This window comes from Hyperolius riggenbachi, chromosome 6 (assembly GCF_040937935.1).
Source record: "Hyperolius riggenbachi isolate aHypRig1 chromosome 6, aHypRig1.pri, whole genome shotgun sequence".
Lineage (NCBI taxonomy): Eukaryota > Metazoa > Chordata > Amphibia > Anura > Hyperoliidae > Hyperolius > Hyperolius riggenbachi.
In genome coordinates, this window is record NC_090651.1 from 307,967,843 (window position 1) to 308,036,742 (window position 68,900).

Consider the following 68,900-nt stretch of genomic DNA (forward strand, 5'->3'; position numbering starts at 1 on the left):
CCCCATCCAAAATGGCCGCTAGAAAACGCATAGGAAGTGGGGTAGAACGTCAGGTTTTTATAGCCAGTGGGTTCTGTGCTTTCCGTTTCCCATTGGTTTCTATTTCCGGATGGTGCAGTCAGGCTCCGGTCCGGGTGCATCGGCCGGATGATCCGGACCCAAAAAATAGCGCATGTTGGAAAAGTGTCCGGAGTCCGGATCCGATCCGGCTCCGGTCCGTACGGAACGGACATGTGTGAACGGACGCATAGACTTTCCATTTCTATGCCGAACGCCCGTTCCGTTTGTACAGTATACGGTCCGGATCTGGCATGGCGAATCCGGACAGCGAATGCTAATGTGAACCGGGCCTTACCATCTATCTGCCGAGCAATTAGGCATTGTTCTACTCAGCAGGAGATAAACAGAAGACAATGCACCAGAAATAATGACCATTCTCTACAGAAAATAATGTAATTATGCATTCTAACAGAAAATCTAACAGAAAAATCTAACAGAAGAATCTAACAGAAAATTGTATGGTGTATTCCCAGCATTATACACATAGCCTTATTGCAGCATATTTTGTATTTTGCCAGGTTTGCTGTAAGCAGAGATAAGCTGTTGCTGTCCGACTTACATAACATACATATTGTACTGTTTATGTTTTGATCTCAGTGAATGTTGAATGGTAAATAAAGAGAAATTTGTTTCAGGCATTTGCCATTTTGAATTCCCTCTGACTGAAGCCAATTCTGATGTAATTTCCTCCCTTACCCTTTTTTTCTCCTAGAATCTCCTCTGTCATAGCTAGCTTGCTTTGTAAACATGTGAGCACAGCATAGATCAGATTTCAGCCTTTTGTCACACTGAATTGCCCTCAGCCAATCAGTGAGGAACGGGAATGTGGGAGGAGAGATAACAAGCTTCCTTCTTCTCAGCAATGTACCAAAAAGAGCCAGTCTGTGTGAGATAAAATTCATTACATCAGAAACTTTTCTGAGTAGATTGGAATGCTTGCAATGCAGGGTTAAGTTCCAGGCTGCATAAGAGACACTGAGCAGTGGGTAAATGGAATTTGATTTAGACAATCCCTCTTTAAGAAAGCTTTATATTAAATGACCACTATCGTGGAAAATTGTAAAATTTAAAATAAATAAAAACTACATTTTTTTTCAGAGTAAAATGTACTTACTGTAATTACTTTTCTCCTATGTTGCTGTCGCTTATAGTAAGTAGTAGAAATCTGACAGAACTGACAGGTTTTGGACTAGCCCATCTCATGGGGAGATTCACAGGGTTTTCTTTATTCTCAAAAGCACTTAATACACAGCAGATGCTTAGTCAAACAGCCAGAATAGTGTGCAAATAGGTGGGGGAGGCCTGCATCTTTGTATAGATCTTTTCCAGTCAGTGCATTTGTAAAGAATAATTGAAATAGCCAGAATTCCTCCTACCCATGAAGAGATGGACTAGTTAATAAAAACTAATTAGTTTTGTCAGATTACTACTACCTACTGTAAGTGAGAGCAACATAGTAAACAAGTACTTTATAGTACATTTTACTCTGAGAGAAACATATGTCTTATTTGTATGTGTTTTTTTTTAATTTTACACATTTTCACAATGGTGGTCCTTTAAGGCGGGATTGTCAGCTATAAAATCAAATTCAATTTTCCCACTGCTCTGTGTTTATTATGCAGTCTACAACTTGATCCTGCATTGCAAGCATTCCAATATAATTATACATGTTTCTGTTGTAATAAAACTTATCTCAGTTAACCTGGCTCTATTCTGTACAGTGTACATTGCCGAGGAGAGGGAAGCTTGTTATCTCCCTCATCACCACATTCCTGCTCCTCACTGATTGGCTGAGGGCAGTTCCGTGTGACAGCTGAAAAGGGAAATACACATCACCCCTCTGCAGAGTCTGCTGAAATACGATCTATGCTGTGTTCACATGTGTTTGCAAAGCAAACTAGATATGACAGTGCAGTTTCTAGGAGAAAAAAAGAGTAAGGAAGGACATGACATGAGGAGTGGCTTTAGTCAGAGGCAGTAAAGATGAAAAATGTCTGAAACAGTTTTCTCTTTATCAACTATATAAAATTCACTGAAATCAAAACATATTATGTAAGTAGGACAAGTATTTTTCTACTTATATATGTGTTGTTTTTTTCCTGGGATAGTATGGCTGTCCCTGCTGCTTTAAGGTCTCCCCCAAACACAACACATACAAATTGTATTTCTGTTTATTTAAATAATTTGCGTTATGTGAAGAGACAGGAATCTGAATCATGAACCAAGATAGTGCGCTCCATAATAGTGAGTTTTGTGTAGCTGTAGTGCATGACATAAAGCCAGTTTATAGTAGGAGTTCAGATTGCCATAGCGAGCTGCATAGTGTCCTCTTCATATACGCCGGCTCGTAATGCTTTGCGGAGCTTGAACCAGAAGAATTCACTGCCCCGAGGGTCTTCAGGCCAGTTAATGTATGTATTCTGCTTGATCAGCTTCCTTAGCTTGTGGTAGGCAGAGAGTCTAGAAAGAAATTGAATAGCATAATAGGCAGTGAGGAGATCTGGCTGTGGGAATAAAAGCTTATCATAACACAAAAGAGTTTCTCATCATACAAAGGCCTCGCCGGCTTTACCGCTAATGGGATTTCTCAAAGCAAACGCTCATGAAATAGGACTCGGCAGATTCCTAATCGCAAAATAAAACAAATCAGGTCTGTAATTCTCACACACATCGCTGAGATTTAAATAAGGTCATCACAGGACACATATTGTGGTAGCTGAAGTATTATTAACCACAGAGGTGTGAAAAAAGTATCTGTCATCTCTCAGATTTCAAATTATATATATATATATGCGATATATTATTATTATTATTATTATATATGCAAATTAGTGCCCGTTGGGCACCTGCCTGTCCATGGCATGGTATCTGTTATGTGTACCTAACAATCTCATTACTTATATATAATCACATTGAGGCTATTAAGCCTGGTACACCTACACAATCTGCCCATAGTATTCAAAATCTGTTGACCCTCATACTACATGGAGGTTTTAAACTTGTTCATTGATTGGCCAGTCATAATTGAAAATGTGTTCTAGTCTTAAAGAAACTCTGTAACAAAATTTTCAGCCTTATTTCTTCTATCCTATAAATTCCTATATCTGCTCTAATCTGGTCTGGATTACTGCAGCCTTTTCTAGTTGCACTGTCTCTGTAATATATCTAATCTTTTCTTTGTCAAGTTTTATCGACCCAGGGAGAAATGGGCTGCCTCTGTTGTAATGAATACAAGTTATGCACGCCCCCTGCAGGCTCTGTGTGCTTTGTTTACTCCTCACTCTCTGCTCTCAGTTTCAGCTGGTCTGTGTGATGCAGTTTTTGAGGCTGAGGGGGGAGGGAGCTGCCTGTCACATGCTGAGAAACTGTGGGAATCCCAGACTGGAGTGCAGATAATTCATTATGTATTAAAAACTTGTAGTATAGTGTAATATGATATATATATATATATATATATATATATATATATATATATATATATACATACATACATACATACATACATACACACACACATATATATATATATATATATATATATATATATATATATATATATATATATATATATATATATATATATATATAATGTTACACTATACTACAAGTTCCTTTTTAGCAGACATGTTTTTTTGTTTGTAAACACTGCCAAAAACTGGCGATTCAAAGCCAGGGTCATGGCGGGGAGCGGCAGAAACAGCAAAAAGGGATCCAGAGGAGATTACAGTGACTCGATTTGTATGTTTTTTATTGTACAAATCTGACAGTACAGGTTCTCTTTAACCCTTAAAGGAAGCTTGAAATTAAGATATAATCTAGTGGGATAAAATACACACACAGCATTCAAATAAAATGCACCTGTCTACCACTGGAGGATGTTGGTTTCCGTAATAGTTTGCATGCAACTTATTAAGTACTCGTCCCTCCCACTGCTATTACATGGGAGCAGCTGGGATGCAATTTGTTTTTAAGTAGCGCTGTTCCTTTCCTCGCCATGTACAAATGTAAGTAATTTTGGTCAGCTGCTCCCATGTAATAGCATTGCTTATTGATGTTTATGCAGAGCTTCTGTTTGGTTTCAAGGTGCGTTTGTAGTTTCTAGGGGGGGCTCAGCGCACCTCTGATTGGTGGCCATTCGGAGGCGGCCTGGTGATGCACTAATCCACCTTTGCGCAATTTCAAATTTTTACTTGGTAGCGCACCCAGGCTATGCATATGCATAATTTAGGATTAGTTAGTGTTAGGGCCCCTCCCATGGGGGATGACTTCTTTGCAGCGGAAGGGACGAGTACTTAATAAGTTGCATGCAAGCTATTACGGAAACCAACATCCTCCAGTGGTAGACAGGTGCATTTTATTTGAATGCTGTGTGTGTATTTTATCCCACTAGTGGGACTTACACTCTCAAGCAGGTAATCATAAGGATACAATCTGTTTTTAAGTAGCGCTGTTCCTTTCCTCACCATTATAACAGAGGTGCCTGGCTCTTCTACTGACCACATATGCTATTGCTCCATTGTTATTGCCTGATAAGGCTGCATCAAACCTGCAAAACGCATTGCATTGTCCCCCGGAGTATGTAAATAAACTTGTTGTATTTGACAAACACATTGGCAATTTTTGTGTTTGCTTGGAGGAGGTAAGTCCACCACTGCCTCCTCATGTTTTAAAGGACAACTGAAGTGAGTATAATATGGAGGCTGCCATATGTATTTCCTTTTAGACAATACCAGTTGCCTGGCTGCCCTGCTGATCCATTTGGCTGCTGAAATCTCTGAATCACACCAGAAACAAGCATGCAGCTAATCTTGTCAGATCTGACAATAATGTCAGAAACACTTGATCTACTGTGTGCTTGTTCAGGGTCTATGGCTAAAAGTATTAGAGGCAGAGGATCAACAAGACAGCCAGGCAATGTGCAATGAAATAAATATGTTAGCCTCTATATCCCTCTTGCTTCAGTTGCCCTTTAAACTTATTAGATACTTTTATCTTTTTGGCGCCTCTGTATCCATACTGCGCTGCATTATAAGGTAAGGCAAGTCAGAGATATATGGCAGCTTCATGTTACAGCCAAAGGCCTTGATTCACGGGCGTGCTAAACAGTTAGCACGTGCAAAGTCTGCGCTATCGTGCGCAAATGTCCGCGATCGCGGCACTTTGCGTGCGCAAAAGTCCGCGCGCAGCACTTCACGTGCTAACTGTTTAGCACGCCCATGCTAAACAGTTAGCAGGCTTTGTGAATCAAGTGTTTTTGGACAGTGATAAGTGGCAGGAACGGCTATAAGGTCATAATTAATGTTGCAGTATTTTTGCTTTGTTAAATGTCTTAAAGGGAACCTAAACTGAGAAGAATATGGATTTTTCCTTTAAAAATAATACCAGTTGCCTGACTCTCCTGCTGATCCTGTGTCTCTAATACATTTAGCCACAGCCCCTGAACAAGCATGCAGATCAGGTGCTCTGACTGAAGTCCGACTGGATTAGCTGCATGCATGTTTCAGGTGTGTGTTTTCTGCTGTAGCTAAAAGATCAGCAGGACTTCCAAGCAACTGGTATTGTTTAAAAGGAAACATCCATATCCCTCTCAGTTAAGGTTCCCTTTAATTGTAGAGCTAGCGCTATTTCTGTAGATCTTTGGGGTGTGGGGCGAGATTCCTACTAAACCATTTTTTCAGTGCTTATATTGTTAGGGTACATTTACGATGGGAGTTGCGTTGCGTTTCCTGTAAAAACAGGAATGCAATGGAACAAAAATGTTGCACCACATGCAGAGCTAGATAACCCACAAGGCAACCCTAGTCAGTTGCCTAGGGCCTGGAGAAAGTCTAGGGGCCTGGCGGATACTACGCGGGGATTTTCACATAATTCCACATAATAAATGTTATTGCAGTTTGCATTCTGATTTAATCTGAGTTTAGAGTTTAGTGCATAGTTTGCATCTGAATATAAGGTGTATATTTGCCTCTGGGGGGCTCTGCACGCCTCTGTTGGTAGTCATTTTAGATGCGGCCTGATTAGGAGCGCTGCTAATTTTTCCGTTATGTAAAAAAAAATGTGTAAACCATTTAATGGCCAGCTGCCCCCAGGTTCACACTATGTTTGTTTGTTATTTAGTGGTTAAGGTCTCTTCCATGAGATACCTCAACGCGGTGGAAAAGTCTAGTACGGAACACACTGCGCACAAACTGTTGTTTGAAGCCAACAACCTCCATTTGTTGCATCTGTTTTGAATGCAAGTTGTGTAACCTGCCTATACATGGGCTCTGCACACCTATCCTGCTGGTCACTCCACATAATAAACAACCTAGGTTAAACTTCAGTGGGAAGGCAGGGCTTCATACCAATATACAGCAATTTATAGCTATAGGAAGAGCTTCTGATGCTGAATCCAGTGTATTTACCATAAAAATGGGTATCCTGAATAATTTACTGAATTCTACTATATGCCGTGACAGTTCTTCTTTATGTGGCATAAGTATCCATAAAATTACTACGCCCTACAGTGACCAGATTTTTCTTGGCTCAACCTGGGACAAAGGGGGGTGCTAGTGTGGTGCGCGAAGCGTGCCGCGCCAAAAAATGGGCGTGTCCTTGACCATGGTGGGAAAATGGGTATGTCCATGACGTGGTGTGGGCGGAGCAAACTGTAATCTAACTCTGAGGCAGTGGGCCAGAGTTTTCTCCCAAAACATAGACAGCCAAAGTGACCCTAAAGGTAATTAGGCAATGTTCCCCAATCACTCAAGGAAGCAGTGTTCCCACCACGATGTGGTGAAATGGGAGATTTGCATCATGGATGTCAGTCCATGACATGACTATGTACTGTGCTGCAGAAGATGCAAGTGCTATATAAATACATAATAATGTATTGGTGGGACCTTAGAATTTAACTATGGCTGGGATTAGATTGTGAGCTATGCTTAGGACATGACTACATTCTTTGTAAAGTGCTGCCTTAGATGCCAGTGCTATATAAATCTTCTATATATATATAATAGACTAAGTGCCTCAACCTTCAAACAAGAAGAAGAAGTACTTTGCATGAGAAAATTTATGCGTGCTCAAACACCAAGTTTAAGGCCTCTTTTCCACGGACTGTTGAGCTGTGTGCTCAGCACGCAGTTACCAGGCAGCAGTGAGCAGATACCAGGCAGCAACAAGCAGTTACCAGGCAGCAGCAAGCAGATACCAGGCAGCAGCAAGCAGTTACCAGGCAGCAGCAAGCAGTTACCAGGCAGCAGCAAGCAGTTACCAGGCAGCAGCAAGCAGTTACCAGGCAGCAGCGAGCAGATACCAGGCAGCAGCGAGCAGATACCAGGCAGCAGCGAGCAGATACCAGGCAGCAGCGAGCAGATACCAGGCAGCAGCGAGCAGATACCAGGCAGCAGCGAGCAGATACCAGGCAGCAGTGAGCAGATACCAGGCAGCAGTGAGCAGATACCAGGCAGCAACAAGCAGTTACCAGGCAGCAACAAGCAGTTACCAGGCAGCAGCAAGCAGTTACCAGGCAGCAACGAGCAGTTACCAGGCAGCAGTGAGCAGTTACCAGGCAGCAGCCAGCAGTTACCAGGCAGCAGCAAGCAGTTACCAGGCAGCAGCAAGCAGTTACCAGGCAGCAGCAAGCAGTTACCAGGCAGCAGCAAGCAGTTACCAGGCAGCAGTGAGCAGTTACCAGGCAGCAGTGAGCAGTTGTGAGAGTTTGAGAGCCATTTCACTGCCTATTCACAGTCCATGGAAAAGAGGCCTTACCCTAGCAAGTCTGACATTGCAAATCTGGCCTAATTGGCTATTCATGAGGCAATGCTCATGCAAATGCATGCACAAACCAATACCACAAAGCAGTCACCCTGCTACATGCTACATTAGCACTATCCGGCTTAGTGCACACCAGAGCGGTTCGGCAGCGTTTTGCGATCCACTTGCGGCTGCGGATACGCTTGGGTAATGTATTTCAATGGGCTGGTGCACACCAGAGCGGGAGGCGTTTTGCTGAAACGCATACTCCCGAGGTGAGGCATTTTTTGGATTGCGGAGGCGTTTCTGCCTCCAATGTAAAGTATAGGAAAAACGCAAACCGCTCTGAAAAACGGCAGTTCAGAGCGGTTTTGCAGGCGTTTTTGTTACAGAAGCTGTTCAGTAACAAGAAGCTTTACTGTAACAATATATGAAATCTACTACACCAAAAACGCTTTACAAAACCGCAAAATGCTAGGTGAAATGCTACAGAAAAATAAGAAAAAGCGTTTCAAAATCTGCTAGCATTTTGCGGATCTGCTAGCAGTTTTTGGTGTGCTCCAGGCCTCCAGGAGCGCCACGGGGAGGATTCCCAATGCCCCCTTTTTATACAACTGGGGGGACCGCAGGGTCCCAGGCTCTCTCACTGCCTGTAAACCACAGTGGCACCCCAGAGGGGGAGTCTGGGTGGTGTGGACGCCCCCCCCCCCAAGTGTGGCCAGCGCCGGGGAGAGCCGTCTGCACCCACCTCCTAATATTAAAAACAGGCACTTACCTTAACGTCCATTGCGTTCTGCTACATGCACATTAATTTGAGGGCACCACATGAGAAAGGAGAGAAGCATGGGTCACCCCGAGCTTTAGAGCTCAGGGCTGGCTCACATACAGCACTCCAGAGGAGGGGGAGGACAGGCGCACTCACTCCAGGGTTCACACCACCGGAGCTAGCCATCCACCACTTGCCTCCAAAGGATACAAACTGCACAAAATGCTTTCCATGAGAAAATTAATGCGCATGTAGCAGAACCCAATGGACGTTAAGGTAAGTGGCTGTTTTTAATATTAGGAGGTGGGTGCGGACGGCTCTCCCCAGCGCTGGCCACGCTTGGGGGGGGGGGGGGGGGCGGCTGCGCCACCCAGCCTCCCACTCCGGGGTGCCGCTGTGGTTCCCAGGCAGCGAGAGAGCACTTTGCAGTATTGGTTTTTTGACCCTGCATAGTTTGGCATGCGAAAGCAAATGCATATTTGCATGAGCATTGCCTCATGAATAGCCAATTAGGCCGGATTTGCAAAGCCAGACTTGCTAGGGTTAAACTTGGTGTTTGAGCACGCATACATTTTCTCATGGAAAGCCTACTTCTTCTTGCTTCAAGGTTGAGGCACGTACTCTATTAGATAGATAGATGCGGCGTATGCTACGACGCGGGTTAACTAGTACATTATAATATCGTAGGACATTAGACTATGACTATGGTGGGATTAGATTGTCTGCGAAATCTGCAGAAACTGCTGATGCTACAGTATTAGCATACCATTTAATAATCATAAGCCCCCAAACTGCTAAATGCTGCAACAATAACCCCAAAGCTTCAAATGCAATCTGAAGCAAATAATAACTGCAGCAACCGTTACCTCTGACAAATGAAATGCAACTACCATACCTCTTACACATGAAATGCAGCAGAAAACAATTACTCCGACTCCACAAACGGTAAATGAGGCAAACATTCCCTCATGCGGCCAGAGAGTCTCATGCCTGGGACACCTGGCGGCCAAAAGTGGGACATAACCTGGGACACATTGCAGCCTGGGACAGGGGACCCTGAACCTAGGACGTGTCCCAGGTAAAATGGGACGTCTGGTCAGGGTACTAGCCGCAAACAGCAATTATATCACACAATTATATCGGACTTGAAGTACAATTTTGCATGGTAAGTAATGGATACGGTCATTGAAAAATAATTCAAGACAAACAAAAATAAATTCCAGATAGTTGGTGCAAATCACTGCAAAATGACCTATAAGTCCAGAATATCTGTCTGTGCTTTAGAACTTCAAGGGCAAACTCAAGGGCAGACTCAGCACAGCATAAAATCCTCCTCTCTGTCCCTCTTCAAAATGATTACCCCAGTCCTTGCCAAATGCAAAATAAAGTAGATAGAACATCAACGTCTTCAGCCAATGCTAGAAAGTCATTTGTCTATCTCAGTCCCTCCTATCCACTCTCGGCAGTGTTTAATGAAGTACTCTTTCAGATCAATTAGCGCACATGGCTGTGCGATTGGAACTCAAGGCGTATGATCACACGCCATCTGCGCTGCTATGTGCTGCACTGTTGATCCCATTCATTACAGTGAATGGGTATGTGCTTTCCCAAAAATGCATGCAGCAGTGCAATAGCACATCTCGCTGCTGTGCAGTGCATGTTATGGGAATGGTAGAAGGGCCGTCTATGCCCTTCTGCCGTTCTTGCGTGTCGCACACTATACTTGCTGCCGAAATGCGCATGGCAGTGTGTATAGTGGGAACGAGGCCTCAGGGTACTCATACATTACTCGATATTGCAGCACGAGCAACCTTCTAAATCAATAATTTTAGTCGAATGGAAGAGAATTGGTGCCACAACATGGCTGCCCACTGTGCCCAGTAGTGGCATAGCTAATGAGCTATGGGCTCCAGAGCAAGTTTTACATCCCCCAGCACTCTATACGTTAAGATTGATACGGCACACCAAAACCTGCCAAGGACAACACAGAGTCAGAGGTGCAAGAAGGGGATGGGGATTGGGGAACAGTTTGTTAATAATTACCATTATCCAAAGCATCTATAGAAGTGATTATTACCAGCACAGTGCCAATAAAGAGCTAATACTGAAGTTGAGGGTAGGTTCCTCAGGCCCCTCTGGCCCCTGTAGAGTCTCAACCTCTGCAAACCCTATTGTTAGGCCACCGCTGCCCAGCTGATCTATTGATTTATTTAGGTTGAATGGATCCATCTGGAATGGTGGTAAATATCAGTCACAAGGGCTCAGGAGCTGTGCCGGCAGACAGGTGAGCCTTTAGCACTTGGCAATGAGGGAGTGATACACTTGGGAAGGCAGCCTGACAAATCGCTAGGATGATTTCCAATAGATTTCATGCTACAATCTATGTACAGTGTGTAGCCGGCAATAGATCTCTTTCTGGTAAGATTCAGTCAGAGAGGGATCTATCTATTGGTCCATCTGGTGGCACATCCAGGGCCTGGAGGTCATTATCCCACTTCTCCCATGTGCACTGCACTCTTTAGACATGGTGTATGACTCTTTCTATCTGGTGTGTGTTATGTGTAAACACACGGTGGATGGAGAAGAAGCAGACAGCATGGTTAAGAGTGCATGGACGGAGCAGCCACCGCCTGCCGGGAACAGGGCTGGATTTAGGCCAATGCCACCTAGGCCATTGCCTAGGGCACCACAGCAGGAAGGGCAACAAAGCAGTAGGCTAAACTGGTGCAGCATTTGCAAACTTGCAAATGCTGCAATACAGGGAGATCAGGGGAGTGCCTGACTACGGAACTCTGCTGCTAGCTGCCTGTACAGCAGCCACATTTCTCTCTGTGCACGTTTGCATTGTGGCCGGGGCTATGGACTTGGGCGGCATTGGAGATGGAAAGGAAGAAGAAGCTTCTGCAGTGGAGACGAGGTGTGAAGGCGAGCTGGCTATGTATAGTGTTGGGCGAACAGTGTTCGCCACTGTTCGGGTTCTGCAGAACATCACCCTGTTCGGGTGATGTTCGAGTTCGGCCGAACACCTGATGGTGTTCGGCCAAACTGTTCGGCCATATGGCCGAACTAAGAGCGCATGGCCGTACGTTACCCGGACGTTCGGCTAGCACTGTGATTGGCCGAACGGGTCACGTGGTTCGGACCCGAACGCGCTCTGATTGGCCGAACGGGTCACGTGGTTCAGGTAAATAAATACCCGATCCACGTCATTTCTCCGCCATTTGTCTGTGGGTTTAGCTTTGGGTAGGCAGGCAGGGTAGTTCTCTCTCCAGCCAGGCTAGCCAGGGTCCCCCGGTCATTGTGTCGCTTCTTGGAATAGTAGTACACCGCTCAGCCACACTATATAGCATTGTGTTTACTGCCACTCTGTGTGTCTGCTGGGAACAGTAGTACACCGCTCACCCTGTATAGCATTGTGCTCTGTGTCGCTGCTGGGAATAGTAGTACACCGCTCAGCCACACTATATAGCATTGTGTTTACTGTCACTCTGTGTGTCTGCTGGGAACAGTAGTACACCGCTCATCCTGTATAGCATTGTGCTCTGTGTCGCTGCTGGGAATAGTAGTACACCGCTCACCCACACTATATAGCATTGTGTTTACTGCCACTCTGTGTCTCTGCTGGGAACAGTAGTACACCGCTCATCCTGTATAGCATTGTGCTCTGTGTCGCTGCTGGGAATAGTAGTACACCGCTCACCCACACTATATAGCATTGTGTTTACTGCCACTCTGTGTCGCTGCTGGGAACAGTAGTACACCGCTCACCCACCACTGTATAGCATTGTGTTTACTGCCACTCTGTGTCTCTGCTGGGAACAGTAGTACACCGCTCACCCTGTATAGCATTGTGCTCTGTGTCGCTGCTGGGAATAGTAGTATACCGCTCAGCCACACTATATAGCATTGTGTTTACTGCCACTCTGTGTCTCTGCTGGGAACAGTAGTACACCGCTCACCCACCACTGTATAGCATTGTGCTCTGTGTCGCTGCTGGGAACAGTAGTACACCGCTCAGCCACACTATATAGCATTGTGTTTACTGCCACTCTGTGTCTCTGCTGGGAACAGTAGTACATTGCTCACCCACCACTGTATAGCATTGTGCTCTGTGTCGCTGCTGGGAATAGTAGTACACCGCTCACCCACCACTGTATAGCATTGTGCTCTGTGTCGCTGCTGGGAATAATAGTGCACCGCTCACCCACCACTGTATAGCATTGTGCTCTGTGTCGCTGCTGGGAATAGTAGTACACCGCTCACCCGCCACTGTATAGCATTTCTGTACTGCCACTGTACTGCTGCCAGTCAGCGTTTACTTTTACGGATAAGTGAAATGAAGAAGAAATCCTGTGAAAGAGGGAGGGGCAAGGGAAGAGGTGTTCCCCCTGACAGTTCACGTACAGGCCACAGTGGAGCACCGAAGAAAACCCACTCAATACCGCCCATGTTGTCCAGAAAATCAACCCTCACAAATCCAAAAGAACAGGACCAGATAATTAATTGGATGACCTCTCAAGCGTCCAGCAGTGGGTTAACCCTCTGGGCGATACAATTATATCGCCCAAGAGGTGGCGCAGCACTATTTTTTATTTTTTTTTATTTTTTAAATCATGTAGCGAGCCCAGGGCTCGCTACATGATAGCCGCAGCGCAGCGGCATCCCCCCACCCACTCCGATCGCCTTCGGCGATCAGAGTAAGCAGGAAATCCCGTTCAGAACGGGATTTCCTGCTGGGCTTCCCTGGTCGCCATGGCGACGGGGCGGGATGACGTCACCGACGTCATGGACGTCGTGACGTCATAGGGAGTTCCGATCCACCCCTCAGCGCTGCCTGGCACTGATTGGCCAGGCTGCGCAAGGGGTTGGGGAGGGGGGGGCTGCGCGGAACGGCGGGTAGCGGCGGATCGGCGGCGATCGGAAGTTACACGCAGCTAGCAAAGTGCTAGCTGCGTGTAACAAAAAAAAAATTATGCAAATCGGCCCAGCGGGGCCTGAGAAATCCTCCTGCGCGACATACCCCGAGCTCAGCTCGGGATTATCGCTCAGGAGGTTAAGCAGCACCAGCACGTCACGCACGAGGTCCGAGTCCTCAGCCAGTTACAAGGAGCCAGTGGGCACAAAGCAGACACAACCGGCAGCGACACCACGCACACAACTGCCAAATAACCAGTCCGAAGAATTTCCTCAGGACACAATGGGGTATTCGCAGGAGCTATTCCCAGCCCAACAAACTTCCACCTTTCAAAGGTCAATGGAACTGCCAGAAATTTTGTGCCCGGATTCACAACCATTGACTGTGGGAAATGCACCGCGCACTGAAATGCAAGGCGAGTCCGAGGAGGACTCGGAAACCCAAATCCCAGAGCAAGTTGGGCAGGAGGGGTTTCAATTGCAGGAGGTCGGCCGAGAAGATCTTGAAGACAACGTTGGAGTGTGCTGCGCAGAGGTTGTTGTGGGGAGCTCTACTCCACGGCGGCGGCCCACAATCACATATGACGAGTTTGAGGAGATGAAAGAGGAGGAGGAGGGTATGGACAATGTTGACAGAGACCCAGATTTTGTATGTGAAGGAGAACATCGCCGTCGTAGCAGCAGCACAGATGAGTCTGTTGAAGAACCCACTGCTGCACGAGTTCGACTTGTGCCACAAGGTAGGCGGCGCGAAATTTCAGGCACCACAAGCGTGGAAGTTCAAGTGAGACGCAAAAGAGGCGCAAACAGAAATCGCCAGCAAGGCAGGTGCTCCAAAGTCTGGCCTTTCTTTGAAGACTGCAGTGAGGATGGTACCATGCAGTGCTGGTCGTAATGGAAAAAGCTACGCTTACGGATCATTACGCGTTATTTTACGCTATTACGCATTACGAAATTACGCTTACGGCATAGACATTCAATTTCGGTACATGTCTGTAATTACGCATTGCCCTTACGCAATTACGCGTAAGAATACCGTAATTCAGGTTGTTACGTTATAGGCTTACGCGTAAAATCCTACTAGCAATTAATGCGTAAGGTCATGCTGCCAAGCGGAAAAGTTGACGCATGGATCAATGTTAGGTAGCCGCCGACTTTAAGGGTTAATAGCAAAGCCCCCTTAAGTGCTAAGAGCCTCAAATTTGGAGAATATATTAAGGAGATCAGAAGGAATAAGAGGAAAACACCTTATAGTTTTTGAGAAAATCGATGTTAAAATTTCAAAGGAAAAATATATACATTTAAAAACCCGCCGACTTTAACGGTTAATAGCAAAGCCTGCTTAAAATTTAGGAACACCAAATTCACAGGGTATATTAAGGGGATCAGTGGGAATAAGAGGAAAATTTTTTTTTTTAAAAAGACCTTATAGTTTTTGAGAAAATCGATTTTTAAGTTTCAAGGGCAAAAATGTCCTTTAAATGTGGAAAATGTCAGTTTTTTTTGCACAGGTAACAATAGTGTTTTATTTTTATAGATTCCCCCAAGTGGGAAGAGTTTTACTTACTTCGTTCTGAGTGTGGGAAATATAAAAAAAAAAACGACGTGGGGTCCCCCCTCCCAGACCTCTTTAACCCCTTGTCCCCCATGCAGACTGGGATAGCCAGAATGCGGAGCACCGGCCGCGTGGGGCTCCGCACCCTGACTATACCAGCCCGCATGTCCATGGATTGGGGGGTCTCGGAAGGGGAGGGGCAGCCAAGCTTTCCCCTCCCCCTCCGAGCCCTTGTCCAATCCAAGGACAAGGGGCTCTTCTCCACCTCCGATGGGCGGTGGAGGTGGAGGCCGCGATTTCCTGGGGGGGGGGGGGGGGGTGGTTCATGGTGGCATCTGGGAGTCCCCTTTAAAAAGGGGTCCCCCAGATGCCCACCCCCCCCTCCCAGGAGAAATGAGTATAGAGGTACTTGTACCCCTTACCCATTTCCTTTAAGAGTTAAAAGTAAATAAACACACAAACACATAGAAAATGTATTTTAATTGAACAAAAAACATAACCACGAAAAAAGTCCTTTAATATTCTTAATTAACCATTAATACTTACCTGTCCCTTTAAAAGCCAGTTCCCACGCAATATCCTCGGAAATATACTAATCAGTTACAATGTAACAAAGTTATTACAATGTAACAACTTTGTTACATTGTAACTACGCCGCACCCGACGTCACTCGCCGCTCACCCGCCGGCCGCCGCATACACACTAAGTCCCCGCCGGCTCCCGCCGTCCACTCCGCCCACACCTGTCATCCATATACATGCTGGCACCCATGGGTGCCAGCATGTATATAGGTGACATGTGGGAGAGGCGGGGAGGGCAGCGGAGCCGGCGGGGACTTAGCGCCCCTTCACACGACAGAGCTCTGAGCTATAGCTCAGAGCTCTCGAAAGCATCTTTGTATTTGGGCTCCAAGGAGCCCCATTGGTCCTTAGCAGACCAATGGGGCTCCTTGGAGCCCAAATACAAAGATGCTTTCGAGAGCTCTGAGCTATAGCTCAGAGCTCTGTCGGGTGAAGGGACGCTAAGTCCCCGCCGGCTCCGCTGCCCTCCCCGCCTCTCCCACATGTCACTTATATACATGCTGGCACCCATGGGTGCCAGCATGTATATGGGTGACAGGTGTGGGCGGAGTGGACGGCGGGAGCCGGCGGGGACTTAGCGTGTATGCGGCGGCCGGCGGGTGAGCGGCGAGTGACGTCGGGTGCGGTGGTGTTACAAAGTAACAAAGTTGTTACATTGTAATAACTTTGTTACATTGTAACTGATTAGTATATTTCCGAGGATATTGCGTGGGAACTGGCTTTTAAAGGGACAGGTAAGTATTGATGGTTAATTAAGAATATTAAAGGACTTTTTTCGTGGTTATGTTTTTTGTTCAACTAAAATACTTTTTCTATGTGTTTGTGTGTTTATTTACTTTTAACTCTTAAAGGAAATGGGTAAGGGGTACAAGTACCTCTATACTCATTTCTCCTGGGAGGGGGGGTGGGCATCTGGGGGACCCCTTTTTAAAGGGGACTCCCAGATGCCACCATGAACCCCCCCCCCCCCAGGAAATCGCGGCCTCCAACTCCACCGCCCATCGGAGGTGGAGAAGAGCCCCTTGTCCTTGGATTGGACAAGGGCTCGGAGGGGGAGGGGAAAGCTTGGCTGCCCCTCCCCTTCTGAGACCACCCAATCCATGGACCATGCGGGCTGGTATAGTCAGGGTGCGGAGCCCCACGCGGCCGGTGCTCCGCATTCTGGCTATCCCAGTCTGCATGGGGGAAAAGGGGTTAAAGAGGTCTGGGAGGGGGGACCCCACGTCGTTTTTTTTTAAATATTTCCCACACTCAGAACGAAGTAAGTAAAACTCGTCCCACTTGGGGGAATCTATGAAAATAAAACACTATTGTTACCTGTGCAAAAAAAACCTGACATTTTCCGCATTTAAAAGACATTTTTGCCCTTGAAACTTAAAAATCGATTTTCTCAAAAACTATAAGGTCTTTTTGAAAAAAAATGTTTTCCTCTTATTCCCACTGATCCCCTTAATATACCCTGTGAATTTGGTGTTTCTACATTTTAAGCAGGCTTTGCTATTAACCGTGAAAGTCGGCGGGTTTTTAAATGTATATATTTTTCCTTTGAAACCTTAACATCGATTTTCTCAAAAACTATAAGGTCTTTCTGAAAAAAAATTTTTCCTCTTATTCCTTCTGATCTCCTTAATATATTCTCCAAATTTGAGGCTCTTAGCACTTAAGGGGGCTTTGCTATAAACCCTTAAACTCGGCGGCTTTTTTATATTATACGGGAGCGTAATATTACGCGATTACGGCAGACTGTGTAATTTCAATGGGAGTTTACTGTCTTACGCGTAATTTGTTACGCGTAAAAACGTAACCCACGGTCTACGCGTAATTAATTACGCGTAATACCGTAACCTTACACGTAACGCTTACGGTGCATTTGTAGTGAATTACGATGCGTAATTACGCTAATGCGTAATTTCGGCCCAGCACTGGTACCATGGTGATTTGCAAGGTGTGCAAGACCCGCCTGAGCAGGGGGAAACATATTAACAACCTCTCCACCACCAGCATGACCCGCCACATGCTATCCAAACATCCCACTCTGTGGCCGCCAGGACAGGGTACCAGCAGCAACACTGCCTCCCTTGGGGTCACCAGACTCACCACCAGACCCTCCTCAGCAGCAGCAGTAGCCCAGCCATTGCGTGGTTCACAACAACATTCACAAACATCAGACGACGCTGACACTGTCACTTTCCGGAATAGTGCTCTTGAGGTCTCCCAGTCATCAAACACAACAACCAACAGCCCTTCAGTGTGCAGCCCTACGGTTCAGTTGTCTGTCTCGAAGATGCTTGAGCGCAAGAGGAAATTGCCAGCAAATGACCCCCGGGCCGTGGCAGTAACAGCCAGCATAGCCAAGCTTCTGGCCTGCGAAATGCTGCCATATCGAGTGGTGGAGACAAACAGCTTCAAGGGCATGATGTCAGTGGCCATGCCACGTTACGTGGTTCCCAGCCGCTACCACTTTGTGCGCTCTGCAGTGCCTGAGTTGCATGAGCACGTGGTCAGCAAAATAACCCGAAGCTTGAAGAATGCCGTTGCCTGCAAGGTTCACCTCACCACTGACACCTGGACGAGTGCGATCGGCCAGGGTCGATACATCTCCCTTACCGCGCACTGGGTGAACCTTGTGGAGCCTGGCAGCGATTCCTCACCTGCTACGGCGCGGGTGTTGCCCACGCCGCAAACAACTGCACCGCCGTCCCTCCCACTGGATAACAACAGCAGCACCTACCTCTCTGACTCCTTCTCCTCCAACGCATCTCAAAGCTGTACCTCATCCGGAAACGCTAACCCAGCAGCAGTAGGATCGTGGAAGCAGTGCAGCATAGCTGTTGGCATGCGTCAGCAAGCGTTGCTGAAGCTGATCTGCCTTGGGGATAAGCAGCACACGGGAGGAAATTTGGAGGGGAATAAAGGAACAGACGGATTTGTGGCTGGCACCGCTGGACCTGAAACCGGGCATGGTTGTGTGTGATAATGGGAGTAATCTCATTCGCGCTTTAAGGTTGGCTAAGCTGACACACATCCCTTGCCTGGCGCACGTGATGAACCTAGTAGTTCAGCGGTTCCTGAGGACATACCCAGGCGTGGCCGATCTTCTGTTGAAGGTGCGACGAGTGGCCAAACATTGTAGAAATTCCAGTACTGCTTCGGGGGCACTCGCCAAGATGCAGGAGCGCTTCAATCTCCCCCACCATCGCTTGCTGTGTGATGTCCCTACGCGCTGGAATTGTACGCTGCACATGCTAGCCCGCTTTTGCGAGCAGAAGAGTGCAGTGGTCCAGCACATGACGGCGCAGTACCGAGGCGCATCCGGACAGCTGCCAAGCTTCTGTGGATCCGATTGGGCCAACATGTTGGACCTCTGCCAAGTCCTCCAAAATTTTGAGCAATCCACGTTGCTTGTGAGCAGTGACAACTCTTCAGTCAGCATTACCATACCACTGCTGTGTTTACTGAAGAAGTCAATGTTGAAAATCAAGGAAACAGCTGTCATGATGCAACTGGGGGAATCTGAAGGAGAAAACGATCAGCGTGATGGTACCAACATCAGGCCATCCGCCTCAGGAAACGCTGGCCCCAGCAGCTATGACGAAGAAGAGGAGGAGGAACAGCTGGAGTTGGAGCAGGAATTTCATGCCACCACTGACGAGGGCCAGAGCGGTGCACGTTGGACTTCCACAATTCAGCGCGAATGGTCAGCAGAAGCAGACCAGGAAGAAGATGACGACTATGATGCAGCACAACAACTATCACAACGCTCACAAGAGGATGATGAGGATTCTGGCAGGACTCTGGCACACATGGCTCAATTCATGCTAGACTGCATTGAACGCGACCCACGCATTGTGCGCATTCTGGACAACACCAATTACTGGGTTTATACCCTTCTGGATCCACGGTACAAACACAATGTTCCAAAACTGCTTGAAGAAAGAGTCAGACAGGTCAAAATGGAAGAATACCAGCAGGCCCTTGTAGAGACTTTAGAGAGGAGATTGACATCCTCCCCCTCCTCTAGCCAGTTGTACGCCAACAGATGACTTCCGCAAACCCAGGACGACCAGGAGGGCAGCAAACAACACAAGCCGCAGCTAGTGCCCAAAAGGGAATGGTATCGGCAGTGTCCTTGGAGTGGGAAAATGTTCTGACACCCATGCAGCAGCCCACAGAACAGCAAGCGTGCAGATCCACCTCCAACACCGATCGCCTGGAGAAGATGGTCAAGGACTACATGTCAGATGGCGTAGCTGTGTTGAACAATCCATCTGCACCCTTCAACTATTGGGTATCGAAGCTAGACACCTGGCACGAACTGGCAATGTACGCAATAGAGGTGCTGGCTTGCCCGGCAGCCAGCGTTATGTCGGAAAGCTGTTTCAGTGCTGCCGGAGGCATCGTCACAGATCGGCGTATCCGCCTCTCCACAGAAAATGCAGACCGTCTGACTCAAATTAAAATGAATCAATCCTGGATTGGAAACGACTATGCAACACTCCTGGACCCCAACCAAGTAACATGAACAATGACCATCTGTGATGGGTTAGCGTTTCCGGTCCCTGTTTATGGAACCTCTTATCTGTATTACATTTATGACTGCATGGCGGCAAAAAGCATGCTATCCGCACGCTTCTTGTCCTCATGCAAGGCCTGGGTTGTTGTGTCTCAAAGCGTGGCCTTCTCCTCCTGCGCCTCCTCCTGTTCCATCACGTGTGCTGCTGCTGGGTTAGCGTTGCCAGTCCCTGTTTATGGAACCTCTTATCTTTATTACATTTATGACTGCATGGCGGCAAAAAGCATGCTATCCGCACGCTTCTTGTCCTCATGCAAGGCCTGGGTTGTTGTGTCTCAAAGCGTGGCCTTCTCCTCCTGTGCCTCCTCCTGTTCCATCACGTGTGCTGCTGCTGGGTTAGCGTTGCCGGTCCCTGTTTATGGAACCTCTTATCTTTATTACATTTATGACTGCATGGCGGCAAAATGCATGCTACTTGTGCAAAGAAAACAGACATTTCCCGCATTTTAAAGACAGTTTTCCCTTTGAAACTTTAAAATCGATTTTCTCAAAAACTATAAGCTCTTTTTGCTAAAAAAAAATTTCCCTCTTGTACCCACTCCCAAGGTGCACATACCCTGTAAATTTGGGGTATGTAGCATGTAAGGAGGCTTTACAAAGCACGAAAGTTCGGGTCCCCATTGACTTCCATTATGTTCGGAGTTCGCGCGAACACCCGAACATCGCGGCCATGTTCGGCGAACGTTCGCGAACCCGAACATCCAGGTGTTCGCCCAACACTAGCTATGTATACTGAAAGGTGGGGAGTGGGGGGTGGAAAAAGGAGGGATTAAGTGAGTCATTTGGCTACCTATACTGGTGGGAAAGGGGGGAGGAGTCATCTGGCTACATATACTAGAGGGAAGGGGGAGGAGCCATTTGGCTACCTATACTGGAGGGAAAGAAGGGAGGAGTCATCTGGCTACCTATACTGGGGATCATCAGGCTACCTTTACTAGAGGGAAGGGGTACTGAAGGGGGCGGCTGGTGACAGTGGCCTAGGGTGGTAAAGAGTACAAATCTGGCCCTGGCCGGGACAGATGAGTGATTAATGCTGCTACACGGGAGAGGGACCCGGGGAGCAGTGGGGGGAGACAACTTGGCGGGGTTCGGCAGTGCAGGGCCCCCTGCAGAGTTTTGGCCCCCTGGGGCAATTGCCCCCTTTGCCTTTATGGCAGCGCCAGCCCTTGGCACGCTGAGTGATGTATGGCCAAGGCCGGATTTGTACTCTTTCAGTATAGGTAGTCAGATGACCCTTCCCCCTCCCTCCAGTATAGGTAACCCGTTCCCTCTTCCCTCCAGTATAGGTATCCTGATGACTCCTACCCTCTAGTATATGAAGCCAGATGACCCTCCTCTCCTTTCATATAGATAGCCTTTTGACCCCTCCTCCCTCCAGTATAGGTAGCCAGGTGACCTTTCCCTTCCCCCTAGTATTGCCTGCTGCCCATCCGATCTTGATCCTGTGGTGCCCTAGGCCATGGCCTATGTGTATGGCCACCTTTATGCAATGACAAGGGTGGCTATATAATGACTGGCTGAGTAGGTTGTCTGTATACTGTATATATAAAATGTTGCTATGACACCTGGAAACAATTGGCTGAAATGGAATGAACAAAAAAATGAAAGCATGGGTATGGAATCACACATGGCAGGACTGAAGGGCAATTGTGTGGTAATCACTCCTTCATCAGAAACTCTGTTTTCTACAAAGAATAAATTCTGCAGCTTTACACAGCTCATTCTGACACTAACTAGATCCATATTCCCTTTCATATATATTTTGAGCATAGCACCCTATTGTTGTTTCATGTACAGTATATCCGCACCAGCAGAACCATACAGGTGGCTCAACAATTTCCGTAAAACTACAACCACCATATACCGTACTACAGTCTTTAGTAAAATATTTGTACTTTAACCGATTCTGTCAATTTGGGTAAGGTGATATTGCCATCTAGTGGATGTAAGTGGATATTACATGCATAAAATAATTCTCACCGCAATGGCAGTATGCAGCAGCAGCAGCTGAACTCTAATGTACACAAAAGGTTCACTTGCAATCTTAATAAATCAGTTGAGATATTTAGTTATCAGGAAGCTAAAAATAATAATAATAAAAAAAAAATCACAAGACCAAAAGCAAATCTGTTGTAGTAGTACATTATTACAAATGGGTGAAGGAAAGTTTTACAAACCAAGGTTGCCAACAAACAACCACAGTACAGACAAATGAGGAAGTTGACCTTGTGTTCACGTGGGTATTCCCAGTCTCAGACAGTCACTCAGTAAAAAAGGGGAAGATTATGTAAAACGTAAAACCCAGCTTGGGGTGACATATTAAAAGAAAGAAGTATGCAAACCCCCCCCCCCCCAAAAAAAAAAAAAATAAAACGTTTAAGAAGAAAGGCAAGTGTTCTTCTTGATCTTTGATGATGGATCAACCCTAAAACTTGGTACCCACCTTCAATTTTTGCCAATGATTTACTACATGGAGGCGGTAAAATTGGCCAGTGATTGGCCAATCGAAATTGAAGGTGTGTACCAAGCTTTACTACCCTTTTTACATTTTTTATACGTGTTATTGGCCTCAATTCACTAAGCAGTTTAGACTAGTCTACAGATGGTTTTTAGTCTACCGATGGTTTGGTCAGTTGCATCAAAGGGGAATTCAGTATTACCAAATGTTTTAGACCTGTTTTTAGACCTGGGCCTCAATTCACTAAGCAGTTTAGACTAGTCTACAGATGGTTTTTAGTCTACTGATGGTTTGGTGTAATGTTTTAGACCTGTTTTTAGACCTGGTCTAACATTCATTAATTACACAATTCACAAAGGCAAACAAGGAGTAACCCCGCCCACTTTTTCTGACAGAGATTACACCATCTGATTTCTGATTTACTGGGTAAAGTAAAGGGGCCCATACACTCAGCCGATTTTTGGCCGATCGATCGATCAAAATCGAGCGATCGATCGGTTGATTGCAAATCGGTTGACCAATCGACCAATTTGCGGCTGATTTCAATCAATTTCAATTGATCTGGCAGGCTGGAAAATCTAGGTCGATCTGTTGAGATTGCTTATCATTTTGCATTGGCCCCAATGGAAATCTGATGGCAAAAAAATGCCATCAGATCGATTTTCAATAGATTTCAAACTGAAATCTATTGGAAATCTGTTCCTAGTAAAAGATGTTCCTAAACACATCAGATAGATCAGAAATCTATCTGATGATCTATCTGCTGTTAATCTAACTAGTGTATGGCCACCTTAACCTCCTCGGCGTTCTATTGAGATCGCCAGGGAGGCTGCAGGAGGGTTTTTTTTTAATTAAAAAAAAACTATTTCATGCAGCCAACTGAAAGTTGGCTGCATGAAAGCCCACTAGAGGGCGCTCCGGAGGCGTTCTTCCGATCGCCTCCGGCGCCCATAATAAACAAGGAAGGCCGCAATGAGCGGCCTTCCTTGTTTTGCTTAGATCGTCGCCATGGCGACGAGCGGAGTGACGTCATGGACGTCAGCCGACGTCCTGACGTCAGCCGCCTCCGATCCAGCCCTTAGCGCTGGCCGGAACTTTTTGTTCCGGCTGCGCAGGGCTCAGGCGGCTAGGGGGGCCCTCTTTCGCCGCTGCTCGCGGCGAATCGCCGCAGAGCGGCGGCGATCAGGCAGCACACGCGGCTGGCAAAGTGCCGGCTGCGTGTGCTGCACTTTATTTGATAAAAATCGGCCCAGCAGGGCCTGAGCGGCAGCCTCCGGCGGTGATGGACGAGCTGAGCTCGTCCATACCGCTCAGGAGGTTAATTCTGTGAGGTATTTAGGATGTGACGGAACCTTTTGAATGAATTATGCAGGAGTTTAATTGTATGCAGAGGAGAGCCTATCAGAGGAGGATGCCAGTCATAGCTACTCATTTCTGAATTGCATCTTTTGATCATTTACCCTGCTTTACCCACCTAATTACCAAATGGTTTAGACAGGTCTAAAAACAGGTCTAATACATTTGGTAATAGTGAATTCCTCTTTGATGCAACTGACCAAACCATCAGTAGACTAAAAAACCATTTGTAGTCTAGTCTAAACTGCTTTGTGAATTGAGACCCTGTCTAAACCATTTGGTAATTAGGTCTGTAAAGCAGGGGAAATGATCAAAAGATGCACAAACGGGTAGCTATGACTGACATCCTCTTCTGATGAGCTCTCCTCTGTATACAATTATACTCCTGCATAATTAATTCAAAAGGTTCCATCCTCACTTCTAAAATACCTCACAGAATTACTTTACTGACAGAAATCAGCTGGTCTAATCTCTGTCAGAAAAAGTGGGAGTGGTTACTCCTTGTTTGCCTTTGTGAATTGTGTAATTACTAAATGTTAGACCAGGTTTAAAGGGATACTGTAGGGGGGTCAGGGGAAAATGAGTTGAACTTACCCGGGGCTTCTAATGGTCCCGTGCAGGCATCCTGTGGCCGCGCAGCCACTCCTCAATGCTCCGGCCCTGCCTCCGGTTCACTTCTGGAATTTCAGACTTTAAAGTCTGAAAACCACTGCGCCTGCGTTGCCGTGTACTCGCTTCCCCTGATGTCACCAGGAGTGCACGGCGGAGGCACAGACCATACTGGGCCTGCGCAGTACGCTCCTGGTGCCATCAGCAGGAGCGAGGACACGGCAACGCAGGCGCAGTGGTTTTCTGACTTTAAAGTCTGAAATTCCAGAAGTGAACCGGAGGTGGGCCGGAGCATCGGTGAGTGGCTGCACGGCCACAGGACGTCTGCGGGGGACCATTAGAAGCCCCGGGTAAGTTCAACTCATTTTCCCCTGACCCCCCTACAGTATCCCTTTAAAAACAGGTCTAAAACATTGCACCAAACCATTAGTAGACTAAATACCATCTGTAGACTAGTCTAAACTGCTTAGTGAATTGAGGCCAATAATTGACGTTTGTGCTTTAAAAGTCCTTTCAGTTTATGCAAAAGCTGTGCATGTATTTGTTGCAGGTCACATCATATTTTAGTCAGAGTTGCTGAAGAGTGCTGAAACTAGAAAACATACAACCAGGGCCGGAGCTACCATAGGAAACAATGGGCAAATGGCCCAGGGCCCCAGAGCCTGTAGGGGCCCCCAAGGTGTCCCTCCCCCATCTTAACTGTTGCTCCCCAGGGACTCTGCAGAGTCTGTTAAGTTGGGAGGTGATTGGGGAAGCGTCAGCAGCCAGCTTTTGGGCCCAGGAGGGAGATTTGGCTGCAAAGGGCCTCTAATGACGCTTTTTGGTCGGGGGGTGTCTGTTGGGGGGCCCCAGGCTAATTTTGCCCTAGGGCCCAATTGTTACTTGAACCGGCCCTGCATACAAGGACATCAAAAGTGGCAGCATACATACTATTACCAGTTTACAGTTGGCATGTTCCCAATATACAATGGGTTACAATTCTATATCAAACAGATTATTCTATTTCAGGGCATAGTAAAGTTCAAAACTATTCAACTTTTGGAGGAATTCCAAACACAACACAGTAGACCCTCCATGTACAGCAACAGTTATGCAGGTAATTAAAGGGACCTTTGTTATGGCGCCTAGTTCCTGCAATAGAAGAACACTTCAACAGCTGGTCCACATAAGGGAACATCAGCCACCTAGGTGAGTCCATTCCATGCAAGCTACGTGCCCTACACCTTAAAGGAAACCCGAAGTGAAAATAAAATAATGAAATAAATAATTGTATCTATCCTCCTTCTCCTAAAAAATGACTTTGTACGTGAAGCCACTCCCCCCTCTGGACCTCCTCTACAATTCCTGATTGCGTTCCAGAGCATTGAGGATCACCAACGATCCCTCTCATCCAGGCTATCGCTTTTTCAGCCGACTCCGTTCAGGCCGGAGCTTCCGGTCCATTGCTACCAGGACCTCAAGGCACAGGAACAGCTTCTTCCCCTCTGCCGTCAACTCTCTGAACTCTCTTCACACACTACCTACACCTGATGATCGCCTTCCCTCACAAGCGAGTTCTTGACAGAACTTGACTGTATTGATACACCTTATGCAATCTGATGCAAAATTGGGGTTAAAATAGTGGAGTCGTTCATGATGGAACTATTGCAGTGTAGATTTGGAATGGTGTATTGTAGTGGCGTAATTTGTGTCTGAAATTGTATTTGTATTGTATCTGCATTTATATTGTGTATTGCGGATTTTCAGTCCTGTATGCCAAGCCCAATTCCGGGCACGACCCAGTCGTGCTTGGCGAAAAATAAACAATTCTGATTTCACTGACCAGATCTCCCTTCAGTCAGGGCACCTCTAGCTACCTAAAACTTGGGGCACCTCTAGCTACTTAATACTGAGGATAGCTCTGGCTACCTAATACTAAAGGTGGCCACACACGATACAATAAAATGATCCAATTTTACAGTAATTCGATAAAAACAATCGGATCTCCCAAAAAATGTGAAAGCTTTTTTTTCATTTGACTGAAAAATCCGATCGGATTTCCCGTTGTCTTTGATTTTAATCGATCGGGAATGCCAGATATTTTTCTTCAATCTTTCTAAAGATTGTATGGTGTGTGTTGGATTGTCAATTTATTAATATACAGACCCAAGCAATTTTTTCAGAGTTTCCAATCATTGTTATCATAATTGGGGGAAAAATTTAACATACGTGTGTGGTACATTGGTCATATTTTTTAAATGTTACAATCAGTCAGAAAAATTGATTGCAATTCTTAAATTGAACAGATATTTAAAAAATTGTATGGTGTGTGGCCACCTTAAGACAGACAAGGGAACTAAAGGAGAAGTGACAGCTGGGTTGGCCAGCACACTTGCGGTGCAGCGGGGGTTTGTAGGTTCATGGAGGTCGATGTCTAGGGTGTCAGGACTTTTGTGCCTATAGGCTCTTGTGAAGTGAATCCGGGCCTGATGAGACATTTGCATGATCTTGTTTTGTTGTTGTGAGCTCCTTGTATTTCCTACCTTGCATGTTAACCCATTTATCTATTGTACAGCGCTGCATAATATGTTGGCGGTTTATAAATACAGTAAATAATAATAATAAGATGTATGCATTTTACCTGTAATCTGGAATTTCTTCCAAAAACACCACAAGAAGGACATCCTCTCTTTGGTAGAAGACTTTAGAACATGCCATTTCAACCTCCATTCTGCACCACTGGCTTTCCAAAAAATCTCTAGAAACCACACATAAGGTTTTACGACTGCTGTTTATTGCATCCTGTATGTTGTCAAGATGATAGACTCCAGGAACAAAGTCTCTAGGTTTGAAGCAAAGCTTGTACTTCTTCTCACCATTTTGTTCCAGATGGAGCAACAATTCATTAACGACCCACTCTTCATCATCAGAGCAGTAGGAGATGTAAGCATCATATATGTAAATTTTGTTTTCCTTTCGGGGTTTTAATTGAAACCAAGCCCGCATCATGTAGTAGAAATAATGTATTGACCATTTTAGCTTGGTTACCAGAAGGCTTGTGACCATAAAGATTAATGTTAAACTAAAACTTCCAAAGAAATAAAACATGGAGATGTCGGTTCCACAAAAGCTGAAATCCTGGCTTACAAAATTCATGTGATGCGCTTCTTGGCCATAGCAGTCATATTTCTGAATGAAGGGTACTTGTACCTGGGTGTTCAATTCTGACCAGTTCTGGAACCAATAGTTTTCACAAGAACAGGAAAGAGGGTTCATGTAGGCATCAAAGTAACTTAAGTTAGTCAAAGGCTTCAAGAGGTTCTGACTAATGTTACGAAGTTTGTTATGTTTTAAGGATAAATATTCTAAAAGTGTAAAATGAGCAAATGTATTTTCTGGTAGGTCGGTGATTTCATTGCTGTCAAGGGTAAGAAATTTTAAATGAAAAAACTTGTGAATGAAATTAACTATGGTGTCTTGATCTGTTCCTCTAAATGTCTCTGTCAGATCCAATTCAGTTAAGTTAGTTAGAGAAGAAAAAGACACATTACTGAATAGGGAGGCTGGTATGCCTCTCAAGTTTAGTTTTTTAAGCAATCTCAAGCCTTCAAACAATGTTTCGGAGACACGATCCTCAAAGCGACGATCCTGGTAGCTTATGTCCAGGTTTTCTAAGACTGCAAGGTTTTTAAATGGTTTAGGAGAGACTTGTTTATTGAAAGACCAGTGGTTTCTGCTTATATTCAAACTTATGAGAGATTTCAGCCCTATGAAGGTTTTGTTAGTGAATCTGTAAATATTATTATTATCTAACGATAGGGTCTTCAGTACCTTGAGACCTATTGCCCAATTTGTTTTTATAGACTGAATTTTGTTCCCTGATAATAAGAGGGTCTCCAGTCTATTTTGTTTGTAAAAAGACCTAGGTTTTACAAGTGAAATACTGTTATCTTGCACATCCAAGTACCTGAGATTCCATAAATGAAAAAAACTGGACTTGGCTAGTACAGTAATTTTGCAGCTATTTATAAGAAGGTGAGTTAATTTGGTCAAACTACTAAATGCTTCAGAGTTAATGTGAGTCAAATGGTTTTTTGACACGTCTAAGTACCTAAGATTTCTTAAAGGACTGAACAAAAAGTTTGGCAGAGCTGATAGCCTATTTCTCTGTAGGATTAGGGTACGGAGAGAGTCCAAACCAAGCCATGTTTTGTTGTTTATGTTTTGTATTTTGCACTTATCCAGATACAAAGTCTCAAGAAACTTGAAAGCCTGAAGTTCTGTGCGCTCCAGAAAATTAAGAGGGCTCGTAGAAAGAATAAGTGAAGTTAAGTTTGTGCAGTTACCAATGATGTGCAGATTTGAGCCTTTGATCTTAGAATGTTTAATGTCCAGCTGTTGTAATTTTGGGAAGGATTGCAAAACCTGGCAAGCAATGGATAGATCAGACTGGAGGGCAGGTCTCATGCTGGACCAGTGAAGACCTGTTAAGTTGGGGACTGCAATTCCGAGAAGTGCAGAGATAGTCAGAGGATTTTCATTAAAGGTAATATCCAATAGGTTTGGTACATTAGTGAAGGTGCTTCCATTTATTGAACTCATATTATTTCTCATCACACTGAGAACTGTTAGATTAGGCAGGTATACATAGCTAAGATCTAATCTTGAAATTGAGTTATTGTTCAGGTCCAGAATGTTTAGAGAAGGTAGAACCACCAGCTTTTGATTACACTGGAGATCAGCTAAAGAATTATAGCTCATGTTGAGGCTGGATAGCTGGTTTAGGTTTCTCACTGCCTCCCCAACTGTTCTGATGTCAGTCATCTGATTGAAAGACAGATCAAGTTCTTGTAAATCTTTTAGGTGGTCAAAATTTACACTTTCTATTGTTTTTAGTTTATTATGGCTCAGGTGAAGAATCCTTAAGTTTGTCAAGTCTTTCATGTCCACATTTTGCAGTGACTGTATCAAATTATAACTGAGGTCCAGAAGGTAAAGCTTGCTTAAATTGTAGAACGCTTCAGAATGAATAGTGCCAATTTTGTTTCTGCTCAACTGAAGCTCTAGAAGTTTGGGGAAGTGAGCAAAAACTCTGTGCTCTACCACAGTAATATCATTTCTTGATACATTTAACCACAGGGTTTTATTTGGAAGGTGCAAAACTGATTCTGTCAGGTTCACAACTCTTTGTCCAATGCAGTCAGCATATCCTGCATTTCTAAACATCAGAATACACTTGGCATATCCGAAGGCACTGACTGGCGGTGCAATATGTAGTGTCATCGTTATCAGGATAATTATTTCCTTGGATGAGAAATTATATCTTATATTAAAAGACTTCATTTTTTTTTTAGAGAAACTTGGATTGTGATCTGAAAGATAATTGAAAACAAAATAAACAAAGGCATTGTGATTTGCAAAAGAAAATTATAGATATTCTTCAAACAGAAATTATTGTGGGGCTGAATTACCAAGACGGATGCAAAGAACGCTGAGTCAAAAGTGAAGCAATCGCTCATTCAGCAATGTAGACCACATTGGTTGCAACTGCTTTGCCTCTGCTCCAGTTTTCTTTGCAAATGCTTTGATAAATCAGCCTCAAGCTAAGTACCCAATGAGAGATTATGGCCAATGGATCAGGGATCTCCGCCAACAAACAATGATCCATCTGGAAGAATCTGCAAGTGGCATTGGTGTTGTCGTAAACGAACAAACGGGTAAATGATTGTTTTCTTGATCGTAGCAAAACCCGCAAAAGTCAATGTGGATCAAAGCAATCCTCCACGACGTAATCGAAAATATCAGTTGTTCAAAAACAAACGATCACTGCTGGTGGTGTGTCTTTAAACATTGATAAACAAATTATAGATAAATGATGTTGTGCAATATCGTGAAAAAAAATAGTTCACCATGAAAATGAATGGCAAGCAAACAGAAAATCTGTTCTTTATATTATTATTCTTTATCTTATTTTTTCTATTTAAATATCCTTTACATGTGTCAAATTATTAAAGTGGACCCAAATAAAAAAATTGATCATCCACATCACAGTAATTAGCATCAGGGCCGAATTTACCAAAAGGCACTGTAGGCACGTGGCAATGGGCGCCTGATGATGGAAAGGCGGCTCACTCCCCTAGTGCCTTTCTCCCTCCTTCATTATACAGAGTCCTGATCAGAGTGTAAATGAGAGGTGACTCACTCAACACTCAGCATTCCACTGACAAGATCTCCCTTCAGATGGGGCACCACTAGCTACTTAAAGGGACACTATGGCGAAAAATTGTAAAATGTAAAATATGTTCAAACATAGACAAATAAGTAGTACGTTTTTTCCAGAGTAAAATGAGCCATAAATTACTTTTCTCCTATGTTGCTGTCACTTACAGTAGGTAGTAGAAATCTGACAGAAGTGACAGGTTTTGGACTAGTCCATCTCTTCACAGGGGATTTTCAGCAAGGCTTTTATTCTTTATAAGGATATTCCCTAAAATGGATTTAAATAATGATGCTGGCCAGCCTCCCTGCTCCCTACAGTTTTTTGGCAGTTGGACGGAGAAACTGACATTCACTAAGTGTTTTTAAAAAATAAATCCCTGATAATCCCTTATAAAGAGATGGGCTAGTCCAAAACTTGTCACTTCTGTCAGATTTCTACTACCTACTGTAAGTGACAGCAACATAGGAGATGGGTAATTTATGGCTCATTTTACTCTGGAAAAAATGTACTTCTTATTTGTACTGTATGTGTTTGCACATATTTTACAATTTTTCGCCATACTGTCCCTTTAATACTGAGGGTACCTCTGGCTATCTCATGCTAGGGGACACCTGTAGCAACCTATGACAGGCAAGGGAAGGGAGAAGTGACAGCTGGACTAGCCAGCATACTAGCGGTGCAGTTTGGTGGGTGTTTTTGTAGGTTAATGGAGGGCGAAGTCTAGAGTGCCAGGACATCTGTGCTCATTAAACATTAAACTTTAATATAAATTCCTGATTTCTTTTTAAAAAATAACAAAATTCTAAGATGTGTGAATGGGGCCTTAGGGTGACATGTACATCAAAAACATTTGGAATAGCATCCATTTATCCCTCCTAGTAGCTCTTAATCTTGGGACACCTCCAATCCCTATAGAAAAACAGTCCCTATCTGAGCTTCACAAATAGAGCATAGTTCTAATTTCTCTGGATAGATGACATGCAATCAGGGCCAGGCCAAGGCAGAGGCGAGAGAGGCTCCAGCCTCAGGGCGCGGTGTAGGAGGGGGCGCACAACTCACTCAGCTATTATTACCCTATCATGTTTAAAGCAGAGAGAAATAAGAAAAGAGAATACATGGCAGTGACTGCAAGCCAGATAAGTAGAGAGTAAGGTGTTGGGGGAGTTTGGGGCCCTAGGGCTCCTCTTAGTCTAATAGCAACCAGTGTGTGACGTCTGGGGTTGGAGGGATGGAGGGGGGGGGGGGGGTGCACCGCACTTTGGTGTCTTAGGCTTGGGTGCTGGAGGACCTTGTCCCGGCTCTGCATTCAATCCTTACAGAGTAAAGTACAGGGTATCTGGCCTATAATTCTAAACTTTATCAATCCAAACAGATAAAACAGTACTCACCGAATCACCAAGGGGTTTTTGACACTCTTCTTCTGTTAAATCTGGGTGTTCTCCCTTTGGTCTTGGTGTTGTAGTGTATAGCTCACAGAGAGGTCTAAGAAGACAAGATCATATCAGGGTTGCTCGTATTTTGCTTGACTCAAGTGTTCTTGATTTTGAATGTGGCATTCCACTGCCAGTGCTGGAAATGGACAAGAAGTCAAAGGAAACAGCAGTCATAAGACCATTTTGTTAACTACCATAAAATATTTGTATGTGGGGTATATTTACACTTTATTGACTTGGCCATTAAGTACATAGATACATTTTTATGACTTGAATCCAATCTTAAATAATCATAGCCGTACTGAGTTCTATATGGCCAAGTTATAAAATGTATAGTTTGAAAAAATGAATACAAAAAAAAATGTAAGAAAATGCAGCAAGTCTTTTATGTCAGTTATAGAACGCATCTTCCTGCTTTGTAGTGCTAGGCAGTGCTGTGCCAATCTCACTGGATGAAGATTTGAAAGAGATACTGGTGGCAGAATATGACAGCCCATCGGGTACTGCCTGGAATCCCTTTATAAATAAGCATACTCACCTGGACTTAGGGCCCTTTTCCACTAGCAGTCGCTAGCGTTCACGCTGAACGCTAGCGATTGCTGAATCGCAAAAGGTAAAAAATGACCGGCGATTTCCCGACGTTTGCGATCACGATTTTGCTATGCTATGCACTGCATAGCAAAATCGCTGCAATAATCGCTCCGCCGCGCGATCGCCATCAGGTCAAAAACGAATCACGGTAGTGGAAATGACCTACCGCGATTCCTATGTTAAAAGCAAACTGTAGCGATTTGAAAAATCACTAGCAGTTTGCAGTTTTGCGATTCAGCCATCGCAAACGCGTAGTGGAAAAGGGCCCTTAGTGACAGTTTTTTGCATCTGCCATGAGCAGTAGCTCTTCTTCCTCCTCCATATGCAGCTCCCCTTTCATATGTACTATTTCTCTATTTCTATGTGCAGAAGTCCACATATCTGATTAATCATCAAAGGTCCGCACCATCCAATTTTCAAGTTTCAAGTTTCTTTATTTATAGCTCTTATAAAAAGACATGATTAAAAGCAAATCTGCATGATGATGACGCACAGGCGTTTCGATACTTCTTTCTCAAATCATTGCAGCATCTGACAATACATTACACACCACACACATCTTATATAGGTCTCAAGTGGACCTGATGGAAGACTTACAATTTGCATATTCATGAGTGAACTCTACCATAGGCTGTAAACACTATCTTTAGATTTTCACAAACAAATCATTAGGCACAATTAAAAACCCAATTTCCAACTTTAATTCACATTTCAAACATTTAAAACCACTCTCCAATGTCTTATTTGCTGTTTTTAGCTCCTCGGGAGAAAAAATTATCATATTGTGGGACACTCAACCAATCACCAGTACGCCTACAACGTCCGCCTAAGACTACATAAATACGCAATAAAATACGCATGTACGCGTACGTTATAGCCAATCATTATCATGCCTACAACGTCCGCATAAAGACTGTTGACGCGTCGCATGCGTACATATGTACGCGTACAGTCAAGACAAGCGTAAAAACGTCCGCAAAGCGACATTTAACGCGTAAAAAACGCGAGAAAAACGCGCAAAAATGCAAAGGAACACACAAAAAACGCGTAATCAAAACCGTAAAGTTCCAAAAAAACGGCACATTGATTGAAAAATGTCTCCACACATGACAACCGTCTCCCAACTAAACCTCCATCTATTCAACTCAAGATACGTTATATAATAAGTTTACAAATATCGTATTCACGATTTAACCCCTTGGGTTCCAAAGTATCAAGTCTTTTTATCCAAAAATACTCCCTTTTTAACAACTCCTTTAGTCTGTCACCTCCCCTCCTCTGCGGTGGCACTCCCTCCAAAACCTGTACCCTCAATTGGGACACACTGTGTCCAAATTTACAAAAATGCTCGGAAACAGTCAGTTCCAAATTCTTAGTCCTAATATTCGAGTTATGTGAAGCAATTCTGTCCCTGAGGCACTGGGTGGTTTGACCCACATATCCAGTGCCACAGGGACATTTCAGCAAATAGACTACATATCTTGATTCACATGTATAGTATCCATTAATTTTAAATTTCGACCCTCTACTTGGATGTGTAAATGTGTCCCCTTTCACAATGTGACCACAGAGGTGACACCCAAGACAGGGAAACGTTCCCCTCCTGGCAATCACTCCTGCAGACTCCTTCGTTGAAGAGTTGCATGCGAAATGCCCCGAAATTGTCCTGACAGTTCATTGCGATTATGAGAGAGTTAGCTTCCTTGACACTTGGGTGGTCAAAAAGGAGGGTAGATTGGAGACAGATCTTTTTGTGAAACCTACAGATAGGAACTCAATTCTTCACTTTGCCAGCTTTCATACCCCTCAGGTTAAATTAAATATTCCCAAGGGTCAATTCCAGAGAGTTGAAAGAATTGTAAGTAACCCGGAGTTGAGAGAACAAAGGGTGAAAGAAATGAAATATAAATTTCTGGCAAGGGGCTACCCAGCTATATGTTTGGAAAAAGATTTTGATATGAGAGCTTGCAGAGGAAGATTTGGGGTACAGAAAACCACACTGAGAAATGGAAGGGCAGATATTAGGGAAAGAATCCCATTGGTTACTACTTACAATGTATTGTCGGAAAGAATAGGTGCTATAGTCAATAGACACTGGCCAATGCTGAAACAGGGATTGCCCACAATACGAGAGTTTCATGTGCATCCACTCCTGTCCTTCAAAAGAGCACCATCTCTGAGGAATAGGATGGTTAGAGGGGACATTGGTACGGAGACTGCAGGAGTGATTGCCAGGAGGGGAACGTTTCCCTGTCTTGGGTGTCACCTCTGTGGTCACATTGTGAAAGGGGACACATTTACACATCCAAGTAGAGGGTCGTAATTTAAAATTAATGGATACTATACATGTGAATCAAGATATGTAGTCTATTTGCTGAAATGTCCCTGTGGCACTGGATATGTGGGTCAAACCACCCAGTGCCTCAGGGACAGAATTGCTTCACATAACTCGAATATTAGGACTAAGAATTTGGAACTGACTGTTTCCGAGCATTTTTGTAAATTTGGACACAGTGTGTCCCAATTGAGGGTACAGGTTTTGGAGGGAGTGCCACCGCAGAGGAGGGGAGGTGACAGACTAAAGGAGTTGTTAAAAAGGGAGTATTTTTGGATAAAAAGACTTGATACTTTGGAACCCAAGGGGTTAAATCGTGAATACGATATTTGTAAACTTATTATATAACGTATCTTGAGTTGAATAGATGGAGGTTTAATTGGGAGACGGTTGTCATGTGTGGAGACATTTTTCAATCAATGTGCCGTTTTTTTGGAACTTTACGGTTTTGATTACGCGTTTTTTTTCGCGTTTTTTGTGTGTTCCTTTGCATTTTTGCGCGTTTTTCTCATGTTTTTTACGCGTTAAATGTCGCTTTGCGGACGTTTTTACGCTTGTCTTGACTGTACGCGTACATATGTACGCATGCGACGCGTCAACAGTCTTTATGCGGACGTTGTAGGCATGATAATGATTGGCTATAACGTACGCGTACATGCGTATTTTATTGCGTATTTATGTAGTCTTAGGCGGACGTTGTAGGCGTACTGGTGATTGGTTGAGTGTCCCACAATATGATAATTTTTTCTCCCGAGGAGCTAAAAACAGCAAATAAGACATTGGAGAGTGGTTTTAAATGTTTGAAATGTGAATTAAAGTTGGAAATTGGGTTTTTAATTGTGCCTAATGATTTGTTTGTGAAAATCTAAAGATAGTGTTTACAGCCTATGGTAGAGTTCACTCATGAATATGCAAATTGTAAGTCTTCCATCAGGTCCACTTGAGACCTATATAAGATGTGTGTGGTGTGTAATGTATTGTCAGATGCTGCAATGATTTGAGAAAGAAGTATCGAAACGCCTGTGCGTCATCATCATGCAGATTTGCTTTTAATCATGTCTTTTTATAAGAGCTATAAATAAAGAAACTTGAAACTTGAAAATTGGATGGTGCGGACCTTTGATGATTGCTGTGGATTCCCTGTGACTCCAGGGGTGGTCTCTGCACGCCAAACCCATTGGTGCAACAACGCTGGTTCTGATTCACATATCTGATTAAAGCGGACCTGAATTCAGAACTTCCTTTCTGCTCTAAAAGGTAAGCAACAGCATGATAAACTTTAAAGGAGCCACTCAGCGATGCTCCAGCCCCGCCTCCAATTCACTTGTGGAATTTCCGACTTTAAAGTCTGAAAACCACTGAGCCTGCACAGCCGTGCCCTCCCTCCCGCTGACATCACCAGGAGTGTATTGCACAGGCCCAGCATGGTCTGTTCCTGCGCAGAACGCTCCTCGTGACATCAGCGGAAGCGAGGACACGGCAACGCAGGCGCAGTGGTTTTCAGACTTTAAAGTCTGAAATTCCACAAGTAAACCCGGAGGCGGGGCCGGAGGATCGGTGCGTGGCTGCACAGGCGCAGGATTTCTGTGGGGGACCATTAGAAGCCCCGGGTAAGTTCAACTCTTTTTCCCCCGACCCCCCTACAGTATTCCTTTAAAGAAAAAATATTTCTTTGTTACAGCTGATACAACTCCTGCAATAAATCTGCAGTGTATCTACTTCCCACTTTCATGGAAGCACACATGTTGTGAACATCCTGTGCTTTCAAATTAGCCTACCGGCCGTGGCAGTCACCTGACACAGCTGAGGGATCAAATTACAACTTTGATTAGTCATAGATGAGAGAGAATTAAGGTGGCCACTAATGATCCAATCTATTTCATCCAATCTTACCATTTCTATGTAATATAAGGTAACTGCCTGAAGTATCCATTCAGTATATTCACGTAGTTTACCCTTATACTACATAGATTTGGTAAGATTGGATGAAAAAGATTAGATCATTAGTGGCCACCATTACACAGACTAAACTCTCTAAATACATACAGGGTGCATTTCTCTATGTTTTCCTTCTGTCCTATGCAGGAGTTCAGGTCCACTTTAACAGCAACCACATTATATGTGCATCTCCCATGTGCAACATCCCCGATCTTCCATGTAAAGCAGCTCCTCTGTGTGCTGCAGTAGCCTTCATTTTATGTGCAACCCACTATTTAAAAAAGAGGCTGCAATATTTATTTCCTCTTACATAATAGCTTATCTGGCAGTCCTGCTTATGTTTCCGGTCAGTAGTATCTGAATCATAAACCTGAAATAAGCATGTGGCTAACCCAGTCGCACTTCAGACAGAAACATCTAATCTGCATCATGCTTGTTCAGAGTGTACGGTAACAAGGTATTAAAGAAAACCTGTAACAACAAAAAGTTCCCCTGGGGCGTACTCACCTTGGTAGGGGGAAGCCTCCGGATCCTTTTGAGGCTTCCCCCGTCCTCCTGTGTCCCACGGCAGTGTCGCTCTGGCCCTCCGAATGGCAGGGGTGTAAATATTTACCTTCCTGGCTCCAGCGCAGGCGCATTATCGGCTCACCGCTCAGATAGGCGGAAATAGCCGATCGCTGTCGGGCCACTGTACTGCGCAGGCGCAAGTCTCCTGCGCCTGCGTGGTAGAGCGGACCCGACGGAGATCGGCTATTTCTGCTTATCTCTGTGCTGAGAGCTGCAACAGCGCCCCCCACTGGAGCCAGGGAAGGTAAATAAATGTAGCTTGTCATGCTTGTCGAGCCAGGATTGCTGGAGACTTCGTGGGAGCCAGCACTGGATTGCCTGCAGCTACAGGGGAGGGGGAAGCCTCATTGGGACCCTGAGGCTTCCTCCTCCCAAGGTGAGTACCCCTCAGGGGAACTTTTTGTCGTTGCAGGTTCTCTTTAAAAGAAAAGGATTAAGGTGGCCATACATCAGGCGATTTGGCGGCCGATCAACCATCCAATATGATGATTATAATCGAATCGGATGAAAAATCGTTGCCGCCAAGAGCATGCCCGTTCAATGATGCAAAATTTTGTGCCAAAATTGATCACATGTATCGATTGGACTTACTGTAAAATTGAGTTATTTTAAACAGAAGATGAAAATGATCTCCTAGGAGAAAACGTATGAAAAAGTGGATTGGATCCAGACCCATAACTGCAAATACTCTCCATTTTAAAAGGGCAAATTTGCATTTAGCAATTTAAAAAACTTATGGGAGTAATAAAACATAGGAAAAGAATACACAGTAAACATGGAAAGAAAGTGTTGTGAATAAAGACAGGTGGCCAGCAATAAAGAAGAAGAGGGAATAAAGCAACACTGTAGTAAACACAGAGGAACCATGAAATAGGCTTTATGAGCCGGTGACAGCTACATTTGATAGCTGTGGGAGGAAGAATCTCCCACATTGCTACACGGAGGTCACAGGCCAAAAGGGGATTTCCATTAACCGTAAATTATCAGTTGCACTACTTTCAAGTTGTTACGCTGTTGTCTTAAAGTGACATTTGTCTCCTTTGAATACTTTTTAAAAACATGAAAAGGGTCTCTACCTTTTTAATGTCCTTCTACCCAATATCAATGTAGTAAAGTCACTTTTTTCCTGAGTTTTCTCCTAGGAGATCGTTTTTCATCTTCTCTTTGAAATAACTTTTTAGCACTTTGCAATTGAAAAAGTACCAAAAAGTAGGAAAAAAAGTACAGTACCTTAACTGAACACAAAAAAAGTTTCACTCACCTGGGGTTTCGACCAGCCCCTTGCAGCAGTCCTGTGCTCACCGCGTGCCAAACCGATCCTCCAGGTTAGTTTAGTTTCTGCTGATTGAAACTAACGCACTGGACGTGCTCGCCAACATAAACGCACACGAGGATGCGCAGTGGTCCGTCTGTAACTAAATCAAGCCACGGCAGGGGACCAGAGGATCGGTTTGTAACCCTGCAGGGTGCAGGCACAGGACGGCTGCAGAGGGCTGGTCGAAGCCCCAGGTAAGTGAAACTCCTTTTCATGTGTTCAGTTAACCTCCCTGGCGGTAAGCCCGAGCTGAGCTTGGGCTATGCCGCGCAGGAGGAGATCTCTGCACCTGGTGGGGCGATTTTCACCATTGAAAGTGCTGTACGCGCAGCTAGCACTTTGCTAGCCGCGCGTACAGCTTGGTCGCCGCCGCTCTGCGGCGTCGCCCGCACGCAGCGGCGGAAGAGGGCCCCCACCAGAGCCCTGCTCTGCCCGGACCAATGAGTTCCGGGCACCGCTATGGGCTGGATCTGAGGCTCCTGACGTCAGGACGTCGGCTGACGTCCATGACGTCATTCCGATCGTCGCCATGGCGACAGGAGAAGCCAAACAGGGGAGCGCATTATATACGCGTTCCCCTGTTTGCTATTGTTGCCGGCGACGATCGAACTAGAGGGACACATGCGCCCTCTAGTGGAGTTTCATGTAGCTACCACTCTGGTAGCTTTACATGAAACATAAAAATTTAAAAAAAAAAAAAATTGGATTTCTGCAATTTTTGCAGAAAAAATAAACCGCCAGGGAGGTTAATGTTCATTTTAAAGGAAAAAATCAAGAAAAAAAGTTTATTGCTCTTAAAGTGAACCTAAAGTCACCCCAAAAAAATGAGATGAACTCACCTGGGGCTTCCCTCAGCCCCCTGCAGACGATCGGTGACCTCGCAGCCCCACTCCGATGGCCCACGGACCCGCCGGCGAACACTTCCATTTTGGCCGTCACCGGCCGACAGGCATGGGAACGCGAGTGATTGTTCGCGTTCCCAGCCTGTATATCGCCCCCTATGCTGCTATTGCGGCCTCCTGGCTGGCCCATAGAGTTGATTGGATCTAATGGTGCAATAATGCATTTAGATCAATTTTCAATAGATTTCCAATAGATTTCATTCTGAAATCTATTGGAAATCTGTTCCTAGTGTGTGGCACACATCAGATAGATTCCTGTCAGATTTGACTTGACAGGCATCTGACAGAAATCTATCTGATGAGCGAATCTGCTGCAAATCTATAAGTGTATGGCTACTTTTAGACTTTTACTGATTCTTTTTCTGATGGTTAACACGGTACTATACTCTACCTTTAAAATGAGCCAGCAAGGGGTTAAGCTTGTGAACACTAGGAATCCAGTGCAGGAGATTTGGGCGCAGCCGGCGCCACTACAGACCGTAATAGGAATTACAGCTATAGCGGAGCACAGTGAGTAACTTCGGCACCATCAGAAGACGGAGCTGAAGTTACTTTTAAAACATTGTAATTCGTCCGCCAGCAATAGCTGGAAGCCAAATTACATCATTCCCCACTATCCATGTGGACTTGAAGGGGAAATAGTAATTAAGGCCGGCGGGCCTTGTGCAGGAGCAGGGTAAGCCGCTGCATCCTGCGGCCAAGTCTCCCAGCAGCAATTTCTCTGGTACGCTAAGCTTGAGGATGCTGCCATTAGTCTCACTAGGAGGAAAAATTGTATCGCTCTTTTTTTTTAGTCTAGGGGGGAGAGAATGAATGGAGGGCAGCTGACCACCTATGCTGTCTATCAGCTGGAGTTCCCAACTCTATAGGCAGTAGCAGTGTTAGGGCTGGAACCCACAGGAGCGCTTTTGGCAGCGTTTTGGCAGCACTGCGATACGCTAGCAGTTTGCCAAAACGCTGGGCTAATGTTAATGGATGGGGCAACTTCCACAGGAGCATTTGCGTTTCCCAGAAACGCAAACACAGGACCTGCAGCATTTTGGGAGCGTTAGCGCTTCAATGTAAAGTATTGAAACGCTAGCAGAAACGCTCAGCAAAACCTAAACTGAGCGGTTTTGCTAGCGTTTTGCGGTTCAGCACACTGTAACAAAATTAAAAATAATTCACAGGACCAATCAGGATAAAAACGCAAAACGCAAAGCGCTACGCACCCGCTGGGCAAAAAAATACAATGTTGCAAAACACGTCCAAAAACGCGCATGAATCCGCTTGCAAACCGCTCAGACAAAACGCTAGTGGTTGCGTTTTGCGTTTGCTGATTTCAGTGGGTTCCAGGCCTTAGGGAGACTTGCCTGAGGTCTCCTACTGAATAGGTGCTGGCTTACTGAACAGGCAGAGTTGAGATTCGAATCCAGGTCTCCTGTGTCAGAGGGAGAGCCCTGAAGTAGAAATCTTATCTAAATCTGTCTCTTTGATGACTAAGTGCTCCAGCAAACAGCTACCCAAGTGAGGTTGGAGAGCACAGAGGCTCTTTTGCATAAATAACTGAAGTTTCTTAAAGGAATACTATCGATACCCAAGTGTTCTAAAATGACAGTGTACAAATAATGTCTAAGTAGCTGTGTAAACATTTTCCTACTTTTCATGTTAAATATCAGAGGCAAAAGCTGTAATTCATTGTGTGTAGGATTTAGCTCTATTGGGACAAATCAATTGCAAAAGGGGTGTCTGCTTCAATGCACAGCCAGTGTCTGAGGTTGGAATAGTAGAATTTAAAGAGAAAATATATCTCTGAGAAGGTTCTGAAGGCTTTCAAACAATGTGGACAATATCTACACAACAATTATAAAACTCTTTTGAATAGTGCAGCTGCTTGCTACATCTCCAGCTAGTTCCTATTTAACTTTAGTTCTGCATTATAAAGAAGCCAGTGGCCATGAGAAAATGCTGGTTTACACTTTTCTGTTATGTTTTTCTATTATTTTTAAGCTCAGAAGTGGCCTTACTGGAAGTTTCCCCACCCACTATAACTTCTAAAATATATTTATGTTTGTTGCACATTTCCATAGTGTTGACTCACTTTCTGCAAAAGTTTATAAATGGGGGGAAGGGGGGGAGGGCTGAAGCCGCTTAACCTGCCTCTGTTTTTAGTTTCTGAGGGGAAAACAGAAACTAAAAACAGTGGCAGATTAAGCGGCGTCAGTCCTCCCCCACTTCCCACCATTTATACAATTCTGCAGAAAGTATATATAGAAATTATAGCTGAATTATTGCAAATTTCCTTCTGTTTTAAGAAGGCAAATTACACCAAGCATTGCTTATTAGTAGGAGGGCTTTTTGGTCCCTTTTATCCCCCTATATATTCCTAGTAGTTTGGGTCACCCTGAGCTTCTTGGTTACTCTGTTGTACGGGTCCAAACCCTATCTCATACAGCCTTATCAATACCTGCCATGTACTGATGAGGACCAAAAGTCTGAAACAGGCTGTCCACATGTGGGGTTGATATGGCTGTGTAAAATGTAAAGCTATAGGCTTGCTATACACCAGTGGTTCTGGATGCTCGTCTGGCTTAACAAGGGCGAAAAAGGGATAATTTGCATATTCAGTAGTAGTGCATTGTGGGTAACCACAAATGCTCACTTATAGCTGAATTATTGTAAATTTCCTTCTGTTTTAAGAGGGTGAATTACACCAAGCTTTGCTTTTTAGTAGGAGGGCTTTTTTGGTCCCTTTTATCCCCCCTATACATTCCTAGTGCTTTGGGTCACCCCGAGCTGCTTGGTTACTCTGTTGAGGGGAAACCAGAAAGCTTGGAGGCAGCATAAGAAAAAACATAAAAACTTCATGCAAATAGTGTCCTGGTTCATACATTAGCCAGTTTATTAAAAATATATAATCAACTATGCTAAAAAACAAAAAAGTACGCTGGTTCATTCATGTTCATTGTTTATTCCTTTTTGCTTACATCTTTATTTTCTTTCTGGTCCACTGTATGTGCGACATTCTACAGTTGGTATCCGTGAACCATTTATTTTTAGTCTGGATAGTTATTGTATACTATTTTGAATTGTGCTTCTTATGTATCTTCTGCATAATATCTGTTTTTAATTATTCAATAAAAAAGATAATAGATAAAAAAAGTACCTATATTGTGACTTTCATTACTTCTTTTTCTTTTTTTATTGGAATTGGTAAAACTAGTGGCCGTTACCTGTTATGCTGGGAATACACCATGAGTTTTTTGGGCAGATAGATGGCTCAATAGATAATTTCCGACAGGTCCAATCTGATTTCGATTGTTTTTCCGATCTATTTTCTCATAGAAGTGAATGGAAATAGATCATAAAATCGTTCGGCCAGTGTTGGACTGGGAGGTGGCAAAGCTCAGGAAATCCGCTTGCTAGCCAAGCAGCAGTAATCAGGTGTTGCTGCTCACAGTGAAGACTTGCTGCAGGTTTCTAGTGGGAGTGATAACACATATTTACTTCTGCTTGGCCAGCAGGTAGATTTCCTCAGATTTTCCACCTCCCAGTCCGACACTGCTTTCGGCCAGTAAATCTGCAGAAAAAAGTCATCGTGTATTCCCAGCATGACATGTACCTGATAAGGTGGCAAAAATTGATCCTTGACTCCTACAGTAAAGCTGGCCATACACTGGCCCATATGACCAGCAGATAGATCCCTCTCCAATCGTTATTTGATCACAGAGAGGATCTATCTGCTCGATTGCCTCCACACAAATTTTCAAAGATTACAGCATGAAATTTTTAAAAATCGGTGTGTGTGCCAGAGTCCCTGTCGTCCCCCTTCCCCCACAGATCTCACCTGTTCGCCTATCCCATGTAACCCCAATCTCTGATAGTTCCAGTCTCTGCTATTCCTCACTGGCTGCTCTGTCAGGAACCGGCCCGCGGCACGCCTGCGTATACGGTTCCCGACTGCGGGTTTGACCAGATCAAGCGGGGAGCAGCCTTATTCGAGCTAAAACAAGGCTGGGACCCCTCAGAACACCTCTCACTGCCACCAGTAGCGGGTCGCTAGACACTTCCACTCTGCTGTCGAGTCCTCAGCGCGCAATCCGCATTTTCGTATTCGGGTCAGCTTTGCGCTTAGGCCGAATACGGGAACGCCACGCACCCACACACACACAGTTGCAATCTTACACTGTAGTGAAGCAAAACCACTAACAGTCGTTCCGAACGATACTGTTAGCCACTCAGCTGTTGAGCTACTCGCACTGGCGTTTTCGTACGTTGGGTCAGCTGCGCGCTTTAGGCCGACGTATGACAAACGCCCCACACACAATGCAATTACAATCTTATACGGTAGTGTCGCTCAATCATACAATCAGGCACGGACTTATACACACTTCAATCTCTTCTAGGCTATGAGTGTTAGTTTAGTACAGCAGAAGTCAAACTTATTAAATAATTATTTAATATTCCATGAAAACGTGGAACAACGCAGAACTTAATATATACAAAAGATGTACAAAAACAAAGTAAAAAGTTACAAAGATAAAAGATACAAAAATACACACAAGACAAGTTGCCAAAAATAAAAATGGAATAAACTAAAGTGAACTTTTACCATCGCAAATGTCCAACCGTGGAGAGACGCGGATTTACCGATTTCCTCGGGATCATCTCTAGCAATGAGCTACTCTCGAGAGAAGATAGCTGTGCCTGTTCTGGACCACCTTAAATAGTCTGAAGTGTCCCCTGGGGCATTTAATGTCCAGCCCACAGGAACTAATGCAATTTCCCCGTTTGTGACATCACCGAACGCTTATCATAATCTTCCTGTGATATGCGAACTTCAAAGGGTTCCTGTTTCAGCTTTTTGAAGGTTGCAGATTTCACAGGTAAGATTGTATCCTGAGAACAACAAGTATCCTGTTTACACTTGCAGATTTCACAGCAATTCCATTTCCAGCCCACTATTCAGACTAAGAGGTAGCCGAACGCCTGTGTGGGCTTCAACCTGGTCGGGTAATTGTCTAAGTAAGTGTTTCCTGGCTAGTGGCTGGGTAGACAGTTCCTAATTACTGTCCAGGTTCCTTTGCCTATTGAAGGGGACTGATCTATTTAATGAAGACAATGGCAGTTCCCTTAATTTCTGCCCTGAATGCAAATTTCAATCTACATACAGACATTATCCAGGTGACACCTTCAAGAGCCAGACTAGCTTTTTAGCAGACTTAGTAGACAGAAAAATGAAAGCAATATGTTCCTGTATTCCTAACATCATCAGCACCCCAATATATCACCACATGCTCCTCTTCACTTCCTGTCCCCGGGCACCTGTGTAGTGTAATGCAGGGAACCAAGGCTAGGGGCTGCAGTACATAGATGTTACACATGGAAGAGGAGGCTGTACATGGAATGGGAGGGGTGCTGCTGCACATGGAAGGGGAGACTCAACACACTTGGCCGTGTAGGAGCAACAGCCTTGACCGTGTGTTTGAGGCTTTACACTTTTCAGTCTAATAACACAATTCAAAGTGACCCTAAAGTAAGAGGCGCTACACCTGTTCACACAAGAACGCTGTTGCACCTACCTGTATGTTGTTTTCCTGAGGAAGCGGGCTTGGGACCTGTGAAACGCGTTGCAAACTGTTTTTTTCCTGGAGTACTAATTAATTTATTTAACGTTATTTATATATTATTTATGGTTGTGTTAATTGTTGGGTAGGTAAGCCCACCCTTGCCACCCACATTTTATTTGATTTTAATTTGGTACTATTTTTACTCTCCTGGCGCCTCTGCAAGCTATAGCACAATTTGATTAGTTAAGGTGGATGGGTGTGGACACCCCTTTCCTTTCTACAGAGAGTGACGTTTTAACCTGAGCGGGGACAGGTCTAATCTCCTCGTCTGCGATAAGAGTGGTTGCCTAACCTCAGCAACCCAGACTTGTGAGTATAACTTGATTTGTCCTAAGAACTATGCCAACTGTACATCAGTAACACACTATTGGGGGCTCTCGATTGTCTCTTCTTTTTCGTTACTATAGTAAATATAAGCCCTGAGCCATATGCACTGATTATCTGATATACTACAGTTACAGGTTACCCTCTGGAAAAAGAATATCAGCCATTGGAGATGTTAGAGCAGATGCGTTCTGTCCATGTGCAATTTCATTTCTCTACATTGTTACTGCTGATCTAAGAAACATCTGTAGTACAGTTATGCAGTGTGTGTTGGATTGTACTGACCTGGCAGAGCTCGTTTATCAGCTCCATCACTGATAATAAGTGGCAGTGACGTATGAGCATGGAAGATACAGTATATGCAAACCAACAGTATTGCAGATTTCCACATTTGGACTGGGGATTAAAGGGAACATGTAGTGAGAGGTTTGTGGAGGCTGCCATATTTATTTTAATTTGAACAATACCAGTTGCCTGGCAGTCCTGCTGATTATTCTGGTATCAGTAGTGTCTGAATAACACACCTGAAACAAGCATGCAGCTAATCTTGTCAGATTTTGTCAGATCTGTACCCTTGTTCAAAGTCTATTGCTTTTGTACATCGCTGGAGGCTCAGTAAGTTTTTAGTTATCTTTTTCTAAGGGAGGGGGGGGGAGGTATTGTTGCGCTTTTAGTCCAGTTGCTCAAGCAATTGGCAGCTCATGTATCAGGTATCGGGCCATCCCCCGCTTTTAGTCTGGTTGCTCAAGCAATCGGCAAGCTCATGTATCAGGCATCGGGCCATCCCCCGCTTTTAGTCCGGTTGCTCAAGCAATCGGCAAGCTCATGTATCAGGCATTGGGCCATCCCCCACCAGTGCCGGATACTAGGGACTCTGCTGTAATGTGATTACTTTAACTTGCTGGGCCTGGGAGTAGTTTAACCACTTGAGGACCGCAGTGTTAAGCCCCCCTAAAGACCAGGCCATTTTTTGTTAAATTGGCCACTGCAGCTTTAAAGCCAAGCTGCATGGCCGCACAACTCACACAAGTGATTCCCCTCCCCCCCCCCTTTTTCTCCCCACCATCAGAGCTCTCTGTTGGTGGGTTCTGATCACTCCTCCAATGTTTGTTTGTTTTTTTATAAATATTTATTTCTTTTATTTTTAAATAAAATGCTGTATTTTTTTTTCTATTTTTACAAACCTCCCTCCCTCCCCCTGCCAGCCAATCAGCGTGGTCGGCTGTCATAGGCTTCAGCCTATGACAGCGGATCACTTTTGCATCACCAGAGGTACAGTGACCAGATTTTTGTCAGCTCAACCTGGGACAGGGTGGCGTGGGGGAAGGGGGGGGCAGCGCGTGAAAAACGCCGCGCTGAAAAATGGGGGGCTGCTGCGCCAACAGCGCGCCGCACCGGAAACTGGGCGTGGCCATGACATTCTATGGACGGAGCTAACGTAATGATGTAACAGCGAGGCATACGAAAGCAGTGTTTACGCCATGATGTGGTCAAACGAGGATTCGCATCATGGGTGTGCAGAAACTGTGTGATGCTATTTAATAGTATATCGTAACCCCAAAGCAGCAAACATAGCCAACTTTGACCATTAAATAATAAATGCAGCAACAGTTACCCCAGACACCACAAAATAAACGCAATGGGCAACATGTCAGCACAAAATAAACGTATTGCGGGCAACATGTCAGCACAAAATAAACGTATTGCGGGCAACATGTCAGCACAAAATAAACGCAATGCGGGCAAACATGTCAGTACAAAATAAACGCATTGCGGGCAACATGTAATCCAGCACAAAATAAACGCATTGCAGGCAACATATCAGCAATAAACGCAATGGGGGAAAACATGTCAGTACAAAATAAACGCATTACGGGCAGCATTTCAGCACAAACATGTCAGTACAAATTAAACGCATTGCGGGCAAACATGTCAGTACAAAATAAACGAATTACGGGCAGCATTTCAGCACAAAATAAACGCATTGCGGGCAACATGTCAGCACAAAATAAACGCACTGCGAGCAAACATGTCAGCACAAAAAACGCAATGGGGCAAACATGTCAGCACAAGATAAACGCAATGGGGGCAAACATGTCAGCACAAGATAAACGCAATGGGGGAAAACATGTCAGCACAAATTAAACGCAATGGGGGCAAACATGTCAGCACAAAAACGCAATGGGGGCAAACATGTCAGCACAAATTAAACACAATGGGGCAAACATGTCAGCACAAAAGTGCAATGGGGGCAAACATGTCAGCACAAAAACGCAATGGGGGCAAACATGTCAGCACAAAAACGCAATTGGGGCACATTTCACCTGGAAAAAAAAGCATGTACTCACCTGACAGAAGTCCTCTCACGCAGCCGACCTCTGGTGTGTGTGCAGCTCCCCGGGCTCACAGGCACTCAGGCAGAGCAGGGCTACAGCAAGATGGCGTCCGGAGGCGGAGCCCTGTACTGGAGATACAAATAGTCTCCAATACAGGGTTCCGCCTCCGGACGCCATCTTGCCGTAGCCCTGCTTTGCCTGTGCCTGCCGGAGGACAATGCAGGCTGCTGGAACGGGGCTGCGGGGAATGAACTAACACAGCATCTATGAGACGCTGCGGCTAGTTCATGTACGGTGACCAGAGTCCCGAGGCCGGGACATCCCGCTGCTGAAAGCGGGACGTTTCCCGGGACCTCATGCAGCCTGGGACAGCGCCCCCGAAGGTGGGACGTGTCCCGGGCAAACCGGGACGTATGGTCACCGTACCCCAGTACAGTGCTGCTGCAGATTGCAGCACTGTACAGCATAATTAGATGCCGTTTAACAGTCTCCGAGCGGCAATCCGCTGGGAGACTGAAGGCAGAGCGTGATCTCCTGCTAGCCCCATAGAGAGCCGTTCACGCCAATCGACGTGGAGCGGTCCTGGGGATGTCGCCGCGTTCACGCCAGTTGGCTTGGAGCGGTTGGCTAGTAGTTAAAGGTTAAAAAAAAATCTAATAAAACTTTGTACTAAACCTTAACTGTACATCACTTATTTAAAGAAAAGATCCCTTACGGCAGGTGCTGCATGCATCTGTAGTTATACAATCACTAATTCACACACCTCTTGGCAACTGCTACTATGATGTGATAGGACCAGGTAATGGTAGTAAGCAGAGCTGGATCATCCACAAGGCAATTCTAGGCAGTTTCCTAGGGCCTGGAGAGAGTCTAGGGGCCTGATGGATGCTAGCCCCCACCAAATCTTACTAGAAAAAGCTAGATGACCATCAGTGGTGGGCAAAAACTGCTATCTAGACCATCTTAATCCATTTCTGGTAGTAAGTTAACAGGATATAATTGTGAATGAATCCAGTGCACATATTATGATATGCCCTCTGGGGATGTTTGGCGATCATTAGAGATGCCAGAGAAAAACACAGAGAGAAGAGAAATTAACAGAAGAGAAGAAATACCGGTCGCCTTGCTCAACAATAAAAATATTAAAGAGGATCTGTAAAGAACAAAAATGCCCCTGGGGGGGTACTCACCATGGGAGGGGGAAGGCTCTGGATCCTATCGAGGCTTCTCCTGTGTCCCACGGCGGCAGCGATAGAGCTCCCCGAACAGCGGGGATGTAAATATTTACCTTCCCGGCACCCGCTCAGGCGCAGTAGCGGCTGTCGGCTCCGAAAGAGGCAGAAATAGCCGATCGCAGTCGGGTCCACTCTATTGCGCAGGCGCTGGTCTCATACACTGGTCTCATACTGCGATCGGCTATTTCCACTTATTTCCAAGCAGAGAGCTGATTTTGCGTCTGCGCTGGAACAGGGAAAGGCAAATATTGCACAGCCTGACAAATTGTCAGCTGTGCATCCAAAGGGGCTGCAGCAAGACCACCGTGGGATGGAGGAGGACGGGGGAAGCCTCCATAGGATCCAGACGCTTCCCTCTCCCGAGGCGAGTACCTCCCAGGAGTAATTTTTTCTGTACAGAGTCTCTTTAAAGCAGATCTGAACTCAGAACTTCCTCTCTGCTCTAAAAGATGCACAACAGTATAATAACCGTTAAAGAAAAACATTCTTTGTTACAGCTGATACAAATCCTAAAATACATTTTCAGTGTTTCTGCTTCCTGATTCATGGAAGCAGACATATTGTTAACATATTGGGCAGCATGATGGTGTAGTGGTTAGTGCTCTCGCCTTGCAGCGCTGGGTCCCTGGTTTGAATCCCAGCCAGGTCAACATCTGCAATGAGTTTGTATGTTCTCCCCGTGTCTGCGTGGGTTTCCTCCGGGCACTCCGTTTTTCTCCCAAATTCCAAAAATATACATATAAGTTAATTGGCTTCCCTCTAAATTGGCCCTAGACTAAAATATACAGGATCTTCTCAAAAAATTTGCATATTGTGATAAAGTTCATTATTTTCTGTAATGTACTGATACACTTTAGACTTTCATATATTTTAGATTCATTACACACAACTGAAGTAGTTCAAAGCATTTTATTGTTTTAATATTGATGATTTTGGCATACAGCTCATGAAAACCCAAAATTCCTATCTCAAAAAATTAGCATATCATGAAAAGGTTCTCTAAACGAGCTATTAACCTAATCATCTGAATCAACTAATTAACTCTAAACACCTGCAAAAGATTCCTGAGGCTTTTAAAAACTCCCAGCCTGGTTCATTACTCAAAACCGCAATCATGAGTAAGACTGCCTACCTGACTGCTGTCCAGAAGGCCATCATTGACACCCTAAAGCAAGAGGGTAAGACACAGAAAGAAATTTCTGAACGAATAGGCTGTTCCCAGAGTGCTGTATCAAGGCACCTCAGTGGGAAGTCTGTGGGAAGGAAAAAGTGTGGCAGAAAACGCTGCACAACGAGAAGAGGTGACCGGACTCTAAGGAAGATTGTAGAGATGGACCGATTCCAGACCTTGGGGACCTGTAGAAGCAGTGGACTGAGTCTGGAGTAGAAACATCCAGAGCCACCGTGTACAGGCATGTACAGGAAATGGGCTACAGGTGCCGCATTCCCCAGATTAAGCCACTTTTGAACAAGAAACAGCAGCAGAAACGCCTGACCTGTACTTGACACTGGACTTCAGGCATTTTGGCATTTCCCTCGCCCCAGTCTTTCTCCAGACTCTGGCACCTTGATTTCCGAATGACGTACAAATGATGCTTTCATCTGAAAAAAGTACTTTGGACCACTGAGCAACAGTCCAGTGCTGCTTCTCTGTAGCCCAGGTCAGGCGCTTCTGCCGCTGTTTCTGGTTCAAAAGTGGCTTGACCTGGGGAATGTGGCACTGGATGGTTCTACTCTAGACTCAGTCCACTGCTTCCGCAGGTCCCCCGAGGTCTGGAATCGGTCCTTCTCCACAATCTTCCTCAGGATCCGGTCACCTCTTCTCGTTGTGCAGTATTTTCTGCCACACTTTTTCCTTCCCACAGACTTCCCACTGAGGTGCCTTGATACAGCACTCTGGGAACAGCCTATTCGTTCAGAAATTTCTTTCTGTGTCTTACCCTCTTGCTTAAGGGTGTCAATGATGGCCTTCTGGACAGCAGTCAGGTCGGCAGTCTTACCCATGATTGCGGTTTTGAGTAATGAACCAGGCTGGGAATTTTAAAAGCCTCAGGAATCTTTTGCAGGTGTTTAGAGTTAATTAGTTGATTCAGATGATTAGGTTAATAGCTCGTTTAGAGAACCTTTTCGTGATATGCTAATTTTTTGAGATAGGAATTTTAGGTTTTCATGAGCTGTATGCCAAAATCATCAATATTAAAACAATAAAAGGCTTTGACCTACTTCACTTGTGTGTAATGAATCTAAGAGATATGAAAGTCTAATGTTTATCAGTACATTACAAAAAATAATGAACTTTATCACAATATGCAAATTTTTTGAGAAGATCCTGTACATGCACTACACAATACATACACAGACATATGACTATGGCAGGGACTAGATTGTGAGCTCCTTTGAGGGACAGTTAGTGACAAGACTATATATTACAGCGCTGCGTAATATTTTGGCGCTATATAAATACTAAATAATAATAACATTCTGTGCTTTCAAATAAGCTTATCTGCTGTGGCAGTCAGGTGACACAGAGGACAGATCAAATTACAACTTGTGATTAGACACAGGTGATGTGGAATTAAACAGGCTAAATTCTCTAAATACATACAGGGTGCATTTCTCTCTGTTTTCCTTCTGTCCTATGTAAGGGTTCAGATCCACTTTAAGGTATATACAGTATAAGAATAAAACTTGTCCACCCACCGTGAAGATCAGAGATCTCTCCTACTTCTTCTCTGCTACACGTTGTCTGTTTTCTGGTTATTGTCTAGCAAACGTGGTTTATGTCTCTCTTTAATCCTTACTTCCCAAAATAAAAAGGAACATGTAACGGCGATGTAGAAATCACTGAGTCAAAGTGAGAGAAAGAGACAGCAACTGCGGAGTAAAGGAAATGTGTGCATAAGTCACGCCCCTCTGCCCGGCGATAATGTTATGCAAAATAGTTTTCCTATGTGGCTGGAACAACTTTAATCCGCTTGTACGTTGATGTGTTAGTGATGTTTTATGCACAAAATGACTCTTAAAAGAAAAAGTAGTGATGGTACTTCCCCCCCTTTTCAGTTTGGCCTCAAGGGAATGTTTCTAATTATGCAGATTTTATTTATTTGCTGCATATGGCACACAATAAAAATATAAAAATGTAAGAAATAAAGCAAAAAGTGGGTTGAGCTACTTGCAGTCACTATTCTGACATATAACCAGATAGACCATCCCCAAAGATATGGTGCTCAGTGCAACCTCACATATATGTAGAAAGAAAAGAATCAGATTTTCTGCAGGAAGGGGCCAGGAGCGGTAGCAGCGGGAGGTAAAGCAAGCCTGCGGTTGGCCGGTGGGAGAGCAGGTCTGCCGCTTAAGGCTCCTTTTAGGGGGATCTGGACTATCTGCAGGAGGGGTAGCAGCAGAGGTAAAGTGTGGGGGGGGGGGGGGGGAGCAGGTCTGCCGCTTAGGGCTCCTTTTAGGGAGATCCGGACTATCTGCAGGAGGGGGCCAGGAGCGGTGGCAGCAGCAGATGTAAAGTGGGGGGGGGGGGCAGGTCTGCCGCTTAGGGCTTCATTTAGGGGATCCATAGATCTGACAGCCACTAGGGCTTATTTAGCAGGGACCATAGGGGGAATCTGGCTATATACACTATAGATAATGGCTACCCCCACAAAATATAAGACCTCCTCGAAAATAAGCCATAGCACATTTTTGGAAGGGTAAGACAGTGTCTTATTTTCGGGGAAACTCAGTAAATACAAAAAACACAATATAAAAACGACAAAAACCACTTAGGCCAATATACACAGCTGAAAAATGTAAGTACTGCTTCCTAAAGTACAGTGGCCACTGTATTAAAGGGAACTCCGGGTCAGAGGGATATGGAGGCTGCCATATTTATTTCCTTGTAAACCATGCCAATTGCCTGGCAGCCCTGTTGATCTTCTGGCGTAAGAAATGTCTGAGTCAAAGCCCGGGAACAAGCATTTAGCTAAACCAGTAAAACTTAAGTCACCTGAGTCAGAGTACCTTATCTGCTGCATGCTTGTTCAGGGTCTATGGCTAAAAGTATTAGAGACACAGTATTAGGAGGACAGCCAGGAAACTGGTATTGTTTAAAAGGAAATAAATATCGCAGCATCCATTTTCCTCTCACCTCGCGTTCCCTTTAACACCCAGCCATCCTGCACCTTTCATACCACAATGCTTGCACACAGGCCGGCCAGAGTCCATGAGAATCCCCCTCTCTATAGAAACCATCAAGAAGAGATGCATCCTAGACCGAGCTCAGTAGGTTCATCAATCAAGTTTGAATGCATCATGTTCCGCATCCTCGGGGTTTACATGCGGAGCTGAGAGCAGTAAACCACAAGGGCGATCGAACAGCGTCCTGACCTGCGGCGGTAGTGGAAGTGCATGCCATCCCATTGCAGCTGAGGAACTACAAGTGCCAGCCGGGGCCCAACTAAATGGGGGAGAGCCCGTAACCAAACTCTATGGCCTCGATTCATAAAGCATGCCCGCATTCGGAAATGCTGAAAACGGCTCACTTTACCGACCACACAGCAAAATCTGTATTCATAAAGGCTTTTTCCGCATGAAAAGCCGACATTCGCGAGCAGAGTGATAAATCACCGCCTTGCGCGGTGATTATCATAGCAAAAGTAACAAGTAGTCAATTCATAAAGATTAGAGGTAGCGGTATGCGGACGGGTATTACCGCTACCTCTGACGTGGCGAGAAGCGTGTGGAATACAGTGCAGTGAATGGGACAGACCTCCCAAGCAGCTGCAGAGAGAACACCGCACGGAGGGACTCCGCCTGCTTCTCCTGTTTCCGCATGTCTCCCGACAGCCTTACGCCTGCCTACAGCGGAATATCTCCGCACGCCTGTCACAACTAGCAACATTTTTATGAATTACCACCCTGAAGGCGGAAATACCGACAGCGGTGTTTCCCCGCTCGACCTTACCGACAGCACTTTTATGAATCGAGGCCTATGCTGGAAACTTAAAGTGAACCTCCAGACTAAAAATCTACTCAGCAGAACTGAAAAGGCTTAGGCCTCGATTCATAAAGCATTACCTCATGCGGTAATGCTGAAAACAGCAGACTTTACCGACCACTTAGCAAAATGTCAATTCATAAAGGCTGTTACCGCATGAAAAGCTGACATTACCGACCAGGGAGATAAATTACCGACTTGGCTGCAGTTACCGACAACACATGTCAGTAAATTGTCAGCAAATGTCAATTCATAAAGCCTTCAACAAGCGGTAAGCCTGGCGGTAGTTACCAACACCTCTAGTGAGGTGATAACAAGTTACCGACAGCTCTGACAGCTCTGATGAATGCAAAAGTGCAGAGATCCGAAGTCTGTTTGAGTCATCAGTGGAGAGAGCCAGAGAGACCTCTGTGTGAATCATTTGAGCAGGCAGGGAAAGACTGTGTGACTCATCTGTCTGAGTCATCAGTGGAAAGAGCCGTCTGTGTGAGTCATTTCTGCAGGCAGGGAAAGACTGTGTGACTCATCTGTCTGAGTCATCAGTGGGAGAGCCAGAGAGAGCCGTCTGTGTGATTCATTTCTGCAGGGCAAAGAGGGAATCGGGACACTGCTCTACTCTACCGCTCAATGGGCTGCGGTAATTTACCGACCTCCAAAGGCAGCTGGGGAAATCTTTATGAATTAGCACACAGACCGGGAAAATACCGAGTGCGGTATTTTCCCGACAAGATTTTTTTATCGCACTGCTGTTTATGAATCAAGGCCTTAGTGTGTAACCAAGGTATGAACTTCCTTCCAATCAGTAGCCGATACCCCCCTTTCCACAAGAAATCTTTACCTTTTCTCGGATAGGAAAGATTTTATAATGGGCAAACACCAACTAAATCATTTATAAGTGAATTATGTAAAAAATAAGAAATTGTATTTGTTTTGTTATTTTCACTACAGTTCCTCTTTAAGATACAAAACATTTTTGTTGTTTACTGAATGATGCTCTTGCGTCCAGAATCTGGATGAGTTTCATTGGTGTTGTAGCGCAGACTGCCAGCCTGGATTTACATTACAGCTGAAGCGCACCTGTTATTAATCCTCACAAACAGTAAATAACTTAACCACTTGAAGACCACAGGCTGAAACCCCCCCTAGTGACCAGGCCATTTTTTACAATTCAGGCCACTGCAGCTTTAACCGATTGATGCAGGGCCGTACAACTTAGCACACAAATGAGTCTGCCCTTCTTTTCTTGCCACCAACAGAGCTTTCTGTTGGTGGCATCTGAATGCTGCTGCAACTTTTTTCTTATTGTTAATTTAAGTATTTTTTTTTAAATAACAATGACATTTTTTATTTTAATTTAATTTGTTACAGCAGATACAAATCATGCAATAAATCTGCAGTCTGTCTACTTCCTGCTTTCGTGGAAGCAGACATATGGTTAACATCCTGTGTTTACAAATTAGCTGCTCTGCTGAGGCAATCAGCTGACACAACTGAGAGATCAAAATGCAACTTGTGATTAGTCACAGATGAGGGGGAATTAGACAGGCTAAACATTTCCTTCTGTCCTGTTCAGGTCCACTTTAAGACTCTGAAAAGGACTGTGCCTAACCTTGGGAGTCTGATAATAACTATTCACCTGCTGAGGCTGCAAAATAAAGGTCCATGCTGAACGACTTCCAAAAATCCCAATACAGACTGCCAGATATTCTGATCTCGATTCCGTGGCATTTCTCAGCGTTTTCGTGGAGATGAGTTCCTCTGCTAACTTTATGCGATTATTTTATAGAAAAAAGAATTAAAACTCCTGGCTAGTGCCTGCTGGGGAGACTTAGCTCTACACAGGAGATTCGCAGTAAGAGGACAGCCTTAAAAACATTCCCAAAATTTGTGCTAAAATAGCACGAGTGGCGGCTGCAGGGGGAGGGCACTAAGGGCGACTATACTACCTATACTGGGGCAACTAAACTCCCTGTACTGGGGCAACTAAACTCCCTATACTGGGGCAACTAAACTCCCTGTACTTGGGCAACTATACTCCCTATACTGGGGCAGCTATAATCCCTATACTGGGGTAACTATACTCCCTATACTGGGGCAGATATAATCCCTATACTGGGGTAACTATACTCCCTATACTGGGGCAGCTATACTCCCTATACCTGGGTAACTATACTCCCTAAACTGGGGCAGCTATAATCCCTATACTGGGGTAACTATACTCCCTATACTGAGGCAACTAAACTCCCTATACTGGGGCTACTAAACTCCCTGTACTGGGGCTACTAAACTCCCTGTACTAGGGCAACTAAACTCCCTGTACTGGGGCAACTATACTCCCTATACTGGGGCAGTTATAATCCCTATACTGGGGTAACTATACTCCCTATACTGGGGCAGCTATACTCCCTATACTAGGGCAGCTATACTCCCTATACTGGGGTAACTATACTCCCTATACTGGGGCAGATATAATCCCTATACTGGGGTAACTATACTCCCTATACTGGGGCAAGTAAACTCCCTATACTGGGGCAACTATTCTCCCTATACTGGGGCAGCTATAATCCCTATACTGGGGTAACTATACTCCCTATACTGGGGTAACTATACTCCCTATACTGGGGCAGCTATAATTCCTATACTGGGGTAACTATACTCCCTATACTGGGGCAGCTATAATCCCTATAGTGGGGCAACTATTCTCCCTATACTGGGGCAACTCTACTGGCTACCCATACTTTACCTGGCTACCTACAACCCTTCCCCCCCTCCCCCAAAAAAAGTTTGGTCTAGATATCGGTCCCCGGGCCGAAAAAGGCTGGGACCCCTGCCGTATATCATCCACTATAATGCACGGGACACTTGTCTTTCAGTTTTTTGTGTGTGTTTTCTTCACACCAGGGGCTTGATTCACAAAAGCGTGATAACTGAACGTGTTTACACGCGAACGTAATCCTTTACGCGTGCAAACCTTCGCACACAGCAGATCGCGTGATAACTGCATAGCATGACCGTGATATCAGTTATCATGCTTTTGTGAATCAAGACCCATGTGTGTTTATATGCAGAAAAACCCACATGTTTTTTCACAGCAGCTAATGTAATAAAAAAGATGCACAGAATGTGCACAATTATGCAGCAGGACGTCAGTTTCTTCCCTGCGCATGAGTAAAGGGTAAAAAATGGAAAAAAAGGGCGCATGTGGCAAGTGGACTAATTGGGTGTCGCAATGGGCGCCAATGTGAAATATATCAGTATTTGGGCACCGGAGAGGAAATATGGCCACTAGGTAAATAGCAGGTGATGGTACAGCACCCGCTATATACCGGGCACTGCAGGCTCCCAAATGTTGATTTTTTAGGCCCCTATGGTGGCGCCTGAGAATTAGCTTTTTTTTGGCTTTTTTTCCCCGCAAATGCATTGTATCTTGGGCAGTAGAAATGGGCACTTAGGTAGCTAGTGTGTGTGGGTTTAGGCAGGTAGTGTGAGTGTGTGTGTGTGGGAGGGGGTTTAAGGTTTAGGCATTAGCTAGGTAGTTTGAGTGGTTGTGAGGGTTAAGGGTTAGGTAGGTAGTGTGCGCGGGGGAAGAGTTTAGATTTAGGCATTTGGTAGGTAGTTTGTACAGGTGGGTTAGGGGTTAGGCATTAGGTAGATAGTGTGTGCGGTGGGGGGAGTTTAAGTTTAGGCATTAGGCAGGTAGTGTATACCGAGGGGGTTAAGTGTGTGCTGGGGGGGCTCAGGTTTAGGCATTAGGTATGCAGTTATGCCGGGGGGTTAAGGGTTAGGCGTTACATAGGTAGTGTGCGTTGGGGGGGGGAGGGGGAGCACAGTAATGGAGGGGAACGGAGGACTTTTTTACTTTTTCATTCAGCTCTGGTATCCTTCAAGAGTTTCAATTATTTTATTTTTTATTTACAGAGTTCCATGAATTTTGCATTCAAGCCTATGGTGCTGACGCTGACTGTCCACGTTAATTGCGAAGCCCCCGACACAAATTCACTATTTATGGCAAAGAGAAAAACACTTTGGGCCCTTTTCCACTAGCAATCGCAATCACAAATCACAAACGCCAGCGATTACGATTTTTCATTAATTTTGTTATGCGATTGCGATTTGCGATTTTCATTTGCATTGCATTATCCTTCTGAAAATCGGTCCAGAAAGTGATCGCGATTTGCGATTTACAAATCGAATCACTATAGTGGAAAATACTTCTCATGATTTCTATGATAAAGTAGCAACCCCAGCGATTTAAAAATCACTAGCGATTTGCGATTTTGCGATTCAGCTGTGTAGTGGAAAAAGGCCCTTTGTAGTTTTTGAGAAAACAGATTTTAAAGTTTGGCATGAAAAAGTGATGTATAAACCCCTTAAATGACAGAATTCAACATATTTGTCCAGTGCTGATCGTAATGGAAAAAGCTACGCTTACGGATCATTGCGCGTAATTTTACGCTATTACGCATTACGAAATTACGCTTACGGCATAGACATTCAATTTCGGTGCATGTCTGTAATTACGCATTGCCCTTACGCAATTACGCGTAAGAATACCGTAATTCAAGTTGTTACGTTATAGACTTACGCGTAAATTCGTACTAGCAATTAATGCGTAAGGTCATGCTGCCAAGCGGAAAAGTTGACGCATGGATCAATGTTAGGTAGCCGCCGACTTTAAGGGTTAATAGCAAAGCCCCCTTAAGTGCTAAGAGCCTCAAATTTGGAGAATATATTAAGGAGATCAGAAGGAATAAGAGGGAAAATTTTTTTTTCAAAAAGACCTTATAGTTTTTGAGAAAATCGATGTTAAAGTTTCAAAGGAAAAATAGATACATTTAAAAACCCGCCGACTTTAACGGTTAATAGCAAAGCCTGCTTAAAATTTAGAAACACCAAATTTACAGGGTATATTAAGGGGATCAGTGGGAATAAGAGGAAAAAAAATTTTTTCAAAAAGACCTTATAGTTTTTGAGAAAATCGATTTTTAAGTTTCAAGGGCAAAAATGTCTTTTAAATGCGGAAAATGTCAGTTTTTTTTGCACAGGTAACAACAGGGCCGGATTTAGGAACAGGCATCCAAGGCCTGGGACTAGGGCGACAGAATCTGCCACATTCCAAAGGGCGGGTGACAGGTTAACTGCACCTGTCACCTGCCATAAGAGCCGCTCGCTCACTCTGCAAGTCCGCAGCCGCCCCGCTCTGTCTGCCCGAGCCTGTGTGAACAGAGCAGCTGGCAGGGGCGGTCACCAGCTACGAGCAGCGCACTGTGAGACAACGAGCCTGAAGCTTCCTGCATACAGACTCTCTCCCAATCCTCGCTCTGAGCAGCCAGTGTCAGGGGCGACTTCCTATACAGCAGCTAACTGCAGCATCGCTGTTTGCACGCAGTCAATCAAGCATGCTACAAGTGACGTTAGCCAGCCCTGAGCCCAGCCAAGAGTGTGGAGTAGATGTGAGGGTCTGAGGTCTCGCGTGCTGCTGGGGTTGATTTATGCATGAGAATCCCAGTATGCAGAGACCGCGCAGCTTGAGAACTCCTTCCCCCTCCCTGAAAAAGTTTCTCTGCTGTGCACACACAGCGATCGCCTCACTTCCAGCGTGGGTGATGGATGCCAGAAGAGGGTCTGACAGCAAGGGAGATAAAGGCTGCAGGCTGTAAGTGTACACCACTGAAATTACTGTACTGTCTGACTGATGTTCAATGTGTGTCCCCTCCCCCCTTTAGATAACTATACCTAGGGGGCTTCTTACCAGTCCCCATCCTCTGTTGTGATCCCTTCTGTTGTCACGCTGTGACCAATGCTGGCTACACACGTTGTGATGTCCCGCTCGATCCGTGGGATCAATCGATTATTTCCGCCATGTTCGATCGGGTTTCGATCGATACAGCCGTCGATTTACTCATGTTAAGTATGGAAAATCGACAGCTGTAATGAACGAAACCCGATCGAACATGGCGGAAATAATCGAATCGATCCCGCCGGAAATCAAAACGTGTGCCCAGCATAATGCTCTTGCTCTGCGTCTGTCTACTCTGTGCCCTGTGAGCTCCTATTCAGATGTGTACAGCAGCAACGGCCTATGAGCTTTCTCCAGCCCCCTTTAATCCATCTGCTTCATAGCTGTATTTTCGCAGTTTGACACTGTAAATTCCCCAAGCGGCCCTGTCGTGATTCACTGCAGCCAATCGCACTCCATAAGTGGGAGTGTTCTGTACAAGCGCAATTCTCTAAGACTGCAACATTACTTGCACAGTAGGCTGTAGGGCGATTGGAAGGTGTACACGGCCAGCCTGGGACCACACATGTGCTGTGGCACAAGACTGGGCTGGATCACGGACTCCACTGCGGAGAATGGAGGGGAACAGGAGGACGGTGATTAAGCAGATGGATTCAAGGTGGCTGGAGGAAGCCTCAGGTAAGTATAAAACCTTATACTTTATTTCAGGTTTCCTTTAAAGTGTACCTGAGACGGGAGAAAAGTTCTACTTTACTTACCTGGGGCTTCTTCCATTCCCTCGTAGCCTTACAGGTCCCTTGGTTTCCTACTTATCTGTTAAGTTGTGCCGCTGTCCCCATCCAAAAGCTTAGCCCACTAGACCAGTTCTGCGCTACTACATATGTGCGGCCCTGGCCAGGCTCGTACTGAGCCGCCGAAGCACCGATTGTCCCATCGTTGGGCCCCGGCCAGCCCGCCTCCTGGGGGCCCCAGAGCTGAGGAGGGGGGCACAGCGCAGGAAGGGGGGAAATTGTGCACAGAGCAGCGGGGGGGGGGGGGGGGGGAAGCCTCCCCTCCCTCACCTAGGGGCCCCCCCTTCCGCGCTCCCCTACCCTCCAAAATTGCAGCCAGCCAGTCCGCGGCAGTAGCAGGGAATAGCTTAGCGGCATCAGAGCGATAGTGCTGCTGGGCTGGGCTGGTCTCCGCCTCCTGCACTGACCAATCACGCTCTCACAGGAAGTACTGCGAGAGTGTTATTGGTCAGTGCAGGAGACGGAGACCAGCCCAGCTGAGCGGCACGCAGCGCTATCGCTCTGATGCCGCTAAGCTATTCCCTGCTACTGCCGCTGACTGCATGGCTGCAATTTTGGAGTATGAGGCAGCGCGGAAGGGGGGGGGGGGCCCTAGGTGAGGGAGGCGGGGAGGCTTACCCCCCCCCCCCCCCGCTGTTGTGTGCACAATTTCCCCCCTTCATGCGCTGTGCCCCCCGCCTTCTCAGCTCTGGGGCCCCCACTAACTGGGGACCTGCCTTTGTGGGGAAATCTGCTGCCAATCTAATTGCATTTTCTGGGGATATCTGCCGCCAATCTAATTGCAGTTTGTAGGGAAATCTGCCGCCAAACTAATTGCATTTTGTGGGGATATCTGCCGCCAATCTGATTGTATTTTGATGTGAAATCTGCCGCCAATCTAATTGCATTTTGCGGGGATATCTGCTGCCAATCTGGTTGCATTTTGTGAGGGTATCTGCTGCCAATCTGATTGCATTTAGTGGGAATATCTGCCGCCAATCTGATTGCATTTAGTGTGGATATCTGCCGCCAATCTGATTGCATTTTGTGGGGGTATCTGCCGCCAATCTGATTGCATTTTGTGGGGACATCTGCCACCAAATTGATTGCATTTTGTCGGGAAATCTGCTGCCATTTGACTACTTGATGAATTATCATGAGGCATGTAACTACTTGATTATTTTATCTAAAATGTTTCTGGTCAGACCTAATCTCTGTAAATAACACCGCTTCTTACTTTGTGTTTTTTTATTTTTTATTTAAAGTCTGCCCACGACTCATGACCACGCCCATGTTCCAGTGCGTAGTGACACTCAACTACTCTTGCTGCGGCGCGCTGCGCGCGCCGCATGTGGACATATCCCTATTGGAGACTGTCCTCAGAAGTGCTTACAATCTATTCCCTACCATAAAATCATGCAAAATTTCTAGAGTACATGTGTATGTGAGCCCAAAATGGGGGGGGGGGAAGGGGTGAAGGAGGAGAGGGGATCGGGGGGGGGGGAGGGGGAGAGGGTGGCGGGCCCCAGGCTGAAACTTCCTTGGTGGCCCTTAGTGTCCTAGTCCATAGTGACCCTGGCCCTGCACCTCCTCAGTTGTGCTCCCGTGAACGGGAGCATTCTGCGCATGAGTAGAATGCTGCCAGCTATGGGAGCATGATCAAGGAGGTGTGCAGCCGTGTGTGTGCAGTACCCGGCGACTGGCAATCTTTCAGAGGAAGATAACGATAATCTTGGGGGGGGGGGGGCGGTTGGTGACCGTGGGCCTTGGGTGGAAAAAAGTACAAATCCGGCCCTGGGTAACAATAGTGTTTTATTTTCATAGATTCCCCCAAGTGGGAAGAGTTTTACTTACTTCGTTCTGAGTGTGGGAAATATTAAAAAAAAAACGACGTGGGGTCCCCCCTCCCAGACCTCTTTAACCCCTTGTCCCCCATGCAGACTGGGATAGCCAGAATGCGGAGCACCGGCCGCGTGGGGCTCCGCACCCTGACTATACCAGCCCGCATGGTCCATGGATTGGGGGGTCTCGGAAGGGGAGGGGCAGCCAAGCTTTCCCCTCCCCCTCCGAGGCCTTGTCCAATCCAAGGACAAGGGGCTCTTCTCCACCTCCGATGGGCGGTGGAGGTGGAGGCCGCGATTTCCTGGGGGGGAGGTTCATGGTGGCATCTGGGAGTCCCCTTTAAAAAGGGGTCCCCCAGATGCCCACCCCCCCTCCCAGGAGAAATGAGTATAGAGGTACTTGTACCCCTTACCCATTTCCTTTAAGAGTTAAAAGTAAATAAACACACAGACACTTTGAAAAAGTATTTTAATTGAACAAAAAACATAACCACGAAAAAAGTCCTTTAATATTCTTAATTAACCATTAATACTTACCTGTCCCTTTAAAAGCCAGTTCCCACGCAATATCCTCGGAAATATACTAATCAGTTACAATGTAACAAAGCTATTACAATGTAACAACTTTGTTACTTTGTAACACCACCGCACCCGACGTCACTCGCCGCCACCCGCCGCGTCTGCGCTGACCCGACAGAGCTCTGAGCTATATAGCTCAGAGCTCCCTAAGCATCTTTGTATTTGGGCTCCAAGGAGCCCCATTGGTCCTTAGCAGACCAATGGGGTTCCTTTAAATCAGAAGGAACCCCATTGGTCTGCTAAGGACCAATGGGGCTCCTTGGAGCCCAAATACAAAGATGCTAAGAGAGCTCTGAGCTATATAGCTCAGAGCTCTGTCGGGTCCGTGCGGGACGCTAAGTCCCCGCCGCCTCCCGCTGTCCTCCCCGCCTCTTCCACATGTCACCCACATGTCACCCACATGTGGGTGACATGTGGGTGACAGATGTGGGCGGGGCTGACAGCGGGAGGCGGCGGGGACTTAGCGTCCCGCACTGACCCGACAGAGCTCTGAGCTATATAGCTCAGAGCTCTCTTAGCATCTTTGTATTTGGGCTCCAAGGAGCCCCATTGGTCCTTAGCAGACCAATGGGGTTCCTTCTGATTTAAAGGAACCCCATTGGTCTGCTAAGGACCAATGGGGCTCCTTGGAGCCCAAATACAAAGATGCTATATAGCTCAGAGCTCTGTCGGGTCAGCGCAGACGCGGCGGTGGCGGCGAGTGACGTCGGGTGCGGTGGTGTTACAAAGTAACAAAGTTGTTACATTGTAATAGCTTTGTTACATTGTAACTGATTAGTATATTTCCGAGGATATTGCGTGGGAACTGGCTTTTAAAGGGACAGGTAAGTATTAATGGTTAATTAAGAATATTAAAGGACTTTTTTCGTGGTTATGTTTTTTGTTCAATTAAAATACTTTTTCAAAGTGTCTGTGTGTTTATTTACTTTTAACTCTTAAAGGAAATGGGTAAGGGGTACAAGTACCTCTATACTCATTTCTCCTGGGGGGGGGGGTGGGCATCTGGGGGACCCCTTTTTAAAGGGGACTCCCAGATGCCACCATGAACCTCCCCCCCAGGAAATCGCGGCCTCCACCTCCACCGCCCATCGGAGGTGGAGAAGAGCCCCTTGTCCTTGGATTGGACAAGGGCTCGGAGGGGGAGGGGAAAGCTTGGCTGCCCCTCCCCTTCCGAGACCCCCCAATCCATGGACCATGCGGGCTGGTATAGTCAGGGTGCGGAGCCCCACGCGGCCGGTGCTCCGCATTCTGGCTATCCCAGTCTGCATGGGGGACAAGGGGTTAAAGAGGTCTGGGAGGGGGGACCCCACGTCGTTTTTTTTTTAATATTTCCCACACTCAGAACGAAGTAAGTAAAACTCTTCCCACTTGGGGGAATCTATGAAAATAAAACACTATTGTTACCTGTGCAAAAAAAACTGACATTTTCCGCATTTAAAAGACATTTTTGCCCTTGAAACTTAAAAATCGATTTTCTCAAAAACTATAAGGTCTTTTTGAAAAAAAAAGTTTTCCTCTTATTCCCACTGATCCCCTTAATATACCCTGTAAATTTGGTGTTTCTAAATTTTAAGCAGGCTTTGCTATTAACCGTTAAAGTCGGCGGGTTTTTAAATGTATCTATTTTTCCTTTGAAACTTTAACATCGATTTTCTCAAAAACTATAAAGTCTTTTTGAAAAACATTTTTTTCCTCTTATTCCTTCTGATCTCCTTAATATATTCTCCAAATTTGAGGCTCTTAGCACTTAAGGGGGCTTTGCTATTAACCCTTAAAGTCGGCGGCTTTTTTATATTATACGGGAGCGTAATATTACGCGATTACGGCAGACTGTGTAATTTCAATGGGAGTTTACTGTCTTACGCGTAATTTGTTACGCGTAAAACGTAACCCACGGTCTACGCGTAATTAATTACGCGTAATACCGTAACCTTACACGTAACGCTTACGGTGCATTTGTAGTGAATTACGATGCGTAATTACGCTAATGCGTAATTTCGGCCCAGCACTGTATTTGTCAATAAATAAGAAAATGGACAGCCTACAGCCCCCCTCCCACTGCTAACCACTTGTGCCCTATGCAGGCTTGTATTCCCCAGGGAATGTGTTACCCACAATTGTTAGGCCTCTGCACCCTGAGCTAGAAGCTATAGCAACACCCTGCTGATGTAGTGGTACCAGGGCCTTTACTATTGCTGTAGTAACTGCATCCTCATGGAAAGTAGTAGTTACTAAGGCTTTTTTGACATGCATACAAAAATTGTTTTGATGTGAACCAGCCTATTGATTAACATGTGCTGTCAGAGCTGATGTGTTTTCACATACAGGAATATATACACTGTCAATATACAAAAAAATTTTATTTAAAAACCTGAAACTGGGCTTTAAATAATACATTTATTTACACAAACCTGTATATAAAGCCTGAAAGAGGCGCTTCTGAGGAGCACTGTACTCACTGCTTCTATTTTCTGCATATTATAGTAGAGAAAAAGCACCATTCTAATCATTATCACTGCTGTGCTATCTGTTGTCATTAGCTATGGTCACATGATGCTGCATGAGCCAGCCTCTAGCAGTGGCAGTTATGGTCTCACACTGCTGCATGAGCCAGCCTCCAGCAGTGGCAGTTACAGTCTCAAGCTGCTGCATGAGCCACCTCAACTGTCACTCCAGGCCTAGCAGCATTTGATGCAGCAGCATACCTGGTGTTCTCCCTGAACTGATCCCTGAATTTGGCTATATCTTACTTCTACAACATGTTTTTCCAACTGCTCTGCTACGTTTGGCTCTGCCTAGTGCCACCAGTCCTTGCCTGGCAGTTTTTCATCATTTGTGGCAGAATCTGGACTCTGGCTGGACACTGTAAGTATCAGCAGTGCACACAATATGACACTATGTTTCCACATATCTCCACTAGATGTTTACATTATTAGCCATAGGGGGTTTCCAAGGGAGGAGATTTATTAGTAGTATTTAGCGTTTATATAATAAATGACTATCCCTATCTATCAAAGGTTCATTTGTTTTTTTAAATCTAGGCCTTTCCACAGTGGCCTAGCAATAGGAGATGCAGAGGTAGCGGCCGCACCAGGGCCCTTGGGCCAGAGGGTCCCCAGGGGATCCACTTTCAGCCACAGTATTAGCTCTTTATTGGTCCTGTGCCGGTAATAATCACTTCTATAGATGCTCTGAATAGTAGTAATCATCATCAGTAATCCAACTGTTCCCCATCCCCTTCTTGCACCTCTGACACTGTGCTTGTTCTTGGCAGGTTTCGGTGTGCCGTATCAATTGTATAGAGTGCTGGGGGGGGGGGGGGGGGGGAGGGGGCATGGAACACTTGCACTGGGGCCCACAACTCCTTATCTACACCACTGCCTTTCCCTGTTGCCACAGCATCATACTCCTGCTGATGTAAAATGTGTGTACAAGGGACTTTACCATTACTGTGGCAATTGCACCCTTATGTCAAGTAGCAGATACTGAGGCATACATGCAAAAAGGGCGTCGGGGAAAAAGGGGGCTGGGGTGTAAACGATAAGCGGTAACATATAAACATATTGTGTTGTATTTTGTTTACAATAATTTTTTACAACTTAATAAAACATTTAATAATGTGTATGAAATCGCAAATTGTGAAAATGATAATTTTCACTGTTTTTAAAAGTAAAACTTATAATTACAATTGTTAAAAAACGATAATATATGTATAATCATTATAATTGTATAATATTGTGTACAACCTTCATTTTTCGTTTCTTCATGCAATTAAATCGGAAAATATTGTTTATAGCCCTCCCTCTACCTATCCCTAACCCTTAGACCCCCCCTGGTGGTGACCCCCCCTGGTGGTGCCTAACCCTAAATCCCCCTGGTGGTGCCTAACCCTAAGACCCCCCTGGAGGTGCCTAACCCTAAATCCCCCCCCTGGTTTGTGCCTAACCCTAAGAACCCCCCTGGTGGTGCCTAACCTTAAATGCCCCCCTCCCTGGTGGTGCCTAACCCTAAGACCCCCCCAGGTGGTGCCTAACCCTAAATCTCCCCTGGTGGTGCCTAACCCTAAATCCCCCCCCCCTGGTGGTGCCTAACCCTAAGACCCCCCAGGTGGTGCCTAACCCTAAATCTCCCCTGGTGGTGCCTAACCATAAGACCCCCTGGTAATGTCTAACCCTAGGACCCCCCCTGTTGGTGCCTAACCCTAAGACCTGCCTGGTGGTGCCTAACCCTAATTCGCTCCTGGTGGTGCCTAACCCTAACCACCCCCCTTAGTGATCACTTTATTATGTGAATAATGTTTTACAAATAGTAAGGGATAAAATTTTCAATAACGTTTTAGTTAAATATGATAGATATGTTTAGTATTTTTATAAACGTTATTCGTTACAGGCGCATCCGGTAGGGCCGGTTCACACGGACGGCAGGCGGCGTTGGGGCGGCCAGGAAGTCGTGTCGTCCTGTGACGTCCTGTGACGTCCTGTTCGCTGGCGGCAGTACTGAGATCGTCGCGTTCAGCGTTTCTCCTCCCCGCAGGGGGACATGAAGCCGCGTCGGCTAGCCGTCCCTGGACGTCGCATGCGGCTTCTAGGGACGGCCGAAACGACGCGTTAAATCGGGATTGGAACGCCGCGCTTATGCTATCGACGGTAATCGACGGTAACCGCGCAATGCTAAACGCTCCCATTCACTTGAATGGGAGCGTTTAGCCGATGGGTCCCGAACGCTTGGCGGTAGACGCCGCCTGCCGTCCGTGTGAACCGGCCCTTAACCTCCCTACCAAACTGGTAGTAATTGACTACTTTTTGTGTTACTAGAGCAGAGTACAATATTATCAACTGGTTTTAATGTAGGACTTTCTTCCCTGGTATAACTACAGCCTCTTGGTGTGAAGATAGTTGAACCTGTAATTCAAAAGAGCATTTCCTGAACTGCAGATTCTAAGCCAAAATAGTAAGACACCAGCCAGCCTCTCTACTTGCTTGCACACTATATTGGTAATTAGACTTAACCACTTGAGGACCACAGTGCTAAACCCCCTAAAGACCAGGCTGTTTTTTCTGTAATTGGCCACTGCAGCTTTAACCACCCTGGCGTTCTATTAAGATCGCCAGGGCGGCTGCGGGAGGGTTTTTTTTTTTAATTGAAAGTTGGCTGCATGAAAGCCCACTAGAGGGCGCTCCGGATGCGTTCTTCTGATCGCCTCCGGAGGCCAGAAGTAACACGAAAGGCCGCAATGAGCGGCCTTCCGTGTTTCGCTTACCTCGTCGCCATGGCGACGAGCAGAGTGACGTCATGGACGTCAGCTGACGTCCTGACGTCAGCCGCCTCCGATCCAGCCCTTAGCGCTGGCCGGAACTTTTTGTTCCGGCTACGCTGGGCTTAGGCCGCTGGGGGGACCCTCTTTCGCCGCTGCACGCGGCGGATCGCCGCGCTGCGGCGGCGATCAGGCAGCACACGCGGCTGGCAAAGTGCCGGCTGCGTGTGCTGCTTTTTATTTGATGAAAATCGGCCCAGCAGGGCCTGAGCGGCAGCCTCCGGCGGTGATGGACGAGCTGAGCTCGTCCATACCTAAGCTGCAGGGCTGCACAAC

The 68,900-nt window shown here is 45.4% G+C and overlaps 1 protein-coding gene across 2 annotated transcripts; it reads right to left on the bottom strand.

Moving 5' to 3' along the window:
• Positions 1–2,254: 2,254 nt before the first annotated feature.
• On the bottom strand, positions 2,255–52,172 carry LOC137522840 (toll-like receptor 13). Of its 2 annotated transcripts, none has more exons than XM_068242972.1 (4): positions 52,094–52,172; positions 32,197–32,377; positions 27,230–29,960; positions 2,255–2,520 (listed from the first exon to the last, which is right to left on the bottom strand). In XM_068242972.1, exons 3-4 carry the CDS (start codon positions 29,929–29,931, stop codon positions 2,358–2,360), a joined length of 2,865 nt encoding a protein of 954 aa, XP_068099073.1. In that variant the 5' UTR covers positions 29,932–29,960; positions 32,197–32,377; positions 52,094–52,172; the 3' UTR covers positions 2,255–2,357. The 2 variants fall into 2 exon arrangements, with proteins under 2 accessions (XP_068099073.1, XP_068099074.1); XM_068242973.1 differs by having other exon boundaries at positions 32,197–32,290; positions 52,094–52,149.
• Positions 52,173–68,900: the final 16,728 nt, after the last annotated feature.

Excerpts from the sequence above, each read along its gene's own strand:
- LOC137522840 (XM_068242972.1), bottom strand. The coding sequence starts at position 29,931 with ATGAAGTCTTTTAATATAAGATATAATTTCTCATCCAAGGAAATAATT. Across the intron at positions 2,521-27,229 it reads GAAGAAATTCCAGATTACAG|ACTCTCTGCCTACCACAAGC; the intron begins GTAAAATGCATA and ends ATTTCTTTCTAG.